This window comes from Lactuca saligna, chromosome 4 (genome assembly GCF_052625555.1).
Source record: "Lactuca saligna cultivar CGN05327 chromosome 4, ASM5262555v1, whole genome shotgun sequence".
In the NCBI taxonomy this organism is placed as follows: Eukaryota; Viridiplantae; Streptophyta; class Magnoliopsida; order Asterales; family Asteraceae; genus Lactuca; species Lactuca saligna.
This window is the reverse complement of record NC_136420.1, coordinates 291,710,199-291,782,287: the sequence shown is the minus strand read 5'-3', so window position 1 is coordinate 291,782,287 and position 72,089 is coordinate 291,710,199. Positions and strand designations below refer to the sequence as shown.

Sequence of the window (72,089 nt, the reverse complement as noted above, 5' to 3'; positions counted from 1 at the left end):
GATCTAGGAGTTTCAATTCCAAGTAAAACCTAATTAAATTATTTCGTTTTCATGGTGGAAATTGGTGAATCGTCATTCGCCTACCTTCAAATATTCTATAGCTTGGATTACAGCATCCCTCTTCCAAGTTATAAAATAGTTTGTAGGGTCCTAGCCTTAATATTTCATATTGGGTGTTAAATTAAGGACTTTAAATCAACTATCTTGAATATCTCCCAAAAGATGATCTTCCCAAATCTCTTGAAACAAGCTTTCCTAAATGAAGATGATGTCCCATGGAAATCATACTTCTTTCACCTCCTTCAATTATTCTCCCTAACCCACAAGTTCTTGAAAAGTTTAAGGTCACTCAAGCCCTATTGGCAAGTAAAGGTCTATGTGTGATCACATCTTGGAGATGTAGTCATATATTGAAAAGTCAGGAGAGTTGGGTGTCAAAGTCTTGAGGAAGTTGGCGGCTCAACTACTTTCTAAGTCACATAGTGAGTTCCTTTGGGACTCCTATGAAACAGACTATGACAAGACCCTTAATGATCTTATCTATTTGCTAATATCAACTTCCTAAAACTTGTGGATATTGACAATAATGATATTGGATATCCAGTAAAGCTCTCTCTTCCCAATGGAAAAAGGATCGGCCATAGTCAACCCGGTTGACCAAATAATAAAGAGAAAGGCTATGTCTGTGATAGTCCCATGTTCCATTACCAAAGCGTCCATATGTTAAATTGCCAAAGGACGGGGCATTGGTTGCGAAGCTGCCAATTTACCTAAGGGTGTTAAAGTCAATAAGTTTGACTCTACTTGAGGTAAAGTCCAGTATCTAACTCTGCTAAGTTTCTATACTGATATTCTTGATACATGATGTGACTGGGTCACATGTTGATGTTTGTAAGAATCAAAGAAAAGTGAAGGAACTTAAAGAAAGAATATGATGAATCTGATCGCGTAGATGGATTTCTATCGCATAGCTTGAAGATCGGATTCTTGAACTACTACTTAGGAGTTATGATAGATTGCTTAGGAAGAGATAACAACAAGTTTTCATATGGATTGTAAGGATAAGTTTTTCCGCAAAGTTTTAAAATAAAAGGAAATTTTTGATTTTATTTATTTTATGTATCCTTACAATGGCGTTTGTGGAAAAATTGTTGCTTACATGATTCCATTAATAGAAAAAATGGAAACATGAAATTGATTCTTTCATTTGTGGTAATGTCTAAATTTACCAAATAAGGAAAGATCTTCATCACCCAAGTTTCAATTGGACCGGAATTTGGAATCATGCAAGTTGTATAGCATGAGGAATAAGAAATTTTCATCTTTGGAAAATTAAGACTAGTTCCTTGTTCACATGTATATGTGAGTCAAGTGAAGGACTAAGGGATCGAGTACACATTCTTGTGCACTGATTAAGTCCACCACAAAAGATCGATAAGACTATTCATCATGATTTACTTAAGTTCAGTAAATATGGTTATACTTACAAGCTTAAGTGTAATTCTGAGACATTGGAAAAGGTTCCAATATATGGCAGAGCGAATAAGAAGAATCAAATTACGCAGAAGGATAACAGTTTCTCAAATCTAAAAAGATGGGAGAGTACTTTAGTATCATGTTATATGATCATCTTAATGATTAAGAGACCTTATCACAATTCATCCTCTAAGTGCATTCTAATAGCTAAGAAGAGGAGCTATGAATTGTTGAAGTGGTTAAATCAGGAAGATGATTCATACTTCGTTCCAAAAACAATTCTTAGAGTTACACTCTAAGAATGTAACTTGAGTGACATGCCTTAAAGAAGGTTTAAAACACTTGTCAAAAGAGTAAAAGTTTTCTACTCTAGTGCATTTGAAATTAGTAAGTTGTGATGTTTTGGATAAAACAAAGACCAACTAAGGCCAATTGTGTGAAGTGTTTGTCTTGATTAGAATCCATACTATCCCTTGAATATTTGGCAAGATAGTCTTATATGTCAAGAGGACAGTGGGAGTGTTAAAGGTCTTGAAAGTCTCAAGAACTAATCAAGAATAAAACATGAAGTTCTTCACTAGCACACGACTTGAGGTTTATAACCTATCATGTTGACATATTCTGTGCCCATTCCAATTAAATTTGGCTTTGCATATGAGTTCTTAGAGTTCTCAATTGGTTGCACAACAACTTGGAAGCAATGGCAGGCCCTTGAGTTGCTAGATGGCAAGAAATTAAGCTTAAGTTCATTTCATATGAGTTTGGATTTGTCATTATCCTAGTCTTGTGATTATGGTTTGACAAATTCACGTGGATAAGAACACATACACCATTAAATCTAAGTGTCATAAGGTTTCTCTCCGATTCATGAAAATGACGGTGAGGAAACACTTTCACTAAGTAGATTTTAGCTAGATAGCAAGTATGATATTTGCATTCTCAAAGTCGTTAGTGGAGCGTGTGTGGTTAACCGGCACACTAACATGGACTTATGAGAAGTGGCAAAGGTATAAACAATCGAGACTATGATTACGACATCCATTTTCATAGTTCTTAAATTGTTTAGCCACACCTGTGAGCTATCTAAGATAAGGTGTATGATATTGATAAAGTTTTATCAAAGCAATCTAGTATCAGAAATCTGAACTTTGGTAAGAAAGTCAATAAAGTATTGATTTCTAGAAGTCCAGCTGATTTCTGAGTACATGTCAAAGCTAGTGGGAGCATAAGTGTTATGCTAGTAATCATCATGTTAGTGGGAGCATGATAATTATGATAAGTATTGCAAGTTAGCAATGTTAATTATAGAAAACAAAAGGTCTCAATTGGGAAAAAGTTGTTTCGCTATAATTAAGGGAGAAGAAATTATACTTCATCTCAAATATAAATGTTTAGATTGAGGTTTTAATCGTATTTAGTCAAGGATATATATATATATATATATATATATATATATATATATATATATATATATATATATATATATATATATATATATATAGATCCGGTAAGAAATTTTTTTTGGTAGGAAGGTAAGAAGTTTTTTTTCTACATATTTTTTTGACGAACAAAAAAAAATGAATCACTAGATGATTCATTTGTAAGATGATTCACAAAAAAAAATTCTCAAAAAAACATCTATATGATTCATTTTTAAGTAAATTAAGAAAAAATCCACTTTTATGACAATTTTAGTGAATAACAACAAAATCATTATATAAATGAATCATTGAGATGTGTTTTTGAGAATTTTTTCTTGTGAATCATCTAATGATTCATTTTGTTTGTTCGCGAAACAAATATGTAGAAAAAAAACTTCTTACCTTCCTACCAAAAATTTCCTTTTTATTTGATCTTGACTATATATATATATATATATATATATATATATATATATATATATATATATATATATATATATATATATATATATATATATATATATATATATATATGAATTTCATGTTGGAATGGCTCAACATAAGGAAATTCTGTATATGGGTCCATTATTTGTGTTCTCAAATTCGATTATGATTACGACATCCCTTTTCATAATCTGAGTTATGAGAACTTGGCAAATAGAAATAGAAATGTTATAGCAAAAGACTAGTTTAGTATTTATGTGAAACATCATGAATTGTGTCCCATATGCTTCGGATATAGGATCGATTACATGTGCTATATTCATCATTTCTAAAATTTTCCAAATGCCTGGGGCATTAAGAAGGGAAAAAAGTCTAGAATTGGATATGACTAAAAGGATTAAACAATTGTCGAGGACAATCTAAGGCTTACCAAAGATTGGTTGCTCAAGGACAATTGGAAGTATAGTGTTAATTCTGGATGAACCATATTTATATAATCTATAAGGAGGCAACTCTTATTCAGAAGTGATAGTCAAAATGGAATATGGAAATGTTTCAAAGTTAGAAATTATTCAATCTGTGTAAGATTAGGAAACTTGATGCAAGAAGGATGTTTTCAAGGAGCTGATCTCTTTTGGAATGCTCTGTAATGGTTGTTGTCAAGTCTTTCTGACTTTGTACATAATCATTACAAGAGGATCAATGCATATAAGTTTAGAATTTCTAACAGATTTCAGTAAATGGCATGAATTTGGAATTCTTGCATTTGCAGTAAGGATTTGGGACTATGAAAAAAGGATCATTGGAGTTATGTTCAATTGATCTATTTCACAAAGTAAAGATCATAGACAAACATAGTATGCATACTTGGTGTATGGCATGACTAGTGTTTAGAAAACATAGTGTACATGCTTGGAGCATGGGACATCTATTGTTTTAAATTCAAGAATAAAGTTGATAGTTGAAACAGTATACAATGAATAATGTGTAATCATATGGTGATAAATAAAAGGTGTTTTATTTATGTTCATAGGTTTTGATACCATATTGGATTTAATTATTATTGTATTTCACTTTGCATGTTTTAACTTCCAGAATAACTAGGTCATTGTTCGGGATGACTAAGTTATTCAAACCATCCATAGTCGGTCATATGTTGGAAGTAGACATGAATTAAGACTGTCATGGGTTGGCTTGTAGAGGTCTAAGATGTTGGACAAAGGGCTACAACACTCATGAGTGCTCATAAGTTCTGAGTATTGGATTCAACCCGCGCTCATTGGAATCACTTCATGTATTTTATCATGAGTGATCATGAGACGATAATATCTTATATTCTTCAAACCTAGAGATATGAGTTGTTACTATGAGTTGGTTGTACATTGATTGCACAAAAACGCATTCGATAACTCGGTGTTATAAAACGTGCCTTTGTGTATGATTCAACAAGTAGTAGAACAAGCCACATGAGTCGAAGTTTATCCATTCCTTTTACCTTCGGGATAAAAGTGATATCTATGGGCCCCTTGATGATTTGGTGATGACAAATGTAAGTGCTCGGCCGGGCCAAGACTGATTTGATTTGTTCAATTAGTCAGTCGTCATTAGGGCTGTAAACGAATTGAACGTTCAGCGAACCATTCGTGAACTGTTCGGCGGGAAGTTCGTTTATTTAATAAATGAACGAACATGAACAAAAATTATCGTTCATTTAGTTAAACGAACGAATATGAACAATGGTCTTGTTCGTTCATTTATGTTTGTGAATGTTCGTTTATGATGTTTGTTTACATTCGTTTATGTTTATTCGTTTAAGTTTATTTATATTCATCTATATTCAATTAATTTTCATTATATTGCTACATTATATGTTTGTTTATGTTCATATATGTTCAATTGTGTTTTTTTTATCTTTGTTCGTTTATGTTTGTTCGTGTATGTTCGTTTAGCATGTTCACGAACATAAATGAACGAACATGAACAAAGTAATTTGTTAAACGAACGAACATGAACAAGAAAATCTTGTTCGTTTATCCGTTCGTGTTCGTTTGTTGTTCAGCTAACTTAAACGAATGAACATGAACAAGATATTGTTCGTGTTTGTTTGGTTCGTTTACAGCCCTAGTCATTATAAATTCACTACTACAAAATGAGTCTAATGTAACCTTTTGGAAGCAACCTTTTAACATAAGTTGCATTTGGTTATAAACTAACTTTATATAACAAAAAGGTTGCATTAAAATGAATGTTGCAACTCTTTTTAGGAAAGGTTGCAAATTTTTTTGAAAATTGCAACCTTTGTTAAAAGGGTTGCATGGAAATACTCAAAGGCAACCCTTATTTTAAAAAGTTACATAATTAGATAATATTTTAGTGCAATTCTTACTGAATTTTAAAAAGACATTATCTATTAAATTTAAGATTTTGAATTTTGTCTCGATATTTTTTTATTCCTTCTCAATAAGTTAAAGTTTTTTTTTTTTTTTTGTTTTTGATTTTCTTTCTTAGAATCAAAATTTTATATTTCATTTTTTTATAAATTTTTAAATTTATAAAAGAGTAGAAAAATAAATTTTATTTTAATAAAATAAATATATTTTAGAAAAGAAATAAAGTTTTTATATGAAAAAATAAAGAGGAGGCTGGTTTTAAATGATTAATAATAGATGGTGGGGTTTATGTTAGAAAACAATCAAAGTTGATGGACCTAATATTTAAAACATGAAATTTTGATTATGGATTGGCAGAAAACAATCGTAGCCTCATGGAGCACACCTCTAAACTCTAATTGATGATTCAGTAATGCAAATCAGACGGGAAGGTTTCATCGAAGAAGAAAAAACGAGAATGGTGGGTGTCGATACTCATTGCACATAGAGATCAATAGAAGAGGTGACATGGGAACGAGGAGCATACAGGCACTTGACGTGAGGGGAAGAACTCGTCGGCAACAACGCTGCTTGGCCTGATTCCGACAATTGGAGTGGAGGTCGTGACTGGTAAGGGGTATTTTTGATCGGAATCTTCAGTATTCATAAAGGAGCTAACCCAAATCACTTCCATATCCATTAATTTGTTGACATTCAAAGGTATCTTTAAAACCCTAGAAATTTAGAAAAATTATTTGGACTTTTGATGTTATTAGTTGAGCAAATCATTGTTGGAGTTTAGTTTAAAATGGTTTATAAATTAAGAAATTTTATATGATGATGATATTCTGAGAAGTACTTGTAAAATTTACTATCAAGGAGGTATGGTCATTGCGCAAAAAATTGCGTTCTTTTAATCATGGACATTTTTCTTTTAGTTTCAATTTCTTCTTATCGACATTCCAAATAGACTCTCTACCAATAAAATCTTTGCATATATTTTGTATTGGATTGACTCAATATGTTTATAGGAGTGCATTAGAGCCATGCCTACACCTCATTTATCTTTCCTTTTCTTAGGGTATCAGGTTATGATTGGTTCACCTGCGGACCTTTAAACTTTTGAGATTTTACGGTTTAGAATTCCGCTAGTGGTCAGGTAAACTATGGACCTTAAATGGTTGTAAGTTGTCACTTCAAGCATTTATGCACCTTACACCTTCTTACGACACATTCTATTTAGATTTTAAGGTTTAAATGCAAGAAATGGAAGTGCAATTTCATTTATTTGTTTATTTTAGTATCCTAGTTTCAATATCTTCTCATATAATATTATATTTTCATTTATGTATTGTGAAAAATCTACACAGTTATAGCATTGCACTTCAGACTTTTTTTTTTTCTTAATTTTTCTCTTATAGAATTCTATTTTCATTTATGTTTTTGAAAAATCCTCTTACAATGTTGAACTTATAATTTGGCAGACTTTCGTTTCTTCCTGTCATCTCTTATTGATAGTTGTATAAACAAATTATTACTTTTACATCCATTTGACATTTTATATGTGATTTTGATAGAAGCTTGTTTTGTTGAAACGATTGATGTGGACTCATGCCTACCTATTGAAGGTATTCTTAAAGAAACTAATTATTATGTAAAGACAAGTTTTGTGAGTTTATTCCTTGTTTTTTCCCGAGCGTGCTCTTGTAAGTTTCATTGATTCTTATACATCAAATGCAAATTAAGTTTACTCCTGAAGGTGAATATAAATTTCTTTTTATTCATGATTCAAATGTGATGACTATTCTTGTATTTTTTTTTTACAGATGAACCTTTGTGAAATGGTGGGGAGAAGAACAATCCATTTAATTCACGTATCATGTATATCAAACACACATTGACTTGTTGTTTTTTTTGTAACTATTCGGTTTCATCACTATTTAGCTCATTTGATTTCAACATTTATATTCATCTATGTGTTGCATACTACTTTGTTTTGTAGCATCGAATGAACCAGCACCATTTTGAAAAGATGATGGGATTTCGAAAAGATGGTCAGACTAAACAACCACCTTACATGAAAGAAATGAGAAGTGCAGGAGGTTTAAATACCTTTTATGATTATAATTGATAATTTTGTGTTAACTATGATTTGTAACTATTATTTTGAGTTTGGACATATCTGTTAATGTTCATGAAAAAATTATTTATCATATTTATGTTATTATTGCTATGGTGTAATTGAATTAATAATTCATAATCATATTAGTAGTTATCGTAGTGTGTGAAACATTGATGCTACAAATATAATAGAATGTGCTCGCATCAACAAAAAAAAATAATGTCTTAGCATTATAAAAGTCAAAAGAAGGTTGCATTTTAGTATGAACAAGGTTGCCTTTGTTGTAACTAAAATCATTGTAAAAGTTGCATATATATTGTAAAAAAGGTTGCACTTTTTTTTGTTAAAAACATCACAAAGGTTGCATTTGATCATAGAAAAGGTTGCATATTTGTGAATTACACTGTTAAAAAGGTTGCATTCAAGTACTAAAAAGGTTGCACTTAAACATAAAAAAGTTGCATTTCAATGTAAAAAAGGTTGCTTTCTAAAAAGGTTGCATTTAAAAGTACATGCAACTCTTTCAAAAAAAGTTGCATTTTCTTACAAAAGGGTTGCCTTAGGTCTAATGCAACTTCACCTAATGCAACCCTTGATAAAAGGATGCTTTAGGCATAACGTAACCTTTTAAAGGCTTAATGCAACTTTTTAGTGGAGTTGCATTAGCTTCGTTTTGTTATAGTGATTAGAAATCGGGAAATAACAAATGGACAGAGAGAATGATTATAATCCATGTCTCAGTCCATATGATATCTAGAATGGAGGAATATATGATCCTTTATCTAATGGACAAGTCATTGACAAAGGTCATAGTTCATCTACAAGGTCAGAGTTCGACAGAAGCTTTTGAAAGCTATGATTGCCAGTCGGTTCCTGAAGTCATACGCAATAATATTTTAGACTTATCCAAGTGGGAGACTGTTGGATTAATGTCTAAGTCCATAACTATAATTAGTAAGACTTGACCTGACCCGGCATGGTCCATTTGGGTTGCATGGCATCATGCATTTGGATAGACTATAATAAGTGAAATAACACTTAAGGTTTGTTAATATATTATAAGTTCTAATATATTAATAAGATTATTTAATTAGTATTGATCAATAATTAATCTAGTATTAATTAAGTGATCAAAAGAAGACTAATTAAATATATGTAAATCATCCATACTTGTATAGTGGGCTAATACTCCATGGATTATCAATTTGGGCTAAAGCCCATAGGATGCTCCATGGATGTTCCATGGTGTATTTGAACCCATGGATCCAAGGAAATGGAAAGCCATGACAATTAGGGTTTACCCTAATTGTGACACTATATAAAGATCATATTCTTGGGAAAAATCGGGCACTATGTGTGATAGAAAGGGCTAGCCGATTTTTCATGAAGTGTGAATTTCTCTCAAGTCATTCCATGTGTATTTGGTGTTGTGTGAACCATTTGAGGTGTCACGCTTGGGGAACTAGGCACTCAAGCTTCATGAAGACAATCTACATCAAAGAGGTATGTAATTCTAACTTGATATATTCATTTGAATCAATGTTATTATGCTAGTTAGGATGAATACCTTGGAAAGTTCATATTTGTATGTATAATAGAGAAAACATATATCCAAGGTATTTAGGGTTGCATGTACACTTAGGAGTGTTAGAATGCTCAAAACCCAATAAACTATTCTAAACAAGTACAAAAACCATTTTTATACAAAACTGCTTATGAACTCACCAACTTTTTAGTTGATGCTTTTCAAAATGAGTTGTATTCTCAGGGATCCAGTAACAGGTAGTAAGTTCGACTAGGAGATCAAGTGGTGCAACTTCAAGAAATTTTACTTTCTTACTTTTGTGTAACTGATGAACAAATTCAATATGTAAACCGTGTAAGTGTGTATCTTCAATGTATGATGTTTGGTTGCTATGTTTCATTCATATTCAATTGTTATGATACTGTACACGTAGTCATCCGCCCCCGGACGTTTCCGCCGTCCAGGTTCTCGGGTGTGACAGTTCGTTTGTTAAGACTATTTATATAATCATTTATTTAAATACGTAGTAGTTATCTTGTCTAGTTTCACAATATATGGTTAAAACGTCATATTTTTGGGTTGTAACCCATAAAATGGTGAAATAAATAGAATGTAACCCCTTTTTGTTAGAAAATTATATTTTGGTAAAAAGCTTTAAAACCTTGTAGTTTTGCAATAATATTTTTTCTTTTTAATATACAACATAGTTTATGTTTGTTTTTGTTAGATTTGCATCTCAAAACTATTATATCACAAGATGTCCAAAAACTAGCGATAGTCATATTTCATGCAAATAATGTTTTATTTTTAGCATAGAGATGAAACATGCAAGTATTTTGTAAGATAAACAAACTTTACTTGTATCCCCCCCCCCCCCCTAAAAACATGAAAAACTCGAAAATGTGGGGGTATGAACTCACCTTGAGTGTGTTTGTGGTTGGTTAATGGGATGATTGGTGAAGATCTTCAAGCCTAGAACACTTGAGAGTGGTTGAAGAATTATTTAAATATGAGATCATCCTATGAGTTTTTAACACATAATAATGTGTAAATGAGATAGAACTAACATGAAAGTGTGTAGGGACACTAGATTATGAAGAAAACACTTACCAATTTGTCAAGAACCACTTTGAAAAAGTCTATCTAAGAAGAGCTTGGACTTGTTCTTTGAGAGGATATGGAGTAAACTTTGAGAAAAATGGAGATGGTGGGGGTTTGTGGATGTTTTCTGCCATGTTTAAAGAGAAAAGGATGAGGTGATATTTTCCTTGTTATTTGTTGGATATTAGCATTGATACATGCCGTGTGAAAATTTGTGTTGGAAAAGATGAAATATCATATCCCGAAGTCAAACCTCATTTCCTTATTCTTCCCACCGAAAACCCCAAAGATACCACCGAAATCACATGTTATTTCGGTCTATGCATCAACCGAGATCACAATGTGACTTCGGTCCATATGGAAACCGAAATCCCATGGTGATTTCGGTCCTAATGCTAACCGAAATCACATGGTTTTAGGGTCCTAGGCCGAAAACACTAATTGCAAGGGTTAATTCACGATATGTTCTAACTTGTTGACTTTCAAAGGTTCATTACGAACATGGTTTTCAAAGTGTGTGTGTGTGTGTATATATATATATATATATATATATATATATATATATATATATTGAATCAAGATCAAATAAGAAGGAAATTTTTGGTAGGAAGGTAAGAAGTTTTTTTTTTCTACATATTTTTTTCGCGAACAAACAAAATGAATCATTAGATGATTCATTTGTAAGATGATTCACAAGAAAAAAATCTCAAAAAAACATCTCGATGATTTATTTATCAATGATTTTGTTGTTATTCACTAAAATTATCATAAAAGTGAATTTTTTTCTTAATTTACTTAAAAATGAATCATAAATATGTTTTTTTTGTGAATTTTTTCTTGTGAATCATCTTACAAATGAATCATCTAGTGACTCATTTATTTTATTCGTCAAAAAATATGTAGAAAAAAAACTTCTTACCTTTCTACCAAAAAAAATTTCTTACCGGATATATATATATATATATATATATATATATATATATATATATATATATATATATATATATATATATCAAATCATGAATTAATAATTGCATCCAATTTCTAAAAAAAATCTCAATTTTTATTCTCTCTCTCTCTCTCTCTCTCTCTCTCTCTCTCTCTATATATATATATATATATATATATATATATATATATATATATATATATATATATATATATATATATATATATATATATATATATATCAAATCATGAATTAATAATTGCATCCAATTTCTAAAAAAAATCTCAATTGTTTCCATTTAACATGAAAGTTTGAAGTGGAAGAAAAAAAGAAAACGATTTCAAGAATATGTATAACTGACTTTATATAAATACAAAATGAATTTTTAAAACAAGAAGGTTTTGAAACAACAAAATCATTAGAGAAAGTCCAAAATTAGAAATACGTATTTATACATATTCTTGTTAAACGTTTTCCTTATGTTTTGGGTATTAATGTAAATTATAATCAATATGCCACCAAGACATGATTAGTCTTTTACTTTTAATTTGGATGTCTTTCAGTTTTCCTTGATCTCTAATTCCATGTCTCACGTATTCACAAATAACCATAAGACCTTCATTGAATTTATAAAAAAAAAAATCACAATTGATATTAGATTGAGTTGAGTCTTAAAAACTCTTTACATATGACATACAAATCAGACACATTATCTTTAATCACACATAATAACCACTCAATATTGGTTCCCGGGTTCCAAATTGTTGGCATGGAAATGCCAAGACTTCATAACCTATATTCATCAAATAAGTAATTAGTATTTTGTCAAATAAGTAATTAACCATACATTATTTTGTGAAAAAAAATCGTTAGATAGGGACACTTTAAGTCAAAATTATGAGTAAATTGTTACAACTTTTCCTTTGTGTATTACAATGCACACAATAACTCATAAAATCTGGTAAATTGCTTATAAATATAACTTCTAAAACATTGATTGGTCAAGTGAATGTTATATGATTACAAACGATGTTAAAAGCTTACCTTTGGAATCAGCACATGACTTTATTTGATGTTCCAACACTACTAAAAAGAAACGAATATTAATAATAACAAAAAAAAAAAATAGTTAAAACAGAAAACCCAACAAACACTATCAATATCATTGATTAGATAGTGACATGGATAGATGAATGGTCCAATCTCTCTTTCAAGAAAATATGTATGATTTAAGACAACCAATCACCCAAGATCTAAGAACTACATCAAGAAATCCGGAAAACATTGGTTTAAGTACAAAATTGTAGTTATCGTAAAATAAAATAAAAAATTAAAAAAAAAATGCTATTAAAAACCAATTAACTATTTATATAGAAAGTGTTCATCAAATCACTTTTCTCATATTAATATTTGGATGGGAAAAACCAAATAGTGTGGTGGTTATGTGATTGACGTATCTATTATCAAAATTTCCATATAATACTTTTAAATAAAGTATGCTACAAACAACATTTTGAAGGGCTTATAAGAGCGCATTTTACATATATATATATATATATATATATATATATATATATATATATATATATATATATATATATATATATATATATATATATATATATATATATATATACACGCAAAAATAAAAAAAAAAAAAAAAAAAAAACAAACAAAATTTATGGATTAAGATGGTAAGTAAACAAAATCTTAGGAATGAGATGGTGTATTGTATACCTTTCTTCCATTTCCTTTCCATATGTACATTTCCAATGTATCTCCCATGTTCTTGCTCACAAGCCATCTTATGTGGTTGTTAACCATTATCTGCAGTAAAGGCATAAATAGGGATAAGAGTTTAGCCTGAAAACCTGAACCGAACCGAACCGAATTAGACTCGAATAAGCAATTCGATTCGGTTTTCGGGTATCTATATAAGGCTTATTCGGTTTTCGAATTATTTGGTTCGGGTTACCCGAATAAGGGCTTATTTGGTCCAAAAGAACCGAACCGAATATGAAAAGTCACATTTTTTTCCCACTTGCACGATTGCTTATTTGGTCTTGTGTTCTATCGATTGTTACCCAAAATACCCACGTAATGTTTAATGTTTAACTTATATACTTATAGATAGATTTTTGGGTGTTTTAGATGTTTAATGTTTAGTGTTTAATATGTTGCTTAATAACTATATCTTAAGAATGTGGTGGTTGGATTTTACATTTTATATATCAAGAATAATTAATCCGTGTTATTTGTGTTTATCATAAGCTACAAAAGTCATACAAAATACAATATTTATAATCACATTATAAATGTTATTTGGGTTATTTGAGTTATTCGGGTTGTTCGGCTCCTTAATCATCTTGTACATGTTATTTGGGTTATTCGGGTCGGAACCGAACCGAATCGAATAATACCCGAACCAAACCGAATCGAATAATACCCGAACCGAACCGAGCCCGTATTGCTTATTTGGTTCGGTTTTCGGTTCATATAATTACCCTTATTCGGTTTTCGGTTTATTCGGGTTCGACTCGGTTCGATTCGGTTCCGACCCGAATAACATCCCTAGGCATAAATGCTTAGAACTACTAAAATAAATTTAAAACAACCAAAATAGTTTGGAAATCCAATAGAAAATGGGAAAGATAAACTATTACCAGGTCAAGAGATGAGTGCAGTAAATTTGGGTTATAGTTTTAAGGAGACATTTTGTCAAACACCTGGAGTGCCTGTTCTATAACCCATCTATTTGTATTAACCTGGGAAGAAAATAACAGATCAAAGGTTCTCAAATCTAGAAAACATATAAAAAGGAAACAAATCAATGGACATAACTGATTAATCTCTAAGTATTCAAAGTCACTTTAACTCCGGATAATTTTCTTCAATTTTCGCTTGTTCCAAGAATGGTATATGTGTAATCTACAGCGGTAGAATATTACCTTCCTTTAAGACTAATACAAAAGAAAGTAAAAATGAAAATCCCTAAACTCCAAATTTTGATAGAGCCAAGGCATAACCTTGAGGTGGATGATGTAGTGCAATCATATGATCAAAAACTAAAGTAGCAAGAAAGAAACAAAATCAGTAAAAAATGAATCAGTTAGAACTTTGAACCTATGAGAGCTTTAAAACACCTACTATGAATCAAACCTATTAAAAATCAAAATCGTTAGAGCACAAATGAATAAAAAAAATCTAAAACAATGACGAACAGGAAAATCGAACCTTTAGGGGAGAAATACAGAGGTGGAAGAACGTTATTTTCTTTAGAAGTCTATGTATACAAATTTAGTTCTACGGATTGGTTCGACAGAGAGAAAGAAGGAGATGAGAAACGGTGGCGACAGTCGTGGCTTGCGACATTGGCAAGGCAGCACCATGAATGAGTTGCTAAATAACGTTGATCTAACCGGGTTTTGACCGATTCAAACTGCTGAAAGTGTGGAATGGTTTTTCAACTTTTACCTTGACCGAGTAAGATTTATCCATTAATGCATAAAGTTGTTATATATGATGTTTTAAGAGTTGTACCTCTTAAAATTCAGCAAAATCTTGTAAATGCTTTTTAAGTTATATATATATATATATATATATATATATATATATATATATATATATATATATATATATATATATATCCGGTAAGAATTTTTTTTTTGATAGAAAGGTAAGAAGTTTTTTTTCTACATAGTTTTTTCACGAACAAAAAAAAATGAATCACTAGATGATTCATTTGTAAAATGATTCACAAGAAAAAATTCTCAAAAAAAACATCTTTATAGTTCATTTTTAAGTAAATTAAAAAAAAATTCACTTTTATGACAATTTTAGTGAATAACAACAAAATCATTATATAAAAGAATCATCGAGATGTTTTTTTGAGAATTTTTTCTTATGAATCATCTTACAAATGAATCATCTAATGATTCATTTTGTTTGTTCGCGAAAAAAATATGTAGAAAAAAAACTTCTTACCTTCCTACCAAAAATTTCCTTCTTATTTGATATATATATATATATATATATATATATATATATATATATATATATATATATATATATATATATATATATATATATAGAGAGAGAGAGAGAGAGAGAGAGGTTCAGGTTCATTTGAGATCATTCTAATTTTGTAAGACCGTGAGACCAAATCTAAAAATAATTTTAAAATGCAAAATAAATGAAAAAATCCAAAAATTCTTTTTTTAAATATTATTTTCGGAACTTGAATTAACTAAAAAAAATAAAAATAAATAAAAAAAATCCCGTTTTTTTTTTTTTGAAAAATACGTGAAATATTCTAAATAGAAAATTACACTGACATATTCTAAAAAATAATTTTAAAATGCAAAATAAATGGAAAAATCTAAAAATTCTTTTTTTAAATATTATTTTCAGAACTTGAATTAACTAAAAAAAATATAAAAAATAAAAAAATCCTATTTTTTTTGAAAAATACGTGACATACTCTAAATAGAATATTACACTGTACATATTCTAAAAATAATTTTAAAATGCAAAATAAATGGAAAAATCAAAAAATTCTTTTTTTAAATATTATTTTTGGAACTTGAATTAACTAAAAAAAATTTAAAAAAAATAAAAAAAATACGTCTCACGGTGTCACAAAATTAGGCCGTCTGACATTAACGTAACCATATATATATATATATATATATATATATATATATATATATATATATATATATATATATATATATGTATGTATGTATGTATAGAGAAAGAGAAGAGTTATATGGAAAATGAATGATTAGGGCAACACATATCTGAACCAATAAAAACTGAACAACACATCACTTCCACAATACATTACTTGTGAAGAAATAAATGAACACGTGTCATTTGATTATTGGTTCCGGTAGATGTTGCCCTAGTTATTTGTTTTCCATAGAACTCATTTCTATATATATATATATATATATATATATATATATATATATATATATATATATATATATATATATATATATATATATATGATATAGAGCCGGTAAGAATTTTTTTTTGGTAGCAAGGTAAGAAGTTTTTTTTCTACATATTTTTTTGACGAACAAAATAAATGAATCACTAGATGATTCATAAGAAAAAATTCCCAAAAAAACATCTTTATGATTCATTTTTAAGTAAATTAAGAAAAAATTCATTTTTATGATAATTTTAGTGAATAATAACAAAATCATTGTATAAATGAATCATCGAGATGTTTTTTTGAGAATTTTTTCTTGTGAATCATCTTACAAATGAATCATCTAATGATTCATTTTGTTTGTTCGCGAAAAAACTATGTAGAAAAAAAAACTTCTTACCTTCCTACCAAAAATTTCCTTCTTATTTGATCTTGACTCTCTCTCTCTCACTCTCTCTCTCTCTCTCTCTATATATATATATATATATATATATATATATATATATATATATATATATATATATATCTTTACTACTTATAAAAGAAATCTAACTATTTCTATAAATAAATTGAATATAATAATATTATCTTTTTAAGACGTCCAAACTATTAAGCTTGAAGTACAACTCATTTATAATATAATAATATTAAAACTTTACCCCTATCCTTTATCCCTAAAAATCTCGTATCAAATTAATAGAAGAATTCATTTGCAATTGAACCCGTCAATCTCAACACTTCAGCCATTTGAAGTGGTCAATGTCAACAATTTATAGAGAATATCTTATCTCACATTGGTAACAAGCCATCTCATAATATCTATCTTCGCAATTCCTTCAAAGTAAGAAATATACGCACACTCTCTCGAAGAACCCTAACCAGTAACCAAGACAGTATAACCACCACCACCACAGCCTCTCTGCCTCCTTTCGCCTTCAACCAACCACTATCACGACTACCGCTTTTCCTCTCACCCACGACATGAACTTTCTTTTTGAACATAACATTTTTCTTTAAAAAAATATCGTTGAAAGAAGCTATTTGTCCCCGCCGCTGTGCGCGGGTAACGGCTAGTATATATATATATATATATATATATATATATATATATATATATATATATATATATATGGAAGTTAAGAATAGTAAACTTCCTAAGTGTTTGACAAGATTGGTCCCTAAGGTTATGTATGTTTGTTCTTTTTTTTGTCAATTTTTTTGTTACTTTTGGTCCTCCAACTTATGTTGGTTTTAAAAAACTACTTACAACATTGATCATTCACTTTTATGTTTTTGTTCACAAACAACCCTTTTACTTTCATTTGAATTTTTCATAACCCTCGTCTTTTGTTACATATTATTAGTATTTAGTTTTTTGGCAGAAATGGTCCCTCATTATTATTATTATTATTATTATTATTATTATTATTTGTAGACAAAATTACACGATTGGTCCCTGTGGTTTACTAGATTTAACACATTGAGGACAACGATGGAAACCGAAATCACTTTTTTACTCCTAATCCGATTTTTTTTATTAATTTATATTTCTCTTTTTGGTTTTAAATTAATGTTTTATTTATTAGAAGATACTCATCCAATACCATAAAACCACTCACCAGCTGCCATCATCACCACCACCACCACCGCCAAAATTACATAAATGGTTCATATGGTTTACTCGTCGTCACAAATTCAGTCTCTACTGCCTTAAAAGACCAAATTACCCTCACATTAACCGACAAAAAAACAACGGTCTATATTTTTCCGACTGGTTTTCCGGCCGCTGCCATACATGACAATAAAGTTCAATTTGTGAGACTATTTCTTTATTTTCCTCATTTATTGCAAGAAATAATAATTTAGATTTCTTTACTTATGTGATTAGATGATATTGTTTATCTTCATTACTAGATTATATCAATGCAATTCAACATGCTATTTTACTTTATAAAGTAATACCTTCCGACCCGGGTAACGCTAGAAAAATCTTTTCTAGTTATTATTATTATTATTATTATTATTATTATTTATCAATAACATTTAAAAGTAGTTTTTAAAAAAAATCCAATCAACTCATCAAGTTATTTTGTAAATGGTGACGGCTTTTATGCCGCAAGTTAGCTTCTAGCAAAATGGAATATTCCATCAAACACTTTGGAATATAACCAAATTAAGAAACACTGGACCCATGCCAATTCAAAATAATAATATTTATTACCTAATAATAGAAAATTACATATTCAGGCACATATCAATCATTCATTTACATGGCTTCTTATGATTGGCCTCAACTTTTTAAGAATCTTTCGACAATGTTCCATCACCAAACGATTTTTATCGTGCGATCACATATTTTGATGATTGATATAGGACATGTACATATATGTTATACAGGATTTAGATTTATAGTTGACATTATATAAGTGTCTCAATTAAAAGTTATAGATGTCAATAAATAAAAATAAATGTTTTGACACAAAAAGATAAGCAACCCCATGCCAAAATAAACAATTAATCAAATTTTAAGTCAAATGTTTACAAAATTTGTTATCATTTGTCAAACTACAAATGAATTGTACTAACGTTTCGTATTGTGGTAAATAGCTTTACAATCGTTTATCACTTTTGATTCACACTCATTGCATGCTTTTATATTCGATTTTGTATTTATCATGCACTAGATTAATACTATAACTAATATCAATCAGATAAAACTAGAAACTTTATTCCACCCAAAAAGACTACCGACATTCAATCTCCCTTGTATGCAAAAGATGTAAATATTAACCTCATCAATCCTACAAAAATTTTCTATTGTATTTATATGCATTTAATTGAGACTTTTGACACACATAAATGAGACAAAATTTGAAAAATTTATGTCTCATCCAAACTGTGGAACAATGCCTTGATCATGATCTATCGTATGTGCAAAAGAGATAAATAATCTTAATCATTAAAAATAGTTGCCAAATGCTTATCTACTATGTGTCATATGCATTGAACCAAAACTAAACGATCAAGGTTTATAATTGTTTGTCTCACCAAAAAAAAGATGAAACAAAGAAGACTCATCCTCATATCTCATTTGTGTAAAAACCAAAAGATGTAAATACCCTTTTAACCATCATTCATTCGAAATTGCGTCGAAAGCTTGTCTATTATGTTTGCATTCGTTCCACTGAGATTATGACTCATATCAATGAGACAAAAATTACAACTTTTTATCCCACTAAGAAAATGTAACAAAGACTCACATTTGTTTTCATATTTGTGTAAAAGACTTAAACATCCTCCCATCCTTATTGAAACCAATTCTAGAAAACTTTGTATAATCCACTACAATCTGGACCAATTCGGAACAACATAGTCACATAGTCACACTACGAAAATTAACCCTAGAAAACTTGTCTAAATATTTGAAAATAACAATTGGTTGTTAAAAAAATAGTTGGAGAAACATGATTGGTGGTTGAAAGTCACAATCTACAAGCTTTTAGTCGAATAAACAAAAGTTTAATGATGTCGGGATTCAAATGTAAACAGACAAAGAGACAGACGCAAGATGGACCAAGATGAAGGATTGCTCCGCCTTAACCCTACCTTAATTAATTAAAACATTAAAGATTAATTTATCATAAACAACGCCCACCTTCATCACTAAAACTAACAAACTCCAGTTAAATATTCGTTAATTATTGGAAAAATTTTAACAAACTGATTGTGAAATTAATGTTAGTTTATTCTGATTCAAGCTTTACCTCTCATCTTCCTTTCAATTGCATCATCAAATACTAATCTTTTTAGTCAAACCTCTTTCTTAATCCAAGAACCCTATTGTTTCATGCTTTTTTCCTCCTCAAAATCACCAAAGATTCAAAAGGGGTTTTCTCAAATTTTGAAGTTATAATAAACCATTTTTTTTTTATAAATATTTTTTAGGCTTCATCTATGGTGGTGAAGAAACCCTAGTTTGAGAGTTATGAGTTTGATCATGAGATGGAAAAATTCAAATTGATAATAAGAGGATGATGGAAGGCTTGAATTATCATAATTCAAGATTGGTTTACTTTTGTGTTATAATCTGTTTCTTCATAGCCATCCAATCAACCTGTTCACAACAAGGTATGCCCAATTATCTCAAATTTTTAGTTAAGAATTTAGATTTATAAATTAATAGAATATTTAGTGAATAAATCATCTTCGTAATTCCCCATAGTAGATGCATGCTATACCGATTTATATGTATGATCAATTTTTTTTTTTTTTTTTGAAGTATATGCTAATTGGATATGATCCTAGGCTTGATCTCGCTAACGAAGGGTATTTTAGTCAAATCGAAATCTTTTAGAGGGCTATATCTTGATGAACATGTTAAAAGAATCAAGTAGAAAGATTTTATATTATATAGAGATATACAAGTGTAATAAATGAGAATGAGGCCGATTTATGCTATAATTCAACAATTTTACATCTATATTTTTCTTTTTCTGTCTTAAATAGTTCTTTATATATTAAGTCAAAAACTAAAAAGTAAAAAGGCAAAAAGCACCACAACTTTTAGCTAACATAGTACTCCATTAAAAATAAACTCTCAATTTTGTGAAAATTTTCTAAGTATCAATTATCAATAATGATTTTCTTATTAACTCGTTCTTTCTGTATTAAAGTAAAAAAAAAAAAACACTCAAACAATTTACTAAAGCTAAATTCTTAATTTTGTGCAGATTTTCTAAGCATCCGATGTTGTTCTGATTCAAAATTCACGGATCCAAAAAACAACATAACATGGATTTCAGATAACAAATGGTTCTCAGACAATCAACAATGTCAAGACATAGTAACACCATTACAAAACATTACAACATACGATCACGCTAGATTTTTTGGCATAAACTATGGTACTAAATGGTGTTACAACTTGCCAACAAAAAAGGGTCGAGGTTATCTAATCAGGGGTACATTCGTAACTTCACCCACAAACACGTTCTTCGATGTCTTAATTGGTACAACACCAATAGGGCGAGTTGGATCATCAGATGAAGCTGAAGTTGAAGTGATTATAAGAGCTAATAATAATTATATCGACTTTTGTTTATTAAAAAAACAGGGAAATCCTTATATCTCCAAGATTGAATTGAGACCGTTGGATTTGGATTATGAAGATCCTTCGAATGTTCTTAAAGTTTTACATAGAGTTGATGTCGGGAACACACGTGGAGAAATCAGGTATGTCTGTTACTCTGTTTAGTAGAAATGCAAGGTTTCCTTTATAAGGGCATTTTCGTCATTTTGGGCATTTTCAGGTATCCACAAGACCCGTATGATCGAATATGGAAGCCGGATTCAGATTCGAACCAAAACGGAAATTCCACGTCACTAAACGGGGACAAAATTGTCCAAAACAGGACAAAAACATCACCTCCTATCGAAGTTCTAAAAACGGGTCGAACCCATTTAGAGCGTTTAGAATTTATGCATAATCTTCATTCAAGCTTCGAAAAGTATATTCTTCACCTCTATTTTCTTGAACTTGATGGAAATGTGAAAATTGGGCAACGAGTATTTGATGTATATATCAATGGTGAAAAGAGGCAACAAATTGATGTGATTTCTAGTGGATCAAATTATAGGGATACGTTTATGTACTTCACAGCAAATGGGTTTCTTAATTTTACCTTAAAAAAAGCTTCTAATGGATCTCAGTGGGGCCCGATTTGTAATGCTTATGAAGTTTTTCAAGTTCGCCCTTTGCTTCAAGCGACTGATCAAGAAGATGGTAGTTTTAAATTTTAATTCAACTTAAGTCCCTAGTTTGTTTTAAGTCATAAAATGGAAATAAAATTTTTAAATTGTTTAATTTTAAAATCTTTCAGTTGATGTGATGCTAAAAATAAAAAAAGAGTTGTTAGTAGAGAATGAAGATAATGAGGTCTTAGAAAGTTGGACGGGTGACCCGTGTCTCCCACATAGTTGGAATGGTGTGAAGTGCATCCAATCGAATGGAACAACCGTCATAACTAAGCTGTGAGTTTTACTGTGTACTGTGTATAATGTATACTATGTACTAGATTGTAATATTTAGAGTAAATTATTGAAATCGTTCCTATGGTTTGGTCAAAATTGCACGTTTGATCCCTAACTTTGTTTTTGCACTGTCCCTGTGGTTTGATTTTCTTACTTTTTCGTCCCTTACATACATAAAGTTAGGGACCAAACATGCAATTTTAAACAAACCATAGAGACCAAAAACGCAACAAAATAAAAACCACAGGGACGATCCGAGTGTAAAAAAAAAAATTAAGGACCAAACGTGTAGTTTTGATCAAACCATTTGGACGATTTCCGTAATTTACTCTAATATTTATCTTGCAGGAATTTATCTAATGGAAACTTTCGAGGACCACTAGCACAGGACATAACTATGCTGACTCATCTTACAGAATTGTATGATATGATACTTTTCTAATTCTCTTATTTTTTATAAAAAAAAAAAAATAAAAAAAAAAAAAAAAAGTTAGTTTCTTACCTCTTGATCATGAACTACAGGAATGTGAGTAGTAATCACTTCACCAATAGTATTCCCATATTCCCATTGTCATCCATTCTTGCCTCGATGTATGTTTCTTTCCTTTTAAAATGCATAAATATTAGTATTATTCAATTGTTTGTTATGAGAATTTAATTTGGAAAGAAAATGTTTATCCACGTTGGTAATTGAGTTTAAAACATATGTTAGGGACCTACGAAACAATGAATTCATTGGAAGGATTCCAGAGTCATTTGCCTCCCTTCCAAACTTGACACAGTTGTGAGTGTTTTTAATCATTTTCTATACGAATTATAATATCAATAAAACATTAATAAATCCAACTAACTTGAGTTGTTTGTGCTTTCATCTAGGTATTATGGATGCAATAAAGATTTTACCAAAGACCTTCCAACAAGTGACAATTCCTCCAAATTTGATACAGAGTAAGTACTTCAATTATTAAATTTAATTTTTACATAATTAAATCATCAAGTTTTTATCTTGTAAGATATTTAAAAATAAAGCATATTGAGATCAGACACCATTTTATAAGGGACAATGTGTAATTAAGGACTCGATCGTGATCTGTCATGCGCCACCTTTTCTTAATGAGGAGGGTAATTATGTCTTTTTGTGTCCCATCTTTTCTTGATGAGGAGGGTAATTAAGTATTTTTGTTTCAGCAATGGAATGTGCATAGGAAAAGAATCATCACATACACCACACACGGTTTTCATAGTCGCAATTTCAAGTGGGGCCCTTTTAGTTACCGGAGTATTTGCTTGCCTAATTTGCTTTTACAAGAAAAGGAAAAAAGCCAACAAAAAATCAAATGGGAAAACACATGCAATGACCAAAAGTGAGTACAATTTTCCCTTTCAAGATTTTATATAATCTAAAGATGTTACGGGATATAAGGATATTAATCAGAAATTTTAAGCAAATGTTTCTATTATATAGTGTTCTACTTTCATTTTTTTCTTTACAACGTTATTATTTGAAAAACTACCAAATTATAGCAATGTTATGCAAATACAAAACAATTTTACAATTTTCATTGCTATAATTCGATATATTTCTTGCATTCACCCTCTTACAAATATAAACCAAGTTAAATGCAAAAAATTGCAATGCACGTTCATTGATTTCTCTATTGTAGAAATCTACTTTCATTTTATCCTATTATAGTATTATACTTTGAAAAATCTATCAAATTATAATGCCATCCAAATACAACTACCATATTTGCTTAAAATTTTCAAAGTATAATATCCTGATTGAAAAAAAGTACACTGCTACGGGTAGATTTTTCAAAATAAAATGTCTTAATAATAATAATAATTAAAAAATACAATGTTGTAATAGAGAGAAACAAAAGTAGGATGCTTAAATACACAAATAAACACAAATACATTATTATTTCTTGCATTTACCCGTAAAAAACACCTAAATTGCAGATGCAATTTACGCAATGCCAAGTAGCAATGAAGATAGTAGTTTGAAGACAATATCCATAGAGTGTTATACTCTTGAACAAATAGAAAGAGCAATACAACATTATAAAACATTAATAGGTGAAGGAGGATTTGGATCGGTTTATCGTGGGACCCTACAAGATGGTAAAGAAGTAGCAGTAAAAGTCCGGTCAGCAACTTCAACACAAGGAACCCGTGAATTTGATAACGAGGTGAAGTAATTTTTCAATTTTTAGACAATTTCATAAAAACTTTTTTGGTAATATTAATTAAAATGAAAAAAAAAAAAAAAAAAAAAAAAAAAAAAAAAGGTTAAAGAGTAGCTAAAACATGATAGAAAAAAGGGCTAGTTACATAAAGGGTTAATAGCATTATTTTTGGGCTAACAAACTATTTTCAATATATCCAAAATACCATTTTACACGATTTATTATAGAGAAGGGTAACCGAATATGTAAGTTGTTCCAAATTGGTCAGTACGACATGCTACAGTATGTTATGTTACCCAATTTTTATTTTGGCCTATGTTTTTTTTTTTTTTTAACGAATTTGGTCCCAATTGTCAAAAGGTGATCTTTTTGTGATATGAACTTCCCATTTCGATGATTAGCCCTAAAAAATCTCCACTATGATTTCATATCAAATTTTGCTTCATTATTCATAAGTTCAAATTGTTTATATTTTTTTGTTATCATATTGTTGACTAAATAAGTCTATTGACAATTTCATCTACAGCTAACACTTCTATCGGCTATTCGACATGAAAATTTGGTCCCTCTTCTTGGCTATTGTTGTGAAAATGATCAACAAATTCTTGTTTACCCATTTATGTCAAATGGGTCCCTACAAGATCGGCTTTATGGTATGTGTTAAGTTATTTTCAGTTTATTTTTATTAGAGTAAATTACAAAAATCATCCTGTAGTATACCCAAAATTATAGGTCCCTTGCCGACTTTTTTAACATTTCTAGTCCCGGCCTCCCGGGAAGTATCAATTGTCACCCTTTTCATTCCTTATGCAAACACGTCCATTTTCTTCAGTTAAGCCCCGCCATGTGCAAAACACGTGAGGGCATTTTTGTCTTTTTGGTTAGCCTTTAATCAATCATCAATTCATCATTGTATTTCATAAATAAACCTTAAAAGAGTAAAAATCGGTTAATCACTCCTTTTATTTTTCAAACGCACTCCCTTTCTCTTCATCATCTTCTCTCGAGTACAACTTCAAAACCCTAATTTTGACATATTTGCAACAATGGTGAACCGGTAATGTACACTTCATCTACCTAAAAAGACGAAAATGCCCTCACATGTTTCAATATGGATAGTCTTAACTCTAAGAAATTGGACATCGTCAGCATAAGGGACAAAAGGGTGGCAAAGGATGTTTTCAAGACCAAAAAGGTTTTAGAAAAATCAATCCATAATTTTGGACAAACCACAGGGACGATTTTGTAATTTACTCTTTTCATCATTTTAATACCGTTTTTACCCTTGCTTCGTTGTATCTTAATAGGTGATGCGTCTAAAAGAAGAGCTCTAGACTGGCCAACAAGACTTTCAATAGCTTTAGGATCTGCTCGAGGTAATTCTATATATTTATTTACTTGTAAGCAAAAGATATTACAATAATTATAATAATACTAAAAAGACAGTTTTACCCTCCAGGTTTGACATATCTTCATACATTTTCGGGGCGTTGTGTCATACATAGGGACGTGAAATCAAGTAACATTCTTTTGGATGATAGTATGTGCCCTAAAGTTGCCGATTTTGGATTTTCCAAATATGCCCCTCAAGAAGGTGATAGTGGTGCTTCCCTTGAAGTAAGGGGGACAGCGGGATACTTGGATCCAGAGTAAGTACAAGTTTTTTCATTTTTTTTTTAAATCACAAAACTCATGATGTTTTTATTTTATTTTATTTTATTTTTTTTTGTGTATTTTAAGGTATTATTCAACGCAACATTTGTCTGCAAAGAGTGATGTTTTTAGCTATGGAGTTGTGTTGCTTGAAATGATAACGGGTCGCGAACCTCTTAATATCCACAGGCCAAGAAATGAGTGGAGCTTGGTTGAATGGGTATGCTTGAATTTCTTTTTAAATTTTTTTTTTATTAAGACGTTGTACTTTGAAAATTTTAAACAGTTATTCATTTTTTTAAAAATTATTTATATTGTTGCACTTTAAAACTTCTACCTAGTAGTGAAAATTGCTTTGAATTTGGATAACATTGCTAGATTTTTCAAAATTCAATGTTGTGACACAAAAAAAAAAAAAAAGTACATATATTGCTATTTCTTGCGTTTAATCAGAGTGATTTACCAAATTCTATGTAGGCAAAACCGTATATAAGGAATTCAAGAATTGAGGAAATAGTGGATCCAAGCATAAAAGGAGGATATCATACGGAAGCCATGTGGCGAGTTGTGGAAGTAGCACTAGCATGTATCGAGCCCTTCTCAGCTTATAGACCTTCCATGATTGACATTGTTCGTGAGCTTGAAGATGCTTTGATAATTGAAAACAATGCATCCGAATATATGAGATCGTTAGATAGCTTTGGAGGGTCCAATCGGTTCTCTATCGAGAGACCAATTACTATTTTGCCCTTACCCACTCCAACTCCGTCGGAACTATCATCTCTCCAATCACAACCTATCCCTCCACAACCAAGATAAATAATATTAAGTAAATATGTGTGAGTCTTAGCAGTTGCAGTGTGGGAGTTTTAGTTCTAATGTGGATTGGACTCCTTGTAGGCACCAGGCCAGTGTGTATCTGATGTACATCTGACGTGATGGTCTAAAGACACGATGGTGTGGGCCAGCTTAGGGCTAAGCTTGGTGGAAGAATAATGTTAAGTAAATATTTGTAATTTCTTGATTTGTTTCTACAAGTACTTAATATCAGTTGATTTCAATCTTGTAGATTTTATTGAAGAAAAAGTCGGAGTTTAGCATAGTGGTATAAGTTCATGAATGTGTAATCCATAAATTTCAGCTATTATACAAGTAGCAAGGTGTATGGAGAGGGTATTTTTAGAATATTTATGTTTTTGTCGATTATTCAACCATAATTTGTCTATTCATCATAATGTGTACACCATAACTCCAAAGAAAACATTAAAATAGGTAAGTTATTATAAGGAGGACAAAGCATCGGTAAGTAATGAGTAGCAAACGTTAAGTTGGGATCAAAGAAACATTACTAAAAGAAAAAAGCTCAATTAGCTACTAATACTCCAAGTTTTACATTGCAATTCTTATATCTTGAAAAACCAACCTATACACTTTTTGTTTTCACAATATTTAGTTATCTTTTGAATATGTTAGGAAAAGACAAAAAATGAAGTAGAAGAATCAACAAAGTGAATATTTTCATGTTAAGTGGACAGTTTATGGAACTCGGATAAGAGAAGAACAAGAACATAATAACAACGTAGTTGAAATAAGGCCAAATAAGTATGATGAATACATTGAGGTTAAAAGCTCCTAACACCACAAGCACCTAAAATAGATGAATAAAAGAAGCCAATAACACTTTGCATACAATATTCTTCAAATGGTCTTTGCATGCTTGCCCTAGCGATAAGAAGGTGAGAATCCATAAATGAGGTCTTAGGTTGAAGCATGGGTTGTTCTATGAATATTGTAATCCACCTCTCCCATATTGGCCATAGGATTTGGGGAGGGGTTGCATTAAGGTTCAATAGTTAGACATACATTTTCAATTTGATATTGTTTGAGATTTATCATGAGATTCAAGGAGAGGTGTCATGGTGTATGCTTTTCCCCATGATATTTTGTTTGTGATCAAGACAATGACCGAGCTGAAAATAGTTAAGATGGAATACCTTTGGTGCAATTTCACCGGGGAGCACAAGGATGAGGGAGTAGAAGTCTTGCAGTGGGAAATAAGTACTATACCCAAATTAGAATTTCATATATGTTGGGTGAATAATCCACAAGGAAGAGAATGTAAATGATTGTGCTATTCACTACATAAATGTGAGATGGTTAAGGTGGAGGGCTCCTACTGTAGTATTGTGTGGCAAGAAGGTCCCTTAACAAATAGAAGTTTCTACATAGTGGCAATTAGGCAACTATGATGTATGGGTATGAATGTTGGCGCCCTTAGGGCTTTCTATTTGATTGTATCAAAAGGCCCAATGAATTAGGATCCAGGTCATTTCGGGGCAAGTAGATCGAATATGATGAAGAGGATGAGCTTCAAGAGAATGATTCAAAGTTCTTGCAGAGTGGAACGGTGCAGTACCAGATATTAAATAAGATGCAAAAGAGAGAGATGAAAGTTATGGAAATGAGGATGCTTCGGTAGACATGCAGTATGACAATGTTGACCGATATACTGAATGTGGTGTCATAGATTTGAGTTGGGAGTTGTATCAATCATTGGAAATTTGAGGGAAGGATGATTGGTCAGAGGATGCAACTATTGACCACATGTAAGGAGGGTGACGACTATTACAATCAACGAGGAGTGGAGTAAAGGTCGGCAAAGGAGGATGACAGGATGTGGGAAAATAGTGTGAGGTTAGACATGAAGGAGTTGGCTCTTTCTGAGAATGTGTCCTCATATAGGAGGGAGTGGAGACATAAAGCTAGGCAGTATATAGTATAGATCTTTGTTACATATTTTATTTTTATGTGCATTTACGTATCTATCTATTTATTTATTCCCTTTTTTACTATCAATTCTATCCCAAGGAACGCTTTGCTACTTTCATGGCAAACAATATCAATGTCATGAATAATATTAGATAAGAAGGTTAACGAATTTAATGTAGATATAAATACGAAAGTACATCGATTATTGTTTTCCCATATTTTCATTTCTTATTTATATCAGATCTAAGGGCTATTTGATAACGTCCAAATGGAACGATTCAACGATTCAGAGGTCACCTCTGAATCGGTCAGCTTTCAGTTGTATGATACAACCTCTGAACGAATCAAAAGCCTCTGAACAGTTAACAAACCCTACATTCTCTTAACCATTAAGAGATTGAAATCATTCAGCACTAAATGGTTCGGTTTTATCAAACAGCCCTAACTTTACTCGAGTAAACTCAATATTCTTGGCTTCTTGCAAGCAATAAAAGTATTGATTTAAAATCAACATAGCTTAATAAGGAATAGTTAACAGAGTTGAAGTGACCTCAAGAACTCATATGCCATATTAAAGAATTAGATTTCAGAAGTTTATATATTTCTTCTTTACCCAAAATGTTTTTGAGACATAAATGTGTATTCATACAGATATACTCTACAAATGAATGGTTTTGCAAATAAATAGGGGCATAATGGCATATAAGTGATTAACAACTTTTAGAAGGAAAATAAGGCATGGAGATTCTTATACAGTTATAACATGCAACTATCATAGCCATTATATCATAGAAACTCATTTGTTCTATAATCTTCAATAAACCAATAAAATCAATCAATGATCTATATCAGATATGCATGAGCAAGACTGAAGTTAAAGTGATGCCAAAGCATGGAAGATTTGTGAACTTTCTAATTGTTCTTTTGGATCAGTGAGATGCATAAGGAAGGCACAACAAACTGCATTCAAATATTCATTGAGATAAAAAGAGATATGAAAACAAAGAGAAGGGAACTCTTCCAATTACAAAATGCACAGATCAGCTACATGAATAAATATATAGAAAAATAGGCAAAACAAACTTCATACGTATCATACTGGATTTTTTGAACAAGCTTAATCACCTCACATTCTGATGTAGACCTGTGCTTTTGCTTTTTTTTTTTTTCTCTACAATGCCATAGTCGAGTAAATCAAGTCTTGAATAAATTTGGATTGGCTGTAGCAGTACCCACTTGTACTTCAAGCATTTCTAGACGACGCTCTAGTGTGTCAAGTTTCTCATTCAGAGATGCCAATTTGCTCTTTGTTGTAGCCTCTGAAAGCGAAAAATGTATTCCATTAATACACAAGAGCAATTAGATTAAATCTACACAATTTACAGAAAAAAGCACCAAAATTTTAGCGGATGTTCCATGTGTATCTCTCCATTCAATTGGCAAGTGAAATTTTGGAGATATCAGCAACACGAATCCAAACGAAACAAGGAACCTCCGCAGTTCAATTGTTCGATGGAAATTCGTCTAATAGATCAGTATATCACAATTACGAGTATACAACGAGCTCCAATTAAGTCAATGAAAACCGAAATCATTGAGATCAAGTGAGGATTTACCGAATTGAACAAGGAAATCGAAGAGTTGACGAACGTTGAGGGAAATGTGGGAGATGAATTCTCGATTCTCCCAATCAGCTTGTACTGCTATCCCTACGTTTACTGCATTCGTTATTCCTCCAGCTCGAGCCATTTCTCTGTCGATTGATTCTGATTGCTTGATTCAACTGCTGTTTAGATGAATCGGTGAATCGGTGATGATGATTTCTTATTGTTGTGTGTTGTGTGAGTTAAGCAAAGGATTCGAAGCCAAACATGATTGTGATTTTTCAGGTCAGTGCTCATCAAAAGGGGAAATAAATATATTTCAAGAAAGCCCCTCAAACTTCAGGAAAGTCTAACAAAGTCCCTCACGTTTCATATACTACAGTACTACTACGTGAAGGGAGGAGACATAAAAGTATATAGATTGTCAACTATATTTCAAAAAAAAAAAAAAAAAAAAAAAAAGAAAAAAGAAAAAGCTCATATATTATTTTCTTTTTCAGGAAAAAAAAACACTATGTATTTTATTCAAACTTTTTGTAAAAGCCTATTAATCGGTTAATTTTATTGATGTGAGAGTTATTGATGATCACATGGGTAATCTATATCAAAAGATAAACCTCGTTACAATAATTATTTTGTTGATGAGTTTTAACTTGTGATATATTTATAGGAGGTCAAAATGATGATATGGATCATTCGTGTAATCAATCACATCGCAAGTTATTGTTGGGTTATTCACTCGAGATCTACCGAGCACATCATTCATGATGCTAATATTCTTTAAAATAAAACTAGCAATCATTTTGAAACACCGGTTGTTATTTCCAATTGCGATATGGTATAGATTAAAAGAAAAGGAAAACATTCCTTGTCAGAAGTAACTAAAATAAAAAGAGTTTTGCACATTTCCAAATTGACTTACAATCTTTTATCCGTATGCTGATCTACAATCCACCATAATCTTTTTTCCTGATTTGTGTGTGATGCGACCTTGGTCTTCGGACCATCTCGGATGGTTGCTCTAATCACGGCGAGATGGCAATGAGTGCTCCGGGAAGACTTACGAGGTCACAATAGGAAACTGTCAGCCGTTCTCCTGGAGGAGCTCCCGGGCGATCAAGTCACTGAGAGTGTATAGTGAAGGCTAGGTGGGAACAACTAACCATTTGAGGTGGCAGATGAGGCTTTTATACTGAGACTTCCTTGCGAGTCCGTACAGGGACAAGGTCGCCAGGTCCGACATGATCCAATGTCTTGATTGGTTAATCGTGCTTCTCGTATAGCAAGAGCTAGTGATTGGTTAAGGTAGTAATGCTCTGAGCATACTCCTTGTTGCTTGGTGTCGTTGGGTTTGTCACGGAGTGGAAGGCGCCCACTGAGGATACTCCTTGTTGCACTATATAATTACTTTTAAATTACCTTTAAACAAGACTTGAACCGTCAATCACTCAGGCTAACATGTACCGTTGAATACTGTTAGACATAAGCCATTTGATTAGGGCTGGCAAAATTGTACCACGGAAAACCAACCAACATGTTACCAACCGAACCAAGAAAGTTGGTAGTCAATATGTTTGGTAGCCAACATCCTTGGTCGGTAGTACCGTACCAATTAAGTAATCTTGGTACGGTAATGGTACAAAAATTTGAATACCATGGTAATACCGTACCAACCAATTTATTATATATATATATATATATATATATATATATATATATATATATATATATATATATATATATATATATATATATATACGAAATCATACGTACATTCCAATTAACATGTGTGTTTAGTTTTTGCAGTTTTAAGAATATGATATAAGGCATTTGATCGCATTAATTAATATTTACTATCACGTTAAAACACAAAATTAAAATGTTACTTTAGCTGTATTTCAATAGAATTATTTTGTAAACTAAAAGAGCTATGAAACTAATTCGTTTATTAAACTAATTTATTTACTAAATGTCAAAATTACCCGATGTCTTTGTTAAATCTTACAATAAAAGATTAAACGTTGGTATATATCATTACCAATTTGTACCAACCAAAATTGTTGGTAGCCAAACATATTGGTACAAATTACACTTGATACGGTTCTAGTAGCAAATTTTGTATACCAACTATAATTGGTACGGTACGCGGTTTAGAGAAAAAAGAATCGGTATCGTACCAATTCCATCCCTACATTTGATACATATACACTAAGGTCTTGTTTGGTAGTTGCTGATTGAGAAAGTGATGACTGGAAAAGTCTGTCTAGGTAATAACGTTTGATTGAGTAAGAAACCATGTTGTTTGGTTCTATATTTGATTGAATATGCTGACTGATGAAAAATTATCATTTTACCTGTAACAGCCCGGATCTCCAGGTATCTTTACTTTCATATTTTTGGTATTTTGTGAGGGGACTCGGCGAGTTGGAGGTCGAACTCGCCGAGTCGGGTCACGGTTTTGGGCGGAGGTTCGCGTCTGGACTCGGCGAGTCCAAAGGATGGACTCGGCGAGTCCGCGGTGTTTAATGAAACCCTAATTTTCCGGTCCTAAGCCCTATTTAAAGGACCTTATGGCCCTTCATTGCGGCCACCTTGAGCCTTGAGTGCACCAAAGCAGCTGAGAGTCCTTGTGAGTGAGATAAGAGGCTATTTGTTCATCAATTTGTGTGTTATTGCAAGAAAGGGAGGAGAAGATCAAGCTTGAAGAGTTGAGGAGCTTGGATCTGCTTCTATTTCATCAAGGGAACCTTCTTGAGGTAACTTTCATAGCTAAACTTCGTGTTTTGATTGATATGTCAAATCTAGGGTTTCTTCTTGCCTTATTTGACTTGGATTTGAAGTATGAAAGGTCCCATGGAGATATGGAACCTAGATCTGGACCTTAGCAGGTCCAGAAGGCCCAGAATGATTTGCTTTATGTCCATTCTTTTGAGTTGGAAACTAGGGTTGCCATATTAGAGGTTATTTCCCCAAAATACGCCTTGTATGTGTTGCATGGCGGCCAAGACTGAGACTTTACGTGATAAATGAGCTTGGGAAGGCCAGATCTATGTGTGTATGGAACGGATCTGACCGCAGAAGCAAGTTTTAGCTGATGCATGGCATGGACTCGACGAGTAGCTTGAAGATTGTCCTTAAAACCACCCAGTGTGTAGTCCTGTCGAGTTGTGGGTGACTCAGTGAGTCACAGAGAGTTAGAAAGGTATTTGACAGGTGGACCGAGTCGAGTTGGGACTCGTCGAGTTGTCCTTACGACTCGGCGAGTTGAGTCGCGGTGGCCCCGTGATTCATGATCAGGTGGAACTCGTCGAGTCAGGAGAGTACTCGACGTATCAAAGGGAAAATCCCTGCGAGTTGGTGAAAACGCGTAGACTCGCCGAGTCACTCTAGTGCACTCGCCGAGTCCGGTCAATTTGACCAACGACTGCTGACCAAGTTGACCAGTGTGGACTTGATAAGGATGGTCAACCTTAGTGGTACAAGTAATAATTATAGATATATGATGTCATAGGAGGATTACAGCTCGGGGGTTCGAGCACAAGTGATTTCCAGGGTTCACGAGTTATCGAGACATACGAGGTGAGTCTTCTCACTATACTGTACCCGGAAGGGTTTAACTGTGTGACCGGAAGGTCGGATATGATATGAGTTATATACATTATGTGTGATAAGTTAATCGTTATATGTTCCATGTATGATATGCTTGATATGGCCGGAAGGCATTATATTATGGGATGGAAGGCGAATATATTATGGGCCGGAAGGCGTTGTAAAATGAACCGTAAGGTTGACGTGGGTCGGACCGGAAGGTTTACCCAGTCGGGACGGAAGTCCCCTGAGACACATGGACCGGAAGGTCAGGGCCTAGAAAGGCGTATGTGCGTAGGTTGTATTTTGGGGAACTCACTAAGCATTTATGCTTACAGTCGTTGTGTTATGTGTTTTAGGTACTAGCGAGGACCGTGGGAAGGCGCCGACGTGATCGTACACACACTCGGGGAAACTATTTTGTGATCTTTGTTATGTAATTGGTCGTGACAATATTATTTACATTGGAACTTGAATTATTACTCGATATTTGATGTTTGTAAAAATGAAAAAAATCGGGTTAAAAATTACGTCGTTACAACTTGGTATCAGAGTCTTGGTTTGAGGGATTCGGGTACACCTTCGGGCGTAACTGAACTCAAACCGGGGATTTGAGAAAATTTTAATAAATCAATAAAATTTGATAAGTGATTTTGAAACAACCAAGGAAGAAGGAGTATGTACGGTCAGCCAACGCCCGAACGGTAAAATCCCCAAAATACTCTTACAATATGTGTTATGAGATATGATATGATATGATACGCATGCTAGTAGACTAGGTATACATATTAGGACTAGAGTGGCCTGATTTTGTGATGCCTTAGTCTAGGGAAACCTGCTTCTATGAGGTGCTTTGAGAGCGAGTAGGTAACTAGTGTATGACAAGAATAGAGTACTCAGGATTCGGGGTCTGGGGAGGAGGACTTGGGGTGAATACTGACGCGGTGTAATTGGTAGTATTGGGCCCGTACTACTAAAGACACCGGGTCAGTGGGCATCCCAAGTAAGAATCCCTGGGTATCGGAGACTGAGTAGGACTGTGTTATCGAGTGCGATTATGCCCGATAGAGTCTCTGATATTTTTATGTTGTATTTCAGAGACATCATGGTTGGACCACGCCACAGACCTGGTACGAGTAGTGTGACTAACGAGGAGCTTCGTCAGATGATTCATGAGGAGGTAGCTGCAACGATCCGGGCTGAGATTCCGGAAATGTTTGGGTCTATTAAGACCACGCTGATGGAGACATTTGATGAGCAGTACGCCGCGTTGTCTGAGGCCGCAGTCGCTGCAGCTACCGCAGTTGTGGCCGCTGCTAGACCACAGGGAGGTGACTCGTTGTTGTTCCGGGAGTTGAGCAACACGAAGCCACCTGAGTTTGACGGGACGCAGGATCCGATCGCTCCGATGAGATGGATTGTTGATATCGAGGGATGCTTCTACACTTGTTCATGTCCGGAGCATCTGAGGGTAGGGTTCGCCTTGAACCAGCTCCGTCTGGGAGCAAAGGATTGGTGGAAGTTCGTGACGGCGAACTTCACTCTAGCAGAGGTTTCAGCTGTGACTTGGGAGAGGTTTACTGCTATGTTCAGAGACGAGTACGTTCCCCAGGTGGAGAGGGAACGGTTGGTTCAGGAGTTCTTGACCCTCAAGCAGGGTAATGATTCTGTCACGGTGATCACGCGGAAGTTTCATGAGAGGGCGATGTTCTGCCCCGAGCAGGTGTCCACGGAGCAGGCTCGGATGAGTCGGTATTTGGGAGTGCTGAGGAGGGATATCCGGGAGTTCGTATCGAACTCGTCATATCAGACTTTTGCTGAGCTTCAGGCGAATGCCAGGAAGCGTGAGATCGAGTTGGAGACCCAGGCCAGGGAGGAGGCCGAGTCTCAACGGATGGATCGGCGGCCGGCTCAGTCTCAGCCGGCAGCCAAGCGGACCAAGTCCGCCGATTCGAGATCTGGAGGTCAGAAGGGCTGCACTTACGGAAAGTGCGGCAAGGGTCACGAGGGGGCATGTCGATCGGGTGCTTGCTACAAGTGTGGCAAGGAGGGGCACATTGCTAGGGATTGCCCCAAGGTATTCATGGTTTGCTTTCATTGCAACCAGACCGGCCATCGGAAGGCCGAGTGCCCCCAGCTTCGCCAAGGATCTACGCCTGCTGCCAGGGTTACCGAGGTTCGGCCAGTGAAGGCCGAGGCTCCGAAGGCTCGTGGGAGAGCTTTCCAGTTGACTACGGAGGAGGTCCGCGCAGCGCCTAATGTCGTAGCTGGTATGTATTCTTTCATGTATTTACCTTTATACTGAGATATTGTGCTTATATTATGATATGCGCAGGTACTTTTCTTGTGAATTATGTGCCTGCTTTGGTATTATTTGACTCGGGTGCGAGTCGGTATTTTGTTTCGTTGGCTTTTAGCCAGCACATCGGTATTGATCGGGAGGTGATGAGTCGACCCCTGCGAGTTGCTATAGCAAATGAGAAAGCGGTATACGCCACTGAGGTGATTCGAGGATGCGTGCTCGAGATTTTTGGGGTCAAGTTCCCTATAGACTTGGTTCCTATAGCTATGGGAGATGTCTGCGTTATCGTGGGCATGGACTGGTTGAGTAAGTTTGGAGTAGTCATTGACTGTGAGAGACAGCTGGTGATGATTCGAGACCCTAGTGGGGGAGTGCTTACGGTTTATGGCGAGGGGACCCGGTGTGGGTCGGCGTTTTGTTCGGCTGCCAGGGCAAGGCAGAGTTTGCAGCAGGGCTATAATGGATTCATAGCCTACGTGATGGATGCTCGAGTGGCCGCGGGGAGGCCCAATTCGATTGATGACGTTCCGGTTGTATGTGAGTTTTCGGATGTGTTCCCCGAAGAGTTACCGGGTGTGCCTCCGGAGAGGCAAGTGGAGTTTCGTATCGATTTGGTTCCGGGAACAGCGCCCATCGCCAAGGCGCCTTATCATCTCGCTCCACCGGAAATGCAGGAGTTATCCTCGCAGCTTCAGGAGCTGTTGGGAAAGGGATTCATTCGACCGAGTAGCTCACCTTGGGGAGCGCCGATTTTGTTCGTCAAGAAAAAGGATGGTTCACACCGGATGTGTATCGATTACCGGGAGTTGAACAAGTTGACGGTTAAGAACCGGTATCCTTTACCTAGGATCGACGATCTATTCGATCAGTTGCAGGGGGCATCTTGGTTCTCCAAGATTGACTTGAGGTTGGGGTATCATCAGATGAGGGTTTGAGAGGAAGATATCCAGAAGACTGCTTTCAGAACTCGTTATGGACATTATAAGTTCGTGGTGATGCCTTTTGGGCTCACCAATGCCCCGGCCGCGTTCATGGATCTTATGAACCGGGTGTGCCGGCCGATGCTGGATCGGTCGGTGATCGTATTCATCGATGATATTCTGGTGTATTCGAGGTCTAGGGATCAGCACGAGGAACATTTGAGGGAGATTCTTGGGGCTTTGAGATCGGAGAGACTGTATGCCAAGTTCTCCAAGTGTGATTTCTGGTTACGAAAGGTCCAGTTCCTCGGGCATCTTGTTAACCAGAAAGGGATATTAGTCGACCCAGCCAAGATTGAGGCGGTGTTGAGGTGGGAGGTGCCGAGATCGCCCACCGAGATCAGGAGTTTTTTGGGTTTGGCTGGATATTATCGCAGGTTTATCAAGGACTTCTCCAAGATCGTTGTGCCACTTACTAGGATGACCCGGAAGGGTGTTACGTTTTCATGGGGACCGGAGCAGCAGTCCTCATTCGAGACGCTTCGTCAGAAATTGTGCGAGGCTCCGGTGCTTGCACTCCTAGAAGGGATGGAGGATTTTGTGGTGTATTACGATGCCTCTATATCGGGTTTGGGGGCAGTGCTTATGCAGAGGGGTCATGTGATAACGTATGCTTCGAGGCAGTTGAAGCCTCATGAGTCGAGATATCCCACCCACGACCTAGAATTGGGGGTTGTGGTGTTTGCCCTCAACATCTGGCGATACTATTTGTATGGGGTTCGATGTACGATATACACGGACCATAAGAGCTTGAAGTACTTGATGGATCAGCCAAATCTGAATATGCGACAGAGGAGGTGGTTGGATGTGGTGAAGGATTACGATTGTGAGATCCTGTACCACCCGGGCAAGGCTAATGTGGTAGCCGATGCGTTGAGCCGTAGGGCGGAAAGCGCCCCGATTCGAGATATTTGTATGAGATTGACGGTATTGACCCTGATTTTGGATATTATTCGAGGAGCTCAGGCAGAGGCTGCGAAGCCAGAACATCAGAAGAAGGAGCGGGTTGTAGGTCAGGTATCAGGATTCATCACGGATGGTCGAGGGCTTATGACTTTTCAGGGTCGGATTTGGGTACCGTTTGTGGGCGGTGCGCGTACTATTTTGATGGAGGAAGCACATCGATCGAAATTCTCGATTCATCCCGGTGCTACGAAAATGTATTTGGATCTAAGGAAGGAGTACTGGTGGCCTTGTATGAAAAGGGATGTCGCTTGGTTTGTCGAGAGGTGCTTGACTTGTCGGCAGGTCAAGGCCGAGCACCAGCGACCGCACGGTAAGCTGCAACCGCTAGATATTCCCGAATGGAAGTGGGAACAAATCACTATGGATTTCATTACCAAGTTACCGCGGACTGCGAGGGGAGTCGATGCGATTTGGGTGATCGTGGATAGACTGACGAAGAGCGCTCATTTTCTAGCCATCAGCGAGAGTTCTTCTGCGGAGAACTTGGCAGAGTTATATGTGAGGGAGGCAGTATCGCGGCACGAAGTGCCGATCTTGATTATTTCGGACCGTGATGTGTGTTTCACTTCCAGGTTCTGGAAGAAGTTTCATGAGGAGTTGGGTACTAGGTTACATTTTAGTACCGCATATCATCCCCAGACAGACGGTCAGAGTGAGCGGACGATTCAGACGCTCGAGGACATGCTCCGGGCATGTGTGTTGGATTTCAGGGGTAGCTGGGATGCATATTTACCCTTGGCATAGTTTTCCTACAACAACAGCCATCATTCGAGCATTGGTATGCCACCCTTTGAGCTGTTGTATGGGCGGAGGTGTCGTACCCCCATCTGTTGGGGTGAGGTAGGGCAGCGGGTTATGGGTAGCACGGAGATCGTACTCCAGACGACCGAGCAGATTCAGCTGGCCAAGCAGAGGTTGTTGACCGCTCAGAGCCGACAGAAGAGTTATGCAGACAGACGCCAGTCCGAGCTGGAGTTTCAGGTCGGTGATCTTGTACTCCTAAAGGTCTCTCCTTGGAAAGGAGTGATTCGATTCAGGAAGAGGGGCAAGTTGGGGCCCCGATATATTGGTCCTTTCCGAGTGATCGCGAGGGTGGGCCGGGTAGCCTACCGTTTAGACTTGCCAGCAGAGTTGGGGCAGATTCACGACACTTTCCATGTGTCACAGTTGAGGAAGTGTATAGCCGACGAATCGGCAGTGGTTCCATTAGGGGATATTCAGGTAGATGCGAGCCTGAATTATGCTGAGAGACTAGTAGCCATCAGAGATCGGAAGATCAAGGTTTTGAGGAACAAGGAGGTACCCCTGGTGTTGGTTCAGTGGCAGCATCGGAAGGGATCAGAGATGACCTGGGAACCGGAGCGTTAGATGCGTGAGCAACATCCGGAGCTATTTGCATAGCGAGACTTCGAGGGCGAAGTCTTGTTCTAGTGGGGGAGAATTGTAACAGCCCGGATCTCCAGGTATCTTTACTTTCATATTTTTGGTATTTTGTGAGGGGACTCGGCGAGTTGGAGGTCGAACTCGTCGAGTCGGGTCACGGTTTTGGGCAGAGGTTCGCATCTGGACTCGGCGAGTCCGTGCTGTTTAATGAAACCCTAATTTCCCGGTCCTAAGCCCTATTTAAAGGACCTTATGGCCCTTCATTGCGGCCACCTTGAGCCTTGAGTGCACCAAAGCAGCTGAGAGTCTTTGTGAGTGAGATAAGAGGCTATTTGTTCATCAATTTGTGTGTTATTGCAAGAAAGGAAGGAGAAGATCAAGCTTGAAGAGTTGGGGAGCTTGGATCTGCTTCTATTTCATCAAGGGAACCTTCTTGAGGTAACTTTCAGAGCTAAACTTCGTGTTTTTGTTGATATGTCAAATCTAGGGTTTCTTCTTGCCTTATTTGACTTGGATTTGAAGTATGAAAGGTCCCATGGAGATATGGAACCTAGATCTGGACCTTAGCAGGTCCAAAAGGCCCTAAATGATTTGCTTTATGTCCATTCTTTTGAGTTGGAAACTAGGGTTGCCATATTAGAGGTTATTTCCCCAAAATACGCCTTGTATGTGTTGCATGGCGGCCAAGACTGAGACTTTACGTGATAAATGAGCTTGGGAAGGCCAGATCTATGTGTGTATGGAACGGATCTGACCGCAGAAGCAAGTTTTAGCTGATGCATGGCATGGACTCGCCGAGTCTGAAGAACAGACTCGACGAGTAGCTTGAAGATTGTCCTTAAAACCACCCAGTGTGTAGTCCTGTCGAGTTGTGGGTGACTCAGTGAGTCACAGAGAGTTAGAAAGGTATTTGACAGGTGGACCGAGTCGAGTTGGGACTCGTCGAGTTGGGACTCGTCGAGTTGTCCTTACGACTCGGCGAGTTGAGTCGCGGTGGCCCCGTGATTCATGATCAGGTGGAACTCGTCGAGTCAGGAGAGTACTCGACGTATCAAAGGGAAAATCCCTGCGAGTTGGTGAAAACGCGTAGACTCGCCGAGTCACTCTAGTGCACTCGCCGAGTCCGGTCAATTTGACCAACGACTGCTGACCAAGTTGACCAGTGTGGACTTGATAAGGATGGTCAACCTTAGTGGTACAAGTAATAATTATAGATATATGATGTCATAGGAGGATTACAGCTCGGGGGTTCGAGCACGAGTGATTTCCAGGGTTCACGAGTTATCGAGACATACGAGGTGAGTCTTCTCACTATACTGTACCCGGAAGGGTTTAACTGTGTGACCGGAAGATCGGATATGATATGAGTTATATACATTATGTGTGATAAGTTAATCGTTATATGTGCCATGTATGATATGCTTGATATGGGCCGGAAGGCATTATATTATGGGCTGGAAGGCGAATATATTATGGGTCGGAAGGCGTTGTAAAATGGACCGTAAGGTTGACGTGGGTCGGACCGGAAGGTTTACCTAGTCGGGACGGAAGTCCCCTGAGACACATGGACCGGAAGGTCAGGGCCTGGAAAGGCGTATGTGCGTAGGCTGTATTTTGGGGAACTCACTAAGCATTTATGCTTACAGTCGTTGTGTTATGTGTTTCAGGTACTAGCGAGGACCGTGGGAAGGCGCCGACGTGATCGTACACACACTCGGGGAAACTATTTTTTGATCTTTGTTATGTAATTGGTCGTGACAATATTATTTACATTGGAACTTAAATTATTACTCGATGTTTGATGTTTGTAAAAATGAAAAAAATCGGGTTAAAAATTACGTCGTTACATTACCCTGCTGTTCTGAGCAATAAAAAATATCATTTTACCCAACTGTACTATACAGTGATGTATGAACTTGCTGAATAACTATAAAAACGTACAAAATTTAAATTACACATAGATCATTTGATCCATAAAGTAACAAAGATATTATCTCGAATATAAAAAGCATACTTTTATTTGAAGGTGATTCAAAAACTCAACAAACCTTTTTACTATAATAAATTTCTAACTTTAATTATACAAAAAAAAAGTTTCAATTTCTAAAAAATGAATATTCCAAACATCTACAATTAAAGTACATTGTTCGGTGATTTATGGTTGTGTCTTTTGAATTAGAAATGTAATTTTGTTTGTTAAAGAAAATATAATATAAAATAGGTATAAGACCCATGTATTATATGAGTTCATTTTAAAGAAAATAATATGAAATTCTAAACATTTGAAAAGTTTGGATTTATAAGAAAAAAACAGAAAAATATTGAATTATTAAAATTAAATTGTTTGTTTTTCTTTTAAATTAAACAAATAATTTAGTTTTTTTTTTTTTTGGAAACTGCAACTTTTATAAAAAGAACCAACAACTAGCAAGAAACTAGCGAAGGAACAAACCAACAAACGGAAACATTATTCAAACTAAAGTAAATACAACAGAACGACAAACGAAAATTAAAGACATCACCCAAACGGATATGTTGACCATTCTTCCCAAGTGCACATTACTTGTTTACCCCTGCATTTTAACCAAAAATACACCATTGATTAGACTGCTTCAACACCAGTTCCAGGCTTTGCGAATACTCTTTTAAACACATGGTCATTCCTGAGTTTCCATAAGTTCTTGATAAGTCCGTGACATATGGTGACGAATCTCTTTCTCGTCTTCAAATTCCGACCCTATCCGTTTTCATATTCCAACAGTTCAACCACCGAGGTGAATGAGTTATGTTGCACACCACACCAAGAAAGGATTTTATCAGTAATAAAATGAGCAAATGGGCATTGAAGTAGTATGTGATTAGCACACTCGGATTCATTGATGCATGCACTGCATGTAACCGTCGTGAGATCAATACCGCGAGATCGTAACGCCACCGCTGAAGGGATCTTCTTTTGTAATGCCCGCCAAATAAAACAGTTGACTTTATTAGGAGATACCTTGTTCCATTTGAAGACAAAGCTGGTGGAGGCGTAAGAGGGGGATGGGGACAATTTTGAAGCAATCTTTTTCCGCATGGTACTCACCGAGAATGTCCCGCTATTATCTAGGATACAACGCCATTGATCCTCACCTCGTACCAGCCTAACTAGATCAAGATCCCTATGTAAATTTATCAAGTTGTTGGATTCACCTGTGTCATCTACTTGAATGGACCAGTGCCCTTCAAAAGTACCCTCAAAAAATCTATCAGCCACCAAACAGTTCTTCCTTGATTCAAGCTCATACAGTGATGGGTACTTGACTTTTAAGGGCACCGTACCTAGCCATCTATCCAACCAAAACAGAGAGTTTTCACCTGATTTTATATGCACTTTAAAGATGTCTTCAAACTCTAACCCATGTTTTTTGAGATCGGTCCTTGCTGCAACAATATTCTTCCAAACACCATGAATGTTCCTGCTTGATAAATAGTCGTGTGGTTTGTTATAGATATTATGAATCCCTTTTATAGTACAGCTCCATATCAAAAAAAAATTCCACTTTCAGTTTCCACCACCACTTGACTAATAAGCTTGTATTTAGGGTACGGATTGATCCCACGCCTAGACCACCCTTAGATTTAGGGGCCACAATTTTATCCCACGATACCCAATGGATCTTTCTATTATTTTCATCACCACCCCATAAAAACCTTCGACGAATATTCTCCAAAGCGTCAGTGACTGCCGACGGTGCCTTAAATAAAGAGAAGAAATAGGTCGGGAGATTCCCCAAAACTAAGGTAATTAGGGTCAACCGTCCGCCGAAGGACAACGTCTTTGCTTTCCAGGCAGAAAGTTTTGACTGAAATTTATCTAAGATCGGTTTCCAATTTTTTATTAAGTTCGTATTTGCACCCACCGGCACACCAAGATAATTGAATGGAAATGTGCCCGCTTCACAACCAAGGATGCTAGCCCAATTTGCGGACTCTCGCTCCGAAGCCCCGATCCCGAATACCCTAGATTTGTGGAAATTGACTTTGAGACCCGAGGAGGCGTTGAAGCATTTGAGGATCCGTGATAAATTTTTAAGATTGGTTCTAGACCATTCACCGAAAAATAAGGCGTCGTCCGCATAGAAAAGATGTGATAAAATAGGACCGTTGTTCGGGATTTGAATACCTTTGAAGATTCCTTTATCTCTAGCCGCCTCCAATGCAACATTGAGACCTTCCATTGCTATGATGAAGAGGAATGGGGACAAAGGATCACCTTGTCTGATCCCTTTAGAAACTTCGAATTCTTCTGTGGGAGATCCGTTTATAATTACCGAGGTACGCGCGGAAGTAAGACACCCATGGATCCATGATCGCCACTTGCTGCCGAAACCCATTTGGACGAGAATGGAGTCAAGGTACTGCCAGTTTAAAGAATTGAATGCTTTATCGAAGTCTACTTTGAACATCAACACCTTCTTTTGCACTTTCTTAGCCCATGACAGCAACTCATTTATCACCAATGGTCCATCAAGAATACTTCTACCTTCCACGTATGCGGATTGCACATCACCTATGAGCCCACCAATGACCTGTTTGAGACGCAACGCTAGGATCTTGGAGATTATTTTATACATACATCCGATGAGACTAATTGGGTGATAATCTGTGAGCGAGATGGGATCTTTAATCTTTGGAGCAAGAGTGATGAATGATGAATTGCACCCCTTCGCTAAAGTCCCGTGTTTGTCGAAGTGAATAACAAAATTCATCACATCTACTTTAAATAAATCCCAGTAGGTCTTGATGAGTTTAAATGTTAGTCCGTTAGTTCGTCAGGCCCAGGGGACTTGTAACTGCCGCATGCCATACCGTTGTTTTTACTTATTCAAGCGTAAATGGAGATTCAAGTTTAATTGCCTCCATCATGGATAAAGACTTGAACAATGGACTGATGAGTTTAGGCCTCGAAGTCTTAGTCTAAGTGAACTTGCTTTTAAAGAAACGGAGAGCTTCCCCTTTTACTTCATCTACCGCACAAAAGAAACTAATGAAACTTTAATTTAGAACATTTGAAATTAGAAGTAAGTCAATTAATGAAATTGATATGCATTTATTATTACATTTATTGCAATTATTACATTTAAATATTATGTGGAAATTAATAAAATGAAAAAAAAATCACAAAATGCCATGTGGAAAAAATTACATGAAAGAAACCATAAAGTGACATATGGTCAAATCAATAAGAGTGTGACATGTGGCAAAAAGTTCTTTATTTATTAGAGAGAATAAAATGGCAAATGAGAAAGCGTTTTTATATAAGTCCATGTAATGAATTGCACGTGCATCGTGATATACATGTCTTTCAAATCCTAAATCAAATGAAAACCAATCGTCTTGATTACGTCTTCACTTGCATTTATGGTTTCTTGATTTTGCTTGTCAAAATTAAGAAGCTGTTTGGATAGGGAAAAAAGAGGGTGCTTAAATCTTATTCTCATCACAATAAGCTAAGTTTAAGTATTTGGATAGGAAACCTTAAAAATCAGCTTATTATTATATGGATAAGTTAAATAAGCTGATTTTAATAAGCATCTCCCCCCCCCCCCCCCCCCTCTCCACTCATTGCTTATTGTTTATTGCTTATTCCCACCATAAACACTTTTGCAAAAACTGCTTATTCCCACCGCAATAAGCTAATTTATCCAAACACCCTCTAAACTAGGAGGATTCTACAAACTACAATCAAGCAACGGTTTTCCCTAATATCTTTAATCAGAAAGAACCCTAGAAATTTCCCTTTGGATTCTTCAGAATCCTTAATTTCAATTTGAATAATTTACTCCTTGATTACCCAATTGATAAAATCTCGGTTGTTCAATTCTCTGTAACTAGAAAGTTCCCTTTTGATTCGATTTTCTTTAGTGTATAGAATTGCAACGCAGATTGTTTGATTTTAGGAAGAGGAAGAGGCAGAAGGTGTCAACGGTGGTTGTTGGTTGTGGGAGAAGAATCGGGGCTATGGAGAGCAACAGACAAAGGCACAATTGGAAGAAGCTTCTCCCTTTCTCAATTAGCCAATTCCCGTTTTCTTACCTAGTTAGATTTTGCAATTGGTTTACCAAACAACTTTAGGAGACCGAGTCAAACCAAAAATGTCTAATTAGACTCGGTCCGTATATCAAACACAACCTAACTCATTTGTTTTTTTCTAATATAAGAGTAGATTTGTGCCAAATTATTTACAAAATTTCTTAACAAGAAAAAAAAAAAATATATATATATATATATATATTTATTCTTCTAATGAGTGAATCAACACACCTCATCCTCCATGTAAAACAATATATGAAATAGGTTTCATCGGAAAAAGTAATTTATTTTTTTTAACTTTTCAGATATACAAAATTGAAAAAGTAAAATTTATAGCAACTTAAAAAGTTAATTCTTCTTAATTATGAGTGGCATTTCGTAAGGAAATTAAGTAATATTCATAGAACAAAACTGTTAAAAGAGTGAGCCAAATAGAAAGTTTTATTGGTTTATAAAAAACATCATTTCATTTACATATTACATAAGATTCACTTGTAGCCTTACATTCACATTCTTCATATATGGCTCCATGAAATCATCGACTTAATTCAGGCCAAAATCATCATCTCAATTTCTGCCTATTCCATGCATCACACGTTATTTATTATTATAATACAAAATTTAAAAAAAAAAAAAATCAATTTCACAATATTTATCAGTTTACACAATACTCATCAATTTTAAGTAGGAAAAAAAAAATAGGTAAAATGTTAATATATTCTATATTTAAACATCGTTTACCTGGCTTGTATAGCTCCTTAGTTTTTGTATTTCATGGTTTCCTTCTCAAATCCAATTGTTGGGAATTGTTTGGCATACTCCTCCACATCATGGCGGAGCTTTGAAAGTTCTGACTGAAAAGTGCTCGACTCCATTGCCGCCACAAAGTCCTTCAATTTTGTCCCTTTTTCACATAAAATAAAAAAAAACATAATTCAAAAATCACCTTAATTACAATTTTGTCCTACCAACATCACTCCAAGTACAATCCAACTTGTTCTGTCATGTCATATCATATCCACTGTCCCCCAAACACCAAACACAGTACAACTTGTCCATGTCCCACTCCAATACATGTATGTCAAACACAGTACAAGAGAGAGGTATGAAAATATACCTTGGGCTTCACCCTTGATCTTGAGAGCCAATTTGACAGCAAGGTCAAAGAAGTAGGCAACTTTAGCGAAATCCTCTTCAACAAATCCCCTAGAAGTGAGAGCAGGGGTTCCTAAAAATAAACAAGTTAGTGAATCTTTTTGTGTTGCGTGCTATAATATAACATGAATTTACTGAAATACCCCTCACCCATTCTGATGCCACCAGGAACCATGGCTGACACGTCACCAGGAACAGTGTTTTTATTGGCTGCGATGTGAACAGCTTCCATTACTTTTTCTACTCTTGACCCATCGATTCCCTTGGGTTTCAAGTTCACCAAAACTAAGTGGTTCTCTGTTCCTCCGGATACAAGTTCATATCCGCTATCCATTAAAGTCTGAAAATTATAAATTAAATTTTTTAGTATCAAGATTGAAATTAATGAAGATCGTGACGTTTGTATTTTGTAAGGTAAGGGTAAAACGGTCATTTAGACGTACCTGTGCAAACCTGGCGCAGTTACTCATGACTTGCTCTTGGTATGCTTTGTATTCTGCTGTTGTTGCCTGAATTCATAAAAGTTGTTTTGATTTTTTTTTTTTTTTGGAAAAAAATATTTTTGAAATTATTAAATTGGACCATATTGAAAATTCTCAAAGATTTAATGTAAGCAAACCTGTTTCAGCGCAACTGCCAAACCAGTGATTGTGTGATTGTGTGGGCCTCCTTGAAGTCCAGGAAACACAGCCTGGTTGATTTTGTCTTCATAATCATAAAACACCTTTCATAATAAAAACTGTTAGTATCTGTTTCAACATAAGAATATATATATATATATATATATATATATATATATATATATATATATATATATATATATTGAGATTTCTTTGTAGAATGTGCGTGTAATTCAGGGTTGACTTGAGAGATTAGTCTATGTGATTATAGCAATTTATCATACAGTGAATTTCTTCTCTTTCCATCTCCATCGTTTTTTCTCCGGTTTTGAAGTTATCCATGTAAATTCTTGTGTTGTTATTTACTAATTTTCATTGGAGTGATTGTTAGGAATCATTGAGGCCATTTTCCTAACAAATTATTAAGGCAAACACATACCTCTTTGCCTTGTTTGGTGACTTCTTTCAGACCTTTTCTAAAGAAAATCATGGCACCTCGTGGGCCCCGGAGTGACTTGTGGGTGGTGGTGGTCACCACATCTGCATATTCAAACGGGGATGGGATAACCCCGGCTGCAACCAACCCGCTAATGTGTGCCATATCCGCCAACAATATCGCCTTTTGCTTGTCACAAACCTATAAAAAAAATCATTAAAATATTTAGGCAAATGTAATTATATAAAACGAATTTATTCTTGTAAGTTATTTAATATTATCTCACTTTGCGAATGCGAGCATAGTCATACAATCGAGCATAAGCACTTGCTCCAGCAACTATCAGTTTTGGCCTGAAGAGTGTCGCACTTTTCTCCAACTGTAATTTGAAAATTACCATTTAATGTTTTCATGAAAAAAAAAAAAAAAAAAAAAAAAGTTAAACTCAAGAAATAACAAAATCTATCCAATTATAGCATTGTAGTTTAATCTTTTTCCTATTAAAATATTGTAGTTTGAAAAATCTACACAAATATAGGTGTGAAAATTGCTTTGTAGTTGAAAATAAAGTAGGATGCTATAATAAACAAATAAAATAAAAGTACATTGCTATTTCTTGAATATTATCCTGAAAAAAATAAATATGAGCAAAATATGATATAACGTTACATATACCTGATCATAATCAATATAGCCAGTGCTCTCATTTAGTCTGTAAGGCATAGTCTCGAAAAATATAGACACCGCAGATATCTTCTTTGTATCAGTCTGCAAAAAAATAAGATAAATATAGAATTTAGATTACTCAGGGTGAGACTAATTATTATAATAAATTAATATAAAAATGAATGGATTTTTTTTAGCACCTGATAACCATGTGACAAATGTCCACCATGAGGAAGATCAAGTGCCATGATTCTATCATGAGCCTTTAGTAAAGCAGTGTAGACTTGGAAATTAGAAGGTGACCCCGAAAGAGATTGCACATTCACTACAAATTTAAAAAGAAAAAGAGATTATGTGAAGGTATTAATATTATCATATGATTATCATTATGTGGTTTTTTTTATTTGTTTATTATAGCATTTTATTTTCATTTCTCCCTATTACAATTTACAACATCGTACTTTAAAATATCTAAATACTGTTAGAATTGAGTAGATTTTTCAAGGTAAAAGAAATTGAAAGTAAAATGCTAAAATTCGGTAGATTTTTCAAAGTTTTTATGTCTTAATAAGAAAAAAAGGAAGTCGGATGCTTTATTAAACAAATACATGGAAGTATGTTGTTATTTTTTGCATTTAGCCAATTCTTTGAATAAATTGAAACTAGTTATTAACAATAATTTGTGGATCAAGAAGCAAATTTTAGTATAAGAAATGTGTAAATTGTATCTACCTCCCCATTTTGCAGGATCCAACCGAAAGGCTTCCAAAGCTCGCTTTTGACACAAGGTTTCTGCCATGTCAATGTACCTAAAAAGCAAAAAAAAAAAAAAAATTAATTAAAAAATTATAACATTTTAAGAATAAATAAGTAACACAGGATGCCTAAACTCGATTCATTTAATGATCGTGTACATAATTAAATGAGTAATAAAAAAGTTAAAGGGTAACAAGGTCATTTTGTATGGGTCAAGGATGAATACAGAAACAAAGGACAAAGGTAAGGATGACAATGGTAAGATTTAAAAAAAATGGACCAAACTTGTAATTTTGTGTAAAACACAGGGACCATTCTTGTAAATTATTATTGAAAGAATGGTTATTTGCTTACTCATTTCCACCATAGTATCTAGCACCTGGATAGCCTTCACTGTACTTATTAGTCATCACAGATCCAACTGCTTGCATCACTGATAAGGAGGTGAAGTTCTCTGAGGGGATGAGTTCAAGACCCTTTACAAACAATATACAGAATCAGTCACTTAAAATCAAACTTAGAACTCATATTATTTTTGTGATTATCAATTAAGTTATTAACAAGTAATTTTTCACTATGTATTCTGATTACTTTTGTAAAATAATGGTAAAATAGAGAGAGATGACCTTCCATTGACGAGCTTTTTCAAGCTCAATAATATCTGCAATCTCAGGATCGACGACCTCAAGTGGAGCATTCAATTGCTTTGGCCACTGTAATTTCACCATGAAAAAACTTAAATTCAGACACAGAATCAACGACAAAAAACACAGAAATTATAAAACGAATGAACAGAAACTCACAGTGACGCCAGGTCTTTCCTTTTCGTAAACAGCTTCGCTAGGTAAAGACGACTATCATAACAACCACACAACAAAAATTCAAATCAATACAATTTACAGAAGACGAAATCGAAAATGATAATGATAATTAGAAGAGAAATTAACGGACCATGGAATAGAGATGTCCGCCATTGAAGAGGCGCTGCAAGGGCTTGTCTGCAGAAGACGAAAGCCTACGAAGAGCCAACGCCATCGCCATTGTTACTCTCGGTTTCTCTCTCTAGCTTTCTCTCTCTCTAAAAGAGATAACACAGAGTGGAGTCTAAGTCTCCCGCGCACACACAATTTGTTTTGGTGCGGATTGAATGTTGTCGGGTTTGGGTGAGATTTTGGTGGTTGAAGATTATTGATGTAATTTTTCTGGTTCTCCTTTGTTTTGCAAAAAATATGATAACGTTATCCATTTCTTTCACCTTACCCGACCCGATGCAATCAACAGGAGGAGGATAACGGTTTTTTAAATTAAAATGTTGTTTAATAATTGAGTTCTTATTCATTTAAAAAGAAATATATATTCTATATTTGTAACAGGATATTAGAAAAAAATTGATATGGTTCAAATTTTATGTTTAATCGTAACTGATAAAAAAAATAATGTTTGGTAAACTAGCTTATAAACTATGAAAATATCTGATAAAATCCGAATATTTTAAGTGTGAGGATTAAGCCGTAAGCTGATTCAAAATATTGACATTTTATCGGAGATTTTTCTATAAGTTAACTTACTGAAAGATATAAAATGTCTTAAAAGGGCATTTAGAAGAATATGTTTTTTATAAATAATTAAGAGATATATTTAGAAAACTTTAAATAAGCTCATGAAAAGCTAATCTAAGTTTATTTTAATAAGTTAACTTATAAGTTATTTTTTGGTTTATCAAATATAACAGCTTAAAAAAGCTTAAAAAATAAGTTCATTTATCAGCTAGTTGTGACATGCTAAACACAACCTTAGAATAAGAGTAATAACTTATTATTATTATTATTATTATTATTATTATTATTATTATTATTATTATTATTATTGCATTTATCAAATAATTGGAGTCATTTTGTTTGGCTAGTATAAATCAGTTTGTTATATTTTACACAATACACTGCAATATATTTTCTCAAGTTCTAAAAATTCGTAATATTTATTGTAATATAATTTTTTAATTAGATGACACTTTTTATGCTTTTGTTTCAAAATATAATTCGGGTTTGATAAGTTTTTTGTTAGAATTTAATAAAAACGAAATGAGACCGATGTTTTTCAATTTTGAACAACAACAACAATTTATTAGAAAAATATAGATAAAAAGAAATACAAAGAACCAACACTTAAGTTTGGGTTTGCAACAAAACTCTCCAACTACCTTTATAGTTGATACTTTGTTTTTTTTGGTCGGAAGAAATGGAAATGTTCGACCCACAATGAAAATATATCCAAAGTTGACCCGACACCGAAAAACACATATTGTAAATTCTCAGGTCTATTAACTCATAGATTCTGGAGTGGTACAAAACCACTAGATCTCATACTTGGGACCAAAATGAACCAAAAATTCATACAAACCAGATCTAAGACAGCAATGAACAAGATCAAAGCTGTTTTTACCTCAAACAAGTTGGAAATGAAGCACATAACTTAGATCAATAAGCTCATCCTTGATTCACATCCTTGTATCAAACTTCATCTTTCTTGGAAATGACCTAAAAACACCAAAATGCACATCATGAGCTCAAAATTACAACCATGGAGTCTTAAAGATGATTTCTAGAGGTTTAGGGACTTGAAGGGTGGTAAGGAGGCCAACAAAAAAGACTTAATGAGTTTATATAAGGTACAACTTCCCAATTAGGGTTTTTTCTTTAACCCTCGTACGCCCGGTGTACGAGGTCTTGTATCCATGTTTTGACCCTCGAGCTACGCTAAGCGTACACAACATTACGCCCAACGTAACACCCTTCGCATTAGTATGCCCCACGTACTATGTGAGTACGCCCCCGCGTACTAGGGTTTCCCCCAAAACTCTAACATATTCCGAAGACCACAACTTCTTCATTATAATTCCAGTTTCGACAACCCTTATATCCATAAAAAAAAAAAAAAGCTAACAAGAAGCTCTACAGTTCCATCAACTCGTACTTACCTTACCAAACCCAAAACAACATCCATTTTCCATAGAAGTTGAGTTGTCAAATTACCGAAATACCCTTTGACTCCAAAACACAAAACAAATACCTGGATCATCCAAATCATATTATCCAACCCAATTGAGTCCAAATCTCAATTCCTCAAGGGTACCAAGCCAAGCTAATACCCAATCATTGATCACCACCATAAAATGGGAAACGATTCGAAACAGGGCGTTACAAAATCAGAGTAATATTAAAGCGTGAAACCTTTATTGTTGCTAATGATGCCTTTACCTTCCCATGACGGTCGATGATGTATGAAATATTAAACAACTAAGTTAGCACAAAGTTTAGTAAGTTTCCCCTAAAATACCCCATACGATAAACATACAAGCAAGCATCGGGTCCACTAAGCCATCGGGCTGGAATACCAAGAGTTTATTGGCCTATTGCCTTAATCGAACCTCTACTCCCGAGCCTCCGTTCCTTCAGCTTACAACCGGCTCACACTGGGTATCTTGTCCTACAGCACACAATAGGACCGCCTCGACCCACTACTACTATATTTTGACATGTAAACAAACAAGGGTCAAGTAGACATATAATACAGACAAACAACAACCATACAAGTCCCCACTACCTATGTCACACCCCCAAACCAAGGATGGCGGAAACGTCTGGGGGTGGAGGACTTCATGTACAGTATCACAACAACGTGTATAATAGTGCTCAAAGTAAAAACAACCACCATAAATATAATTGCAAAAGTTACACCAAAGTATATGTTTACATGTTTCAAAAGCAATTACATTATGATGACAAAATAAATTGTTGACGGTTTAGCGTCCCATCCTCAAAGCGATGAAGTTTTCCTGTTTCACTGATTTCCTGAGAATACAAGTAGTTTTAAAGAGTGTCAACACAAAGGTTGGTGAGTTCATAAGAGTTTTGTTTGAAGTAGAAACCGTTTTTCCTTGTAAAATCGATTTAGTTTGATTTCCAGAAAATCCAATATTTTCTTAGTTAAGTATGAATAGAAATAATCCTACATGGTGCTGTAATGAACCCTAGAGTAATCCGTAGAGTTCCTCTATAATCGTCCAACATATAAAGTTATATAAGGCTTAACTTAGATAAAACGTTGAATATAGTGGGTCTGCCCTAGGTCCACAACCCAACGAGGAACAGGAGATGAGGCGGGCACCACCAATTCTAGGCCAATCAAGACTAAATTCTTATATGACTCAACATATACGCTCAGCGACTATAGTTGAAGTCTAACAATTTTAGAGGATGTGTAGTTTTAATATCATAATAGCTTTGTATAGAGACCCGGCACTTTGTATTTGTACCCCTTTTTGTATAGAGACCCGGTACTTTGTATTTGTACCCCTTTTGTATAGAGACCCGGTACTTTGTATTTGTACCCCTTTTGTATAGAGACCCGGTACTTTGTATTTGTACCCCTTTTTGTATAGAGACCCGGTACTTTGTATTTGTACCCATAGAGATAAAAGGTGATTTTAAATCGACATAAAACTCATTTAGGTTTTAAAAATAAAATCCCGTAAACTTATGGATTGTTCCCTATGTGAGCCGTTATAATCATACTATGACTATGTGAACCTGCCACGACGTTCTCAGTGTCGCGAAAAATGAAATGACATTTGTCACCCGTAGACCTGCAGGTCCAACTGTAGCTAGCAGTAAGGTGTGGGGTGTCAATCCCAATATAGATCTATATACAAGTATCACGTTCTCCCTCAAGGAGATTCTGATTATAACTACCAGGAATTATATCCCGCACTCGGACGTACGGGGAGAGAGAGAGAGAGAGAGAGAGAGAGAGAGAAATAGAGAAACTCACAATATAGGATAACAAGTTTACGTTAAATGTGTGTGAATATAAATATTTCTTGTATGAATGTACCCTTCTTGTACGAGTGCGCAGAGTGATGTATCATAAACTATACCTATTATAGTTTATCTAAAATGTATGTAATATGTATGAATCCTTTTATGGAAATGTATTAGTGTTGTGAATTTATCAAACCATAGATTAACTTACGTGAAATGTGTGCGAATAGAAATCTTTCTTATATGAATGTACACTTCTGGTACGAGTGCGTAGAGTGATGTATCATAAACTATACCTATTATAGTTTATCTAAAATGTGTATAATATGTATGAACCCTTTTATGGAAATGTATTAGTGTTATAAATATATTCAAACTATACTTTTTATAGTTAAATAATACGTGTTCCAAAATGAATGGATAATATTTAATATGAATGTCTTAGTTTCAGTTCATAATGATAAACTAACTAGGAAACACATTCAAACATTAAAACTTATGATTATACACTTTGCTCAACATAATACAAAGTGTTATGATATTTACATGTTGTTGGTAAAATTTAGCAATTCTGCCCTGTTTTGGAAAAATCATAGAAAAATCATACGAAGTCGAAAACTAGATCCGTAAATTCTGAGAGTTCACAAAATGTGTCTAGTTTGCTCATAATTTTTATCACAATTTATAATGACCTCTAACTTGGGTGAAAAAGTCCATAATCACAGACTGGTCCGGATTGTTGTTTGAAGTGATAGGCAGTTTTGTAAAAATCGCCATAAATTGTAGAAAAATCGTATGGAGATGTGCAAGTAGCCATTTTAAAGCTAAAAACTTGAAATATTTGCACCTTGTACAGTTTTGAAAACAAAAATATTTAAGATGCCCAAAACAGTCCGTGAATGGAGTTGAACTTTTCTGATGAAGGCTGTTAGAGAAATTTAGTTATGTTCTTAGTGTTTTAACTTGTATTCTCCCCCTGAAAACTTGAGAAAACATGAAAACGTAGGGGTATGAACTCACCTTGAGTGATTTCAGTAGATGATTGTTGAAGAATGGAAGTGTTTAATTCAAGAACACTTGGAGATGCCTTGAAGGTTTTCGAGAATCTAACATCATAGTTAGGGAGTTTGTGTAAGCAACCAAAGATTTGAGTAGAATGAAGTGAAATAATAATAGGGAGGATGAATTTTTACTTACTAAGTGTGGAAGAACACTTGAATCCAGCCTTGGATCTCGAAAATTTGTGTAGAAGAGTTTGAGAGAAAAAGTGATGTTTGTTACTTAGTGGAATGAGAGAAATGAGAGAAAATGAGGAGTGTGGTTGATTGTTCCAGCTCAAAAACGTGGGAGTGAGTGAAATTTAAGTGTAAGGGAACATTGAAGTGACATAGGTAAGGTGGGGAGGTATGGCTGGTCATAGAGTGGGTGTGGGGTGGTTGCTTGTGACTTTGATTTTTTTTTTTTTTTTTTTTTTTTTTTTTTTTTTTTTAACTTGCAAGGCACAATGTAATATATTACTCCTATAAAGGAAATTGACTAAATCAAGGACGATTTCACAATTAAAGTTCGGATCATACGTCTTTGGACTCAAAAGTCAAGAACAATGTCTTATAATAGTCTATATCCCATTTTTAGTTTAATTTTCTAAATATATGTGTGGTTGTCTATGTGTGTGCATCTCTTTAAAAATTCTGCAATTTCATCATTTTATGACCCCCATTTGCGAAGTTGAGTATTTATTTCCAAAAATGCGAAACTCCAGGGACAATATTTGAAATCTTCTGTTTTCTTCCCCAATTCGCATTCTACTGTGAAATACTTCGCATCTTCATTCTTACACCCTTCGCATCCCTTCGCATTAATCACCTTCGCATTTTCATTCTTACACCCTCCGCATCCCTTCGCATTAATCACCTTCGCATTTTCATTCTTACACCCTTCGCGTCCCTTCGCATTAATCACCTTCGCATTTTCATTCTTACACCCTTCGCATCCCTTCGCATTAATCACCTTCGCATTTTCATTCTTACACCCTTCGCATCCCTTCGCATTAATCACCTTCGCATTTTCATTCTTACACCCTTCGCATCCCTTCGCATTTTAACCTAATTAATCAAATGCGATTCACAAAATTTTTCATTCCAGATGCGAACACAGTTTAGTTCTTGAACTCTAAACTTGCGAAATCAAAATTTTCATATGTTGAACCCATATGCGAATATTAACCCAATTGACTTCAAATTGATTCATAGATGCGAACACTCGATTGTTTTACTTTCGCAAAATGAGCATCAACAACTCCACAATCGAGTTTTTAAATTCTTGCAACCAACAATTTCATAGTCCTTGACTTCGCGTTTTTCTTCATGAATCATCCCTCAATCATCAATCCAATTGCGAATCAAAAACTCATATGTTCTTGCTTTATCGATTCATCGACCTAATACACAAGGTTTAATAGAGTTGACCGGCTTGACTTGATGACTTGACTTGACTCAAGATTGACGATTGTCACAAATTGACCCGAATATGACGGTTGTCACAACCTACTAGTCCTATCACAGCATACTGTGTCGCTACCAGCTAGCCGCCATGAAATGCATAACCATAAGCAACCAGATGTGAAATAGCCAGCCGAATAGATGATCTTACTCTAGAGCGATAACCAAACAAGCAACAAGCAAGAAAGCCTAGATCAAGAGTTCTTAGGTTATCCTACATAAACACCTATAGTCCCTAAGACACTCAACTAGATGATAACCAACAAGTACAGGTAGACATACAGTTCTACAGATCACTACTGCATAACATTCTATATACCAGGATACAGATCTAACATACCACTACGACACAGTAACATACTCAATACCAGGATGCAAATCTAACAGATCACTACAGTATAACAACATATTAAATATCACCATACCAAGAATGCATTACCGTATATATACTTAGAGGTGAGATAGCCACCTGGACAAGTGATCCTACTCTAGAACCAAAACCAAATAAGGATTAGGTAAATGAGTCTAGACCAAGAGTCCTCATTCTATCCTACATTACTATATAAAATCCTTAAGGCATCCCTCTATTAATAGATAACCACAACCAATGAGTTGACATTGGTACCTTCGACCCACGGTACAATGAGGCGAACTAAGAACACCGTGATACGCTCCCTGCTACACTACTTGCTCCTGCAGATCCACTAATATCAGAACCATATAAATCTTAATCACCCATCAAAACCTTCAAGTTTACCCTAAAGTCAAACTTGGTAAAAAAAAGTAAATGCTCAACAAAGTCAACAAAAGTCAAAGTCCAAGGCTAGTTGAGTACGCCTTGCTTACTTGACTTACGCCCCACATACATGGGATGTCATAGTACACCCATCGTACAAAAATTACTTCTAACGTACTCGAGTTGATTCCATCCTTTCCATTAAGCACTTAATACCTTAAGGACTAATGTCTTAAATCATAAAGTTTCCACCTTTATGACTTTCTATGGATAGGGAAGGTCCAAAAGCTAAAACCCTAACTTATTAATCCATTAAGACATCAAAACTATTGCATGCAAGGTATAGAAGGACCAAGATCACATTTTTATGGTTCTTGATAGCTCCATAATGGACAAGGTTTCCAACTTTATCCATTAGAATGGTCCTAGTAAACAAGATCTAGTCTTTAAGTCTTAAAAGGGACCAAAAGTGCATCTTTTTCAACTTAATCCACTAAGTTCAAGTCTCCAACCTTCAGATCTCAATCAATATGATGTTTAGATAGATAAAGTTTCCAACTTTATATATAACAAGGTCACAAACTTCCAATATCTAAACTTTATGCACTTAAAGTGACCAAAAGCTCACAACAACCAAAACTAGCTAGATCTAACAATTTCATCATCAAGATTCAAACTTTATACATCAAGAAGAATGATCAATGTGAACAAGGTCTAGATTTACAAGCTCTAATGCAACCAACACTTCATCAATGAGTCCTTCTTCTCCAAGGTGCACGAAGAACACTTCAAAGCACATAAAACACATTCTTTCTACTCACAAGGCTTAAACTAGGGTTAGAGTTTCAAGAGAGGGTGTTAGAGAGGTAGAGGATAAGAATGGAGTGAGTTTGGGGAAGTTAAGGAGATTAAATAGGGGTTAAACCACGAAAATATGGTTTGGGCACTCTTCGCGTACGCCCAACGTACTTAATTTCTACCCAGAATACTAGGGATTCCATAGTACACCCAACATACTTCATGTACGCTTAGCGTACACGGCTGACCCAAAAATCGTCCTGACTTTAAACGGTCGTAACTTCTTTGTTCCAACTCTATTTTTGACATTCTTTATATCCAAGGAAAGGTATTGATGAGCTCTAAAATATTACCTAAATATCTTGGACTAAAAACTTCCCGAAAAAAAAATCCATATTTTATGCAAAAACTGAGCCTATGACTTTTATTGTTCTACCCTTCGGCCCAAAATACAACTCAAAAGTTCAAATCTCATAACCATCATTGCCTCATTCCAAAAGGTCTAAACATTACCTCTTTTAGGCCTAAAACCTTTACACAATCGTCTTCCGACCCACGACCTTGAAATAAGAAATGGCAGGAAACAGGATGTTACAAGAGGCCCAAAGGCCATAATGATGTTTAAATAGGATTCAAACCTTAAAAATTAGGGATTGACCCAGGTAGACGTACGCTATGCGTACACCACGTACGCTCATCGTACATGGTTAAATGCCTTGACTCCAAAACGCTCATGTACGCTAATTGTACCGAATGTACACCCAACGTACGAGGTATCATTTTTGCAAAATTTCTCAAACTTAAGGGACCGAAGAAGAAGTACCTGTAATTGAATGTTACAAAACAATTTTGAAAACTGTTTTAAAACTTTTGCAGTTCCTTAGTTTAAGTCTAGATTCACACGAATGCTCATCCAATTCTCTCAAACCAAGGCTCTGATATCAACTTGTAACATTTCAAAAATCCGAGTAAAAATTTTCATTTTCAAAACAACTCAAGATAATAATTGTTTAAAAAAAACATTGTTTTAAAAGTACTAATCCATAATCATAGTATCCCTTTTTTTTCTCTAAAACATAATACCCCCCCCCCCCCCCCCCCCCCCCCCCCCCCCTTCTTTTTTTTTTTTTTTTTTTTTTTCACTAATTTGGGCTTCAATTCGATGTAAATCAAAATCCTGGACTTAAGGGGCTATCGATATAGCTTCATAGGTTTAAAGTTTAAATGGTCCGTTTGGGTTGATTTTAATGGCTAAAATGGGTTGTCACTTATTTTTATTTTGGATAGATTTCGTGATGATCAGGAGGCTCATATGATGCATTAAATGTAGTCCAAATCCTATATCCACCCTTGAAACCCTTGAAACTTAAGATTAATGAGAGAAGACCTTTTCAAAATTATTTCAGCTCAATCCAACAACGTTTACCGTTCAATCCACTTACTTGATTAAGGCCGTGCAATGCTGTCGAATTTCCAAAAAAAAAAAAATATCTTTAAATGGCTTCATTTTATTGATTTATCATTGATGTTGTTATGAGACTTCAAATATGGTAGCAAGGTCTTCCATGTGACTTCTATCGATCCTCAAAGATGTTATTACCTGCTTACATAAATTTATACAAATTAATCTTAAACGAGTAAAATTGTCTCAAACTAACAATGTAATGAAACGTATGAAATACATACTAAATATACATAATATGTCATGAAAATGATTAAGAAAATATGCTAAAATGATGCGTAAAAAATGAACCTAACAAAAATCAACCTTGAAGACTGAGATTTTACCTTTTAGCGACTCCTCTTGTGCCAAGCAATTACCTGTTCAAGCATTAATGGATTCAGGGTTGGTCCTAAGGATTTTAAAATCCTCAACAGGATGAGCTAGAATAATATAGTGCTTACAGTTATAACACCAATGATTGTCCATAATTTGACGACCTTTTAGTGAAATTTGAATGCTCGCGGAAGGTAGCCCATCAATTTCCTTAGAAATGCGAGTTGCTGATAGTTTACAAATAAATTTATAGTGGCGTTACATTAGGCTAATCGGCCTATAACATTTAACGGATTTTGGGTCACTAACCTTTGGGATCAATGTGTGAGGAATACACCTTCTTGGGAAATGAGACAATTGCCATGATGCCATCTTATAATTGTTTTTGAAGATTCTAGTTTCTTTTTGAAAGAAATCATGGGATTATAAGTCTCTATCAACTTTGCACACTCTGTTGTGGGAGACCAATGATTAAGTTTTCGCTTGTACTATTTATTGGAAATAGCCTATGTCTATGTTTCCCAAAAAAAAAAAAAAAAAAAAAAACCCCTTTGGTGGAAAGTTGTACATAGGTAATGCAAAATAGAGAATGTTTCAACAAATAATGGTTTCGATTATGGGGAGTATCTTCAATCATATATGTAGAAAAACCAAAACTGAAAGTATTTGATGATGGGATGTGAGTGACTTAATTTAAAATGAACATACTCGAGAAAGATTATGTTTATAAAAAATGTACCTTAATTATGAACTATGATGATCGTATAGAAACACAAGATTCTTCCTAGAGAAAATAAGTCGTAATGGAATTTTAAAGACCTTTATCATCATAAAGAATTAAATCTGGGCTGGGCTGGTTTAGACTGTTTTGGGTCCAAATTTTAAGTTTGTTCGTTAGAACTTTTTCTATTCTACGTATACAAGTAAATTTCTAATTAAAAAAAAGCATATTCTACTATTTGATTAAGTTAGTTATTTTGTTAAAAAAAGCATATCCAATTAAATAACTAAATAATGATATTTATAAATTTTAATGTTTATTTAATAAAATTTAATGATCTTCTATACCCTAATAAATGAAAATGTTATTACCACTTATCATTCTCTTATTTAATTGGTCACATGTCATTTTGCCATAATTTTGAAATATATATTTATTTTTCACTTGTCAATTACTTCATTATTCGTTTCTACTATATCATTAATTTAGTTTCCATAAATTAAACCTACTATAATAACTATTAATTTCAATTTTGAAATTTTTATTTCTATTTCAAATAAATTTACACTTTAAACCTTTGTATTTAACATTTTATTATAATAACTCGTTTACTACACGAATCTAATAATTAAACACATAATTTTAATTAATTTATTTTTTGCATGTTTTTTTTTTTTTATAATTTTCACTTATTTCATATTTCAAATTCAAATAAACTTATCATTTAATCGCTCCTATTTAACATTATGTTTTAATTAACCCGTATAATATACAGGTTTTACAACTAGTATTTTAATATATTAATATGATACACATCAGTATTTAATTAAATAGGATTTATAAGGAAAAAAATATATTTAATTTCTCAATTACCAAATATACCTTTTGTATTTTGCGTGTATTTAGAAAAAATTATAATATGCCGCTCGAATATCCGTAAAGCCCAAGGGGCCGACATCCCCTTCAACCTTTTTGCCTTTTGGCTTTTGGTGTGTTTCCACGTTCTTTTGTCAATGTTGACAAACACTGAAATAAGGATAAGATTTGTAACATGTGTGAATGACTTTTGAATAGTCGTATCCTCTTTATCCGAAAAGTAATGGTAGTGGCTTTTTTAGCATACATATTTTTAAAAAATAAAAGATATTTAGTATGCAAGAAAAATGTAATGTCACGAATAAATTTTTTAGGTCAATAAAGTTTTAATCGTATTTAATTGAATAGCATTTTTTTTGGTTTATTATACTATTGGAAAATTCAATAAAGTAAGTGTATTTTAGATAAATGATAAACGAACTTCGATGAAACTTGCGAAATAAAACTTTTGAAAAATGAAATCAAAACTAAACACAGTATTTAATGTGGTTCGGTCAAAATCACATACGTCTACTGATGAGAGAGAGAGAGAGAGAGAGAAGCTTTTATTAAAATTTCAAAAACTATTACAAAAACTCAATGTTGCATCTCAAAATAAAAGAATCATTATTGCTTAGAAACTGCTCCAATAAGTGTGCTCTCATAATGATTGTTCTCTTCAAAGTACTCACGAAATTAGCCTAGAATAATAATGGAGATGTGTGCCTATTTATAGGCAAACATGAGAAACCCTTAATATGATGGGTCAGACCAATCCATAATTAGCCCATGAAAGGGATGCCCTAAATCTCAGCCAATCACAAATAGTCATGCAATAACTTCTTCCTTCTTGACAAAGCTTTCTCTCGTTAGCAAAACTTTCTGCCACTAACTAGAGATTTCTATCACCAGCAGAGCTTTCTACCACCAAACAAAGTTGTTTGTCACTAATAGAGTTTTTTTCATCACCAACAAAGCTTTCTACCACCAAACATATCTTTCTCTCACCAAACAAAGCTTTCTCCCACCAACAAAGCTTTCTGCCACCAAATAGAGTTTTCACTCACCAACAGAGACTTTTGCTACCAAATGGAGCTTTCTCTCACCAGTAGAGCTCTCTGCCACCAACAACACTTTCTATCATCATCAGAGCTTTCTTTCACCAACAGAGCTTTCTGCCACCAACAGAGCTTTCTATCAAGACGTCACACCCCCATAATCTGTCACCTGAAGGTTTGATTGCCATTCAATTCTACATCATTCCTTAAATTTTCTCTTTCTCTTCCTTTCTTCTCTCTCCCTTTCTCTCTCTCTCTCTCCCTCTCTCTCTCTTGCTAACCTTTCTCTTTAAACTTTTGGAAGGCCATTTGAAGCTATGTGATGCTTTAACTTCTCAATGGTAACCACCTTGGTGAACATATGTTGGATTCTTTGTTCCAAAGATTTTCTTCAAAGTCAAAGTTTCATCATTGATTAACTCTCAAATGAAATGGTATCTGATCTGAATGTGTTTCATTCTACTAAGTAACACTAGATTCTTCACCAGGTGAACTTTACTTTGGTGGTCATAATGTAATACATAATCCTCCTGCTGTATTCCAAGTTCTAATAAGAATTTCTTCAACCATATAATCTCTTTAACTGCTTCTGTAAGATCCGTATATTCTATTTATATAGTTCAGAGAGAAACATACTTTTGTAACCTAGACATCTAGCTGATTGTTATACCTCAAATTGTGAGCACATAACCTGTTGTGCTCTTATCGGAATCCATACACCCACCCAAATCTGCATTAACGAACCCTTCTAATACAACCCTTTTTCTTCTGTAACATAAGGCAACCTCATTTTTTTCCTTTCAAATAGCGTAACTGTAACACCCATAAAATTCAAACCAATTTAAAACTTTTAAATCATTTAAAACCACTCAGTTATTACAATTTGTTTTTCAAAATAGTTTAAACATCATAGTTCCTGGAAATCATATTCATAATTCGAGGAAGTGTACAGTCACGCCTTCGCCTTCCCACGGCCATCCACTGAACCTGAAACAATAAACTGAAACTGTAAGCCCGAAAGCTTAGTGAGTTACCCCCAAAATACCCATACACACAACGATACACATACTATAACAAACATCATACTATGAGTCTAATCATCCATCGGGATGGAATACCCCATGCCCTTAACCTTCAGGTTAGAATGCCCATATACTAGGAGTCCAATCATTCTGGGGATGGAATACTCTCGGCCCACAACCATCGGGTTGGAATGCCCACACACAATACATATATAACAGATACTATGGGTCCAATAATCCGTCGGGATGGAATACCCCAGGACCTCAACCATCGAGTTGGAATGCCAACATACTATGAGTCCAATCAACCATCGGGTTGGAATACCCCAGGCCCTCAACCATCGAGTTGGAATGCCAACATAACCAATCAAACATGTGCACCTGTATCAGATAATCATATAATAGTCTATAAAGACAACATACTGGGGTCTTATCATCCTTGGGATGGAATACCCTTAACTACCAATCGATCATGTGCACATATAACATGTAATCTCTTACCAGCATACAGACAGTCAGATCAAACTATAGGTCACTAAGCATAGACACATCCAATCTATCAGGATACCGATCTAACAGATCATACTAACATATAACCATCCTATCTACCAGGATACCGATTTAACAGATCATACTAGCATATGACCTTCCTATCTACCAGGATACCGATCTAACAGATCATACAAACATATAACCATCCTATCTACCAGAATACATAGCTAACATATCACACCATCATATAACCATCCTACCTACTAGGATACCGTTCTAACAGATCATACCAGTGTATAACCATCCTATCTACCAAGATATCGAGCTAACATATCATAACAGCATATAACCATCCTATCTACCAGGATACCGATCTAACATATCATAACAATAACAATCCCAAATAACAAATCAAAGGGCCTACCTTGGTGCCTTAAACCCTTGAGTATAATGAGGACAACTCACCTCGCAATGTCAGATTCGAATTGAAGAGTCGAACTCCTGAATTGCTGCCTCACCAATGATCCCGAACTATCCACATAATAAAACCAAGTCATTACACAACATAACAATCTTGACTAAGGGTCCACACAACTTATTAAGACCATTCTCTTTATTGGGCCAAAGACTAATACCAAGTCCTTATGTAAAGCCCATTATTGGCCCAATTTACCAAATTATGCCCAATTAGGGAATTGGGCCTCAATCCGAGATCCATTATCAAAACTTGGCCCAAATCCAATTATTCAGATAGTCCAGAAAAGCCCAAACCCATCTAGTCCAAACACAACCCAAAACCCGAAGCCCAAATAACACAAGCCTAACAGAAGAAGTACACGGGGCGTACTCCTCTAGTACGATGGGCGTACTCTCCCGATGTTAACCACCATCGGGGTGGTTGACCCAGTATGTTGGGCGTACTGGATTTACGTGGGGCGTGCTCGCAACTGAACCAAAACTCTCCTAAGTGCTTAATGACTTAAGCACTTACGCCCATATTTCAGATCCATTGACCAAAAGTGTATGGGAACCATAAAATCTTGAACTTTATCACTTGGGACGTCCATAAAGCTCTTAATCCAATGTCTTAATCCATTAAGACCTTTCTACTACATGCATAGGACATCTTAAGCCATTGGGACCTCATTTATACCACTTAAGACCTCAACAAGGGTCTGAAAGGACAACCCATTTCGTCCAAAACATAAAATGCATCATTTTGGGACTTTTAGGACAAGAATGCTTCCATAAAGCTAGAATGACTATGTAACGACCCAAAAATACAACCCAAAAATTTCTAAAAAAAAAATTACTAAAATCATATTTAGAAAAACTGTATCATAAGTCATAACATAAATTCTCGAGTATTAATTCAAAACATAATATCATTATCAGAGTCAAACATTCCCAGGCTATCTGACTATGGTGTGTGCACTGCAGTCTTCCCGAGCTCCCTTTTTTTTGTAAACTGAGTACCTGAAACAAAAACTGAAAACCGTAAGCACGAAGCTTAGTGAGCTCCCCCAATCTAACACATACCATGCAATAACATATAAAGAACATACTGGGCCTTGCCCACTGCATCGGACCGATGTCCGGACTAACTGGGGCCTTGCCCCCTACATCAGTTCGAAGTCCGGAAACTGACTAGGACCTTGTCCCCTGCATTGGACCGAAGTCCGGACTAACTGGGGCCTTGCCCCCTGCATCAGACCGAAGTCCGGAAACCGACTGGGACCTTGTCCCCTGCATCGGACCGAAGTCCGGACTAACTGGGGCCTTGCCCCTGCATCGGACCGAAGTCCGGAAACTGACTGGGACCTTGTCCCCTGCATCGGACTGAAGTCCGGACTAACTGGGGCCTTGCCCCCTGCATCGGACCGAAGTCCGTAAACTAACTGAACATAGCATAGCATAACATATCAACTAGCATGAACACATATACTGCATACTACATCGGGCCGTAGCCCGGAACACATAACACATAACACATAACACATAAATCCTGTCTGAGCCACGAAGGCATCAAACATACTAACTACTGCATCGAATCGAAGTCCGGAAACTACTACTAACTGAACGGGCTGGCATTGTGGCCTTAGACCCGTCCCTACTGGAAGGAAACTCACTTGATGCTGTTGAACTGCTGCTGCTAATCCTTTTGATTGCTACCTGACCTCTGACTTCTACTGCTGCTCCACTAGCTCCTCGAGCTACCAATATCAATATAACACTTAGTCCAACTGACCTCCAAAGGTCACTAGGTCAAAATCCTAGTCAAAGTCAACCTTCCGGGTCAACCCTACTCGCCGAGTCTACCTACTGACTCGCCGAGTTCATATGTTCTGGGTCTTTCTTATTCGCGACTCGACTCGCCGAGTCAGTCCATGACTCGCCGAGTCCAACTAGTTCCAAATCCTGTCCTGTCCAACTCACTGAGTCACCACCCGACTCACTGATTCGAGCCCCAACTCGAAGGGTTTAGGGTTTCGCGATCTGACTCGCACCAGTCCAAGAACAGACTCGTAGAGTCCTAAACAATCTTCAACCAACTCGTCGAGTTGCTCATCCAACTCGCCGAGTCCATGCCTAACTTCATCCGACTCGACGAGTTGTTCATCCCACTCGTCGAGTTCCTGCTCATCTTCAAGCTACTCGCCGAGTCCACTCGAAGGACTCGCCGAGTCTATCCAGTCCTCAATCCATGCAGTGGCTTTTCAAGCCAAACAGAGTTTCCAAGTCATAGATCCATACTTCTAGGGACTATCCCCCACGTAAAGTGGCAAACTTTACGTGTAGATTAAGAGATCTAGGCTCAAAACACCCTAAACTAGGGTTTATGGCAAACATACTTCTTCAACATACCAAGGGCTGATACTTTAGGGGATTCAAGACCAAAACAAACATGGATATGAGGTAGCAACCTCAGATCCGAACCTCCAACTCGGATTGGTTACATATCATACCAACAATGACCAAAACTCACATATAAGAATAGATCTAGGTAAAAAGGGAGTCCAAGCAACAACTTATTACCTCCAACTGGTCTGAAATGTATTCTCAATCTCGGATCTACAGTCCCTTCTTGCACCTCCAAGGCTTTTCTTCCTTCTCCAAGCTTTAGTGCACTCTACAAGGCAAGATCTAGCTCAAAAACGGATACGGCGGCTAGAGTTTGGTGTTTTGGGGTAGAGAGGCAGTAAAGGAACCCTAGGAAAGAGAATGAGATGCTTAAATAGGCTCCAAATCTCGGATTTAGGGTTTTTCCTCGCTCAGACCCAACTTGTCGAGTCTCCTTGGCCGACTCGCCGAGTCGGTTGCTTACACCACAAGCCGGATCCCGCTCGGACTCGCTGAGTCCCTCCATGGACTCACCGAGTCTCCCCTTAAACTTGAGTTTTTTCTTTCTTTTCTTGGCTTTCCAAACTTTGGGGTGTTACAACTCTACCCCACTTAAACTAAACTTCATCCTCGAAGTTTGCTATGACCAACTGCCTGCAAACTGCCTCCAACTCTTTGTCTGGGAAATCTAACACCCTTTTTGTCCTTCACTCCAGCCATTCACAATGCCGATCACTACCGTTGGTACATACTGAATCCTTTTCTTTTCCATAATTCCCTCAACGTTACTTCCTCCGACTGAAAATCCTGTTGCCTCTCATCTGCCTACTGGATGCACTGAGACTGCCCTTGTTCAACTATTCTGCCAATATCTGAGTTACCGAACTCCCACCGGTCACTACACTCCATCGCAATCTCCTAGCCGCTCCCAGCGACTCCGGAAGATACCTCGACTGTCTATAACTGTTCTATGCATTCTGCCATCCATACTGAATCGATGCTGCTGGAACCAGCTTGCTTATCTCTCCCTGATTACTCAACTCCTACTAACTCGAACCTTTCATCCTGAAGAAAAGCTACCTGCCTAGCTATCCTTACATATCACTTATACTCGGCCGAAGGCTCAACTGATCCTGCTGAGAGAGACTTGCCATTTCCAAATCAACCAACTATACCGCCAGCACTTGCATTCCAACGCAAATACTAATACTGATCATGCCTGAAACTCTAAACTGCCTGAGACACTGAACTGACTGAAACACTGAATTCCGACTCAAACGCGGAATTAAGGACTCCTCACTTAGTCGCTTCCACGACTTCTGAACGAAATCTTTCTCTGGAACTAGTTTCCACTAGTTATCCTGTCGCTGTGGCTCTAACAACCTTCCGATCCAACCGATCGGGTCCACACATCACATCCTGACATCATCCATTCCATGGCTAACAACATGATGGTTCCCAGACTGACGGTAGCCCTTAACATACCGGAACCCCAACGGTCCACTACTACTCTGATCTTATAACTGATGTGACGATCTATAGACAAAATTTGCTGACTTAGCCATAACTGAACCATTTGGGAAATCCGAATCTAACCCGTGGATTCCCATATTCCCACTGCTGCACCCGAACGGGTGGGAATTACTACGTTCCCGCGTTCAACAACGCGCTCATGCTGCTACCAATCTGATAAAAGCCACGGCTACACCCGCGGACTCACAACTCTCAAATACTACCTGGCTGCTAATGAACGCTACGGCTACCCCCCGCAGACTTACAACACTACTACTACTATCTGACTGCTAGTGGATGCTACGGCTACCCCCGCAGACTTACAACACTCTACTACTATCTGACTGCTAGTGAATGCTACGGCTACCCCCGCAGACTTACAACACTACTACTACTATACCGAGGGCATCCTGACTATCCCTAGTGCCGCTCGTGAATCCTCATCCTGATTTCTCAAAACCAGCTCTCAGTCTTTGAATTACTGCATTATCCTCGACATCCTATATCCTTGAATGCTCAGCGCTTCGTCGAGGAACTCTTCGGCTTGGTTCCCGAACCAACCGTCTACTAATCCAAATATAAGAAGCTATTGTTGGGAAGTTTCCAAGTTCCCAACTCCTGAATCCACATAATCTTGCATGCTGGCTCTGCCACCGGCTACTAATACGAAGACATCTCCTGCTAACCGTTTCTCCAGATCCTCATTCCGACTCACTTGAGCCTTTACAGGTGGTCCTCAAATACTGGATTCCCAACCAGCTTCTAACCATCTCCATTACATGAACTAACTGCTCGGAAAAGTTCTCGAACTCCCAATTCTGAACTTCTCAATCCATCCATCACTGTGCTACAACCACTTCTTCTCAGAGGCCGCGCACTCATTCTGGGTCTACGTGACTCTTATCCATGTATACTCGGAGGGTTCTCCCCCACTTCGATCTTGCTTACCCCTTGCTGCTTCACATTCAAAAGAGATCCTGACCTTTACTACCATTCCAAAACTTCTACTGGGGAACCCAAGCCCGCCAGGTAGGAATTTAACCAATCCATCCCAAACACTAACCACTCCGAACTAGCGAAACAAACCAAATCTCTCCCAACCATGCTACAGTTACTGCATCCTCCGAAACCTTCTCCATAAGAGCACATCCCCTAACTACCAACCAATTATCCGAGGTATGCAAATGGCATATAACATAATCACAAGCAAGCCACTCCATAACACAACACTTATACCACAATTGATGCAGAACCATAACAATATAATCATAACATAAGCTGACAGAAAAAAACAAAGTTTCATACCTCCATTACTCAGTGCTGCTCGAATCCCTGCTGAAATCTACCGGAGAAACTCGGCTCTGAGCCGTAGGCACCCTTGCCCGGCCTCGACAACCACTGACGGTACTTAAAGTCTCAAGGGCAGGAGCTGGCGCCTGCCCTGCTGAATACAAACTCGGACAGTGGGCCTTCTTGTGGCCCCTCTGACTGCAATGGAAACATATCGGATCAAGTCCCTGGGCGATGGTAATAATGAAATCCCTGCTAAAATGGCCAATCTGGCCGCACTTGAAACATCCGGCATCGCCACCACTCCTACGCATGCACACACCCATGTGCGTCCTTCTGCACTTCCCGCATCGACTGCGGCTCTGGTAGTTCCTCGTCCTCAAATCCGAACCCTTGGGCCTTTTACCTGAACCTGTGGCTACCTGAGTCTCATCCATTTTCCTCTTCCTTTCCGACCCCCTGCCCGACTCTCGCTCCTGCGTTACCCCAACGGCAACGCCTGCCGACTGAACAGCGGCTGTCTGATCCTGGAGCCTCGCTATCAATCTTTCAGTGGTCCTTGTAACCATGTCGGGCAGATCCTCACGAATGGCTCGCGAAACTTCCTCAACTATCCAATCATGCAAAGGTCTCTCTTGGAGACAGAATGCCCCACTCACCCCTGCCCCCTGATGGCAGGAACTAGAAATGGGATCTCCCTCCCTGATGGATCCCTGAACTCCATAAGATTCGGGACCTAGACGAGCCCCAATCTGTCCTGAAACCATCCCAGCCTTAAAGGCCTCAAGATGACTGTCCATGAGCTCCACAATGGCCTCTCTAACCGAACCGAAGATCACTGGAGTCTGATCAATGATGTTGCGCATAATCTCTGCGGAAATGAAATCCCTCATCTGATCATCAAGCTGCCCGGCTCTAAAGCCCAAGCCAGACCCCTCCCTTGCACCTGAACTGCCAACTGATATCTTGCGCAACGTCACCATGCTGAAAATATAACAATTCCTGATCAATTTACACACTACCGCTGAGGGATCTTTCACACACTTTACTAGTTCCTTGGTTTTTCCTCGGCCCCTCTTGAATCGAGTACGGATCCTCTGCTTTCAGTAGTATGGGCCCCTACTACCTTCCACATCTACCCGTACTTTCCTCAAGAGTTACCTTAACTCCACCAAGTCCCATTTACTCTTCTACTGATCTCTGCTACTCCCATCCTAGGCTTGCCTTAGGGAACCTCTGACTCTACCCAAACAGTCCTCAGCTGCTGAAGGCCTCCTTGTAATGCCAATTAGCCACCACCTGAATACCATCACATGTAATGAGGCTCGGATAATCCTTCGAGTAAAAGTCTCGTCCCTACAACGGTTGGACTCAGACGAGAGCTACGCAGTAGGGCCAAATCCAGCACTCTGAGATTATCCAACCCTGATCACATGTGATGTGACGTATTCACCTAATAGCTAACTCCTATCACTCAGAGTCCCACAAAGCACAAAGCAAGCAACATTCGGATAAAGGAAACATACTCAGGCAAAACAATTCTCATAACAAGAAACTGTACTAGCATACAATGCTAAGCTCATGCTATCAGGCATAACCTACACAGGCTATCCTACTACTGTCTACTCAATACTAGCATGCAATTCTTATCAAGCTGAAACACATAAAACAGGCACATAAGGCATCATCCTAGATCCTTAGTCCTATTCTAGCATGCTGTTCTACTGAAGCTGAAACTAAAACTGAAACTGAACTGAAACTGAAACTAATAATGATAATCATAACATAACTTACAAAACCGTCTTTTCATTTTTTTTAAAGTCTTTATACCAATTCCTCAGTTTGAGTCCAGACACGCTCGAGAGCATGTCCAAATCCCTCAAACCAAGGCTCTGATACCAACTTGTATCGACCCAAAAATACAACCCAAAAATTTCTAAAAAAAACATTACTAAAATCATATTTAGAAAAACTGTATCATAAGTCATAACATAAATTCTTGAGTATTAATTCAAAACATAATATCATTATCAGAGTCAAACATTCCCAGGCTATCTGACTATGGTGTGTGCACTTCCCGAGCTCCCTTTTTTTTTTTTGTAAATTGAGTAACTGAAACCAAAACTGAAAACCGTAAGCACGAAGCTT

At 35.8% G+C, this 72,089-nt stretch overlaps 4 protein-coding genes across 6 annotated transcripts; 1 reads left to right on the top strand and 3 right to left on the bottom strand.

Annotated features, from left to right (window-relative positions):
• Positions 1-20,099: 20,099 nt before the first annotated feature.
• LOC145043800 (nodulation receptor kinase-like) lies at positions 20,100-27,447 on the top strand. Of its 2 annotated transcripts, XM_078992554.1 has the most exons (16): positions 20,100-20,474; positions 21,077-21,578; positions 21,656-22,128; positions 22,226-22,376; positions 22,725-22,796; positions 22,899-22,967; positions 23,089-23,160; positions 23,253-23,324; positions 23,565-23,740; positions 24,339-24,568; positions 25,092-25,218; positions 25,873-25,941; positions 26,025-26,214; positions 26,306-26,438; positions 26,696-27,047; positions 27,119-27,447. In XM_078992554.1, exons 1-15 carry the CDS (start codon positions 20,378-20,380, stop codon positions 27,035-27,037), a joined length of 2,775 nt encoding a protein of 924 aa, XP_078848680.1. In that variant the 5' UTR covers positions 20,100-20,377; the 3' UTR covers positions 27,038-27,047; positions 27,119-27,447. The 2 variants fall into 2 exon arrangements, with proteins under 2 accessions (XP_078848680.1, XP_078848679.1); XM_078992553.1 differs by having other exon boundaries at positions 20,101-20,474; positions 26,696-27,447.
• Positions 27,448-29,948: 2,501 nt separating this feature from the next.
• On the bottom strand, positions 29,949-30,883 carry BRK1 (BRICK1). The gene is made up of 2 exons (XM_078992552.1): positions 30,604-30,883; positions 29,949-30,306 (listed from the first exon to the last, which is right to left on the bottom strand). Exons 1-2 carry the CDS (start codon positions 30,734-30,736, stop codon positions 30,182-30,184), a joined length of 258 nt encoding a protein of 85 aa, XP_078848678.1. The 5' UTR covers positions 30,737-30,883; the 3' UTR covers positions 29,949-30,181.
• Positions 30,884-42,547: 11,664 nt separating this feature from the next.
• On the bottom strand, positions 42,548-44,561 carry LOC145040773 (uncharacterized). The gene is made up of 2 exons (XM_078988669.1): positions 43,976-44,561; positions 42,548-43,314 (listed from the first exon to the last, which is right to left on the bottom strand). The coding sequence occupies exons 1-2, from the start codon at positions 44,559-44,561 to the stop codon at positions 42,548-42,550; spliced, it is 1,353 nt and encodes a 450-aa protein (XP_078844795.1).
• A 1,747-nt stretch (positions 44,562-46,308) lies between these two features.
• On the bottom strand, positions 46,309-50,670 carry LOC145043797 (serine hydroxymethyltransferase 1, mitochondrial). 2 transcript variants are annotated; one of them, XM_078992550.1, is made up of 15 exons: positions 50,470-50,670; positions 50,322-50,372; positions 50,145-50,231; positions 49,873-49,994; positions 49,495-49,571; positions 48,963-49,087; positions 48,772-48,864; positions 48,383-48,475; positions 48,100-48,297; positions 47,660-47,764; positions 47,484-47,549; positions 47,191-47,380; positions 47,003-47,113; positions 46,627-46,789; positions 46,309-46,463 (listed from the first exon to the last, which is right to left on the bottom strand). In XM_078992550.1, the coding sequence occupies exons 1-14, from the start codon at positions 50,557-50,559 to the stop codon at positions 46,644-46,646; spliced, it is 1,554 nt and encodes a 517-aa protein (XP_078848676.1). In that variant the 5' UTR covers positions 50,560-50,670; the 3' UTR covers positions 46,309-46,463; positions 46,627-46,643. The 2 variants fall into 2 exon arrangements, with proteins under 2 accessions (XP_078848676.1, XP_078848677.1); XM_078992551.1 differs by having other exon boundaries at positions 46,309-46,459.
• Positions 50,671-72,089: the final 21,419 nt, after the last annotated feature.

What these genes read in the sequence shown, in the direction of transcription:
- LOC145043800 (XM_078992554.1), top strand. Translation starts at nt 20,378, where the DNA reads ATGATGGAAGGCTTGAATTATCATAATTCAAGATTGGTTTACTTTTGT. An exon ending in ACAACCGTCATAACTAAGCT is followed by an intron (nt 22,377 to 22,724) that starts GTGAGTTTTACT and finishes TTTATCTTGCAG; the next exon opens with GAATTTATCTAATGGAAACT. An exon ending in AACACATGCAATGACCAAAA is followed by an intron (nt 23,741 to 24,338) that starts GTGAGTACAATT and finishes CCTAAATTGCAG; the next exon opens with ATGCAATTTACGCAATGCCA.
- BRK1 (XM_078992552.1), bottom strand. Translation starts at nt 30,736, where the DNA reads ATGGCTCGAGCTGGAGGAATAACGAATGCAGTAAACGTAGGGATAGCA. An exon ending in CGATTTCCTTGTTCAATTCG is followed by an intron (nt 30,307 to 30,603) that starts GTAAATCCTCAC and finishes TTTCGCTTTCAG; the next exon opens with AGGCTACAACAAAGAGCAAA.
- LOC145040773 (XM_078988669.1), bottom strand. Translation starts at nt 44,561, where the DNA reads ATGAATTTTGTTATTCACTTCGACAAACACGGGACTTTAGCGAAGGGG. An exon ending in AGATAAAGGAATCTTCAAAG is followed by an intron (nt 43,315 to 43,975) that starts GTATTCAAATCC and finishes GTACTATAAAAG; the next exon opens with GGATTCATAATATCTATAAC.
- LOC145043797 (XM_078992550.1), bottom strand. Translation starts at nt 50,559, where the DNA reads ATGGCGATGGCGTTGGCTCTTCGTAGGCTTTCGTCTTCTGCAGACAAG. An exon ending in ATTTGTCACATGGTTATCAG is followed by an intron (nt 48,865 to 48,962) that starts GTGCTAAAAAAA and finishes ATTTTTTTGCAG; the next exon opens with ACTGATACAAAGAAGATATC. An exon ending in TCACCAAACAAGGCAAAGAG is followed by an intron (nt 47,765 to 48,099) that starts GTATGTGTTTGC and finishes TTATTATGAAAG; the next exon opens with GTGTTTTATGATTATGAAGA.